This window comes from Pecten maximus, chromosome 19 (genome assembly GCF_902652985.1).
Source record: "Pecten maximus chromosome 19, xPecMax1.1, whole genome shotgun sequence".
In the NCBI taxonomy this organism is placed as follows: Eukaryota; Metazoa; Mollusca; class Bivalvia; order Pectinida; family Pectinidae; genus Pecten; species Pecten maximus.
Window position 1 is genome coordinate 16,562,568 of NC_047033.1, and position 72,089 is coordinate 16,634,656.

The 72,089-nt window shown below is 35.0% G+C and overlaps 3 protein-coding genes and 1 long non-coding RNA gene across 4 annotated transcripts in view; 3 read left to right on the plus strand and 1 right to left on the minus strand.

Annotated features, from left to right (window-relative positions):
* The first annotated feature begins 33,814 nt into the window (after positions 1-33,814).
* LOC117317894 lies at positions 33,815-36,652 on the plus strand. Its single transcript, XR_004530268.1, has 3 exons — positions 33,815-34,077; positions 34,343-34,361; positions 36,161-36,652. It is a non-coding gene; the product is annotated as an uncharacterized LOC117317894 (long non-coding RNA).
* A 2,801-nt stretch (positions 36,653-39,453) lies between these two features.
* On the minus strand, positions 39,454-45,261 carry LOC117317893 (sulfotransferase 1A2-like). The gene is made up of 6 exons (XM_033872864.1): positions 45,178-45,261; positions 42,863-43,063; positions 41,788-42,111; positions 41,398-41,501; positions 40,548-40,719; positions 39,454-40,263 (listed from the first exon to the last, which is right to left on the minus strand). Exons 2-6 carry the CDS (start codon positions 43,032-43,034, stop codon positions 40,151-40,153), a joined length of 885 nt encoding a protein of 294 aa, XP_033728755.1. The 5' UTR covers positions 43,035-43,063; positions 45,178-45,261; the 3' UTR covers positions 39,454-40,150.
* Positions 45,262-47,226: 1,965 nt separating this feature from the next.
* Positions 47,227-49,582, plus strand: LOC117318092. The gene is made up of 2 exons (XM_033873091.1): positions 47,227-47,721; positions 48,663-49,582. Exons 1-2 carry the CDS (start codon positions 47,250-47,252, stop codon positions 49,322-49,324), a joined length of 1,134 nt encoding a protein of 377 aa, XP_033728982.1. The 5' UTR covers positions 47,227-47,249; the 3' UTR covers positions 49,325-49,582.
* Positions 49,583-63,745: 14,163 nt separating this feature from the next.
* The window catches only part of LOC117318188 (G-protein coupled receptor GRL101-like), a 15,409-nt gene continuing 7,065 nt past the window's right edge, over positions 63,746-72,089 (plus strand). The window contains exons 1-9 of the mRNA XM_033873217.1: positions 63,746-63,851; positions 64,126-64,277; positions 65,642-65,782; positions 66,505-66,618; positions 66,992-67,117; positions 67,500-67,712; positions 68,805-69,153; positions 70,150-70,307; positions 71,296-71,448. Of these exons, the coding sequence (XP_033729108.1) occupies positions 63,844-63,851; positions 64,126-64,277; positions 65,642-65,782; positions 66,505-66,618; positions 66,992-67,117; positions 67,500-67,712; positions 68,805-69,153; positions 70,150-70,307; positions 71,296-71,448 (1,414 nt within the window). The 5' untranslated portion in view covers positions 63,746-63,843. The remainder of the gene's footprint in view (positions 63,852-64,125; positions 64,278-65,641; positions 65,783-66,504; positions 66,619-66,991; positions 67,118-67,499; positions 67,713-68,804; positions 69,154-70,149; positions 70,308-71,295; positions 71,449-72,089) is intronic.

Here is a 72,089-nt window from a genome sequence, read left to right on the forward strand (position 1 = left end):
AAGAATAACCTCAGTATGGTTAAAAAGGTGAGGTAATGATATGCAACAATAGGATTTTGATACATTTGTATACCTTCAGGTTATCAACCCCAAAACAGTTTACAAACCTGTTACTGCTGCTGATGTGTAAATGGTTCATTATAAATATCTACATCAACTAAAATATACACTTTAAACCGTGAGATTGAGAGAGCTCTAATGAAATTTAGTGAAATCCAATCTTCCCTTTTTTAATAATATCATTTTGTCATATGGATTTTTTTTTCAAATGTATACATAACAATTATTATATAATACTTTTATTTACTTTATATGTATAAAACCTGATTATACAACATGTACATCATTAACAACCTTCGAAGTTAAAATGTTTGCAATATCCTAGGTTCTTCCAGACCAAGGGTAGGCCATCTGAAGGCAGCATTTAATGTGATTCCCTGTGATACAAGTACGTCAACTATGCAGTAGAGCTTGTTGGCAAATAGGACTGAGGTTCAGCGGAGTGCTAAGTTCATATTGCAGATATCGAATTTACGAACTTATAATATTTCAGAGCAATGACATGTGATATAAGTAGTAAAGGCATGACGTATCACGTGGGTGGGGCGAAATTAAATGCGGTATCTCACCTCTTTTACCATCAACAAATACCATGTCATACGACTCAAACACATTATTATATCTTTCCTTGACGACATCTTTTGTGGGGGTCAGAAACGACCAATCAGAGGCGTTGAGAGCGATTACACACCGCGATGTGTAAACAGTAACTGTCACGTGTCTAATCAGTTGTGAACCAGACAAACAAACAAACAAATAAAAACTGTTTAACTTCTACAGAATGAGGGATTTTGTAGAAAAATGCAATCTTTTCCTTGAGACACCAGCCAAGAATTATTACATGTCATGCTCTTGTTGTGGAGAAGGGTCGTTGGGGATAAATAGAGGTTACACAACGAGTGGTTGTTGGATATGGAATTTATTTCACACGAGTGAGTTATTTTTTCAAAGTTACAAAAGACACGAGCTTTAGCGAGTGTTTTTAGCAAACTTTTAAAAAATAACTTACGAGTGTGAAATAAATTCCATATCCAACAATTTCGAGTCGTGTGACCTGTTTTTACCACAATAATATCGGTTCGAATCAAAGGGAAACGTGGCCAAGTATAATTTTGCGTATGCAAATAAAGTGTACCGGTGACGTCCTGGACCCGGTGATGTGACGTCATTAGATTATTGATGACGTCAATAACAATTGTAGCTTGGGTCAAAGTTCACCGTGTTAGCCAATCAAAATGCGTACAGAGTTTATACCACGTGTGGTTTAAACAGATTGTTAATCAACAGCTGTAATGATTAACTGATGATCTGAGAGTTGAATAGCACAGGGTATTGTGATAGAAAGCGTCTTATGGAACGAAGTGTAGTTCATTTTGTCATTGTAATTTACATTGTTTCTTACCAAAACAAGCCCCAAACTATGAACAATCAAGGTTACTGTGCTCAGGTAAGGGTCAAATGGCATTAATTAAAAGACGATGGTGTAATTCTTTTTAATACACATCTAATTGGTCATTCCATGAAAGACGTTGTTTTGATATTTAAAAAAAAAATAAATTACTTGAGATTCGAGGAATGATTGATATGTTGTGATCCTCGTATTGAAGAAGGTACTTGAAGGAAGTGTTGTTTTAAAGTCTTACTATTCTGTGACTATATAGGGCCGTGTACCCAAGAACCGGTCACATTTGGTTAGTTTATATCGATGAGATAGGACTCTAAAGTAAACAAGACAAGCGGCTTTTGCAAAATGGACAATATCGGTGAACAGCAGCGATAAAATATTTGCATAAAAAAGGTTAAACACCTAAGGATATCCATAATGATATTGAAGTACACTAGGGAAAGATGTCTCTTCAAATGCTTTAGTGAAAAGGTGGGTGACGGAATTTAAGGGCGGCCGACAGCCTTGAGGATGACCCCCTTCCTGGAAGGCCTTTCAGTGTTACAACGCAAGAAATGGTCAATAAAGTTCATATGTATTCTTATGACTGATAGACCAGTCACAGAAAGATATAAAGCCAAAAGATGGTATTCTACTGATAGATTATCTCCAAAAGGGACAAACAATCAATGGCGCATATCATGCTTCACTTCTGAGACAGTTATTGGAAAATAATTAACTTAAGCGCCGCAGAAAGCTCTCTAAAGGTGTGTTATTCCATCAGTACACTGCGCCTGTTCACAAGTCTGTCATTGCCATGACTGCCATTTACGAGTGTGGCTTTAAATTGATTGAGTATCCGACTTTTTCACCTGATCTCGCTCCATCAGACTGCCATCTATTTCCAAAATTGAAAACATCTATTTCATGAACGCAATTTCAGTCAGATGATGGCGAAAGACATGCAGTTGAGGACTTTCTCACAGCCGCAGACATATATACACATTCTGCGGTAGGTATCCATTAAGGTACATGGCCACACTTCTGACATAAAATCTCCGTTCAGGTTTATTTTACCTGTAAACCCAGGGCTTCTTACGAAGCGACTACGATAATCACACCTGGCCGTATATGCCCAGGGCTATTGAGACAACAACACTCTCAGTGAATCCTATTGTAACACCGTCATACTTGACCGCAGACACCACACTGGCTTCCAAACAGGTTTTGCTGGTGAGGTACTGCATTGGGTATTTAGCGAAACTGAAACACGTTGTTATGTAAGATTCCATTGAAAATGTATACTGTACCCGCAATGGACCCCATGTTATCTTGCACTTTTACCAGGACATATACTATCTGTGTATTTCACCTATACATTGCCCAATATTAGCAAATCCAATGGGAAAATTTATTTCCTTTCAAAATAATCCAGAGCCATTTCTGGAACTAGCATCATTATAAATTTTTTTAAAAGTTGTTTATCCGTTTGTCTGAAAGGTACTGGATTATAAATACCAAAAAATCCTTGACACATATACCTAGACACTCTGAAGTGGTCTGTTGTTATATAGGGTAGGTGAGTTTGCAACACTTAAAGTTAAAATCTTAAATGTTTTTTTAGAATTCAAGCATAGGAGAACCTTTGTAAATGTCATATGGTGATCCTCAGAAAAATAAAATTTCGTACCTGTTACCTGTTTTGATTTTTTTTAAAGTTTCTACTTATTCTCGCTGTGCACGAACCAACAATTTGGTTTATTAGGAACAGTTGGTAGGCCTTTGTGAATACAAGAGTGTTAAAATTTCAAAAGACACACGGGTAAAACCATAGCTAATCTCGCAAACACCCTGGTGTTTGTACAAACTATTTCAATAGCAAATACTATTTACTGGAAGTCTGGTCATGAACCTTAATCTTTGTATTATCTAATAAACAGTTAAAGGAATATAACTCCAATATAGGTTTTGGAATAATTGTGTCTGTTATCAGATTAAGTCATACTCTGCCAAGCCTTTCTTTTTTATCCATAATGTTATATATTATAAGACTCTTTCATATGTGTGTATGTAGGATAGGGATAATCCACCCGAGGGGTCACAAAATGTGGTGAAACCCGAGGCTTGCCGAGGGTTTTACCACATTTTGTGATCCCGAGGGTGGAATATCCCTATCCTACATACACACATAATGAAAGAGTCTTTTCTCTCATATCATTACCAAATTTCTGGCGAAAGTGTTCCTCAGCCATCCATTTTCTTCAATTTTTGAATGACGAAGGTAGGTCAGTCGATAGGCTAACGATGATCATATTGAAAGGCTAGGATGGCAGTTAGTTTTCATGGTTACTCTACACAAATATAGACTCTGAGTTACAATTAAAATAAATATTTTTATATGAACATCGAGGGGTGTCATTTTTACCGAATGTTCGTTCATTTAAGAGCCAATTCCCAACTTCCAAATACACAGGTTGCTGAGTAGGCCTAACAGTTACTGACAGTACAGTAGAGTAAACAAATTCCAGGGCCCCCTGCTGACGCAAACGGAACCATTTCATAGGTTGTGACGTTTGACATTTTCTTTTTTATATTTTTTTATGTATGGCTTTTATTTTACTTCCTGTCATTGCCAGGTGATTGTGTGTGTTTACATGTTTTTAATAACAAATCTGTCGGGTAGGCAAGTCTGTATTCTAACTGTTACAACAGGCCTGTAGGCGTAGTCTAACTGTTTGTTACAGTAACGGAGTTATGTTCGCTCAGATGAAATGTCTAATCGTTTAACCGTGTAGCCCTATTGATTTACTGCTGATATGATATATATTTATCTAAGAATGTATGTATTTTTATAGTTAAGTCCAACGTTTCAAAACCGACACCGACGATAAGGACTGTCGGATGTGAACACAAGCAGACGGCGTTGTGAGAGTTGTCCCCCTTGAACGCAGATTAATCCGCGCGCGTGAAATGCTATGTAAGATAGATTTATCTTACATAGCTATCTTACATGGGCAAACTCTATCCAACATGGCGAGATATGAGAGAAATGTGGATATTTGTTGATGAATTATCACATATATATGAAATCGTTCGGATAAAGGCCATAACGTCCCTCTATATCAAGGCAGTAATCGAGTACAGCCTTTGAAGATGCAAATATAACAATTCATCACGATCAACAACTAAGCATTTCAGATTACGTTTTTGTTTTTAGAAGTAGTTTGTAATTACTTAATTATAAGATACAAATAATACATTCTGTGTTGCATTACCTTTATCTCAATAGTAAATAACATTATAGTATATACATCCTGTAAGACTGTATACTATAATATAGTGATTCGGTCACCGTAGAAATACAGCTCGAGGTATTCTAGATAAAACAAATTAACATTGGTTACCAGTAATTTTGGTATCAATAGGCATAGGGAGCTTCCTCTTTGCAAGTATTTAATCATAGACATTATCACAAGAATTAAAGAAACTTAGTTATGTAAAAAAATATTTTAAGAAATTTTGTTATCTAAATTTATTATAAGGGACTTGGTTTCAAATTTTTAGAAATGCAATACATGACAATAAAAGTCTTGTATTTATTAGAGAAAACCTTGTGAAGATCGGGGGTATCGATATGGTTTTCGGATGTCTATACCTACTGATTATTTGTGTTGTGGTTATCAACGAATGTAAAAGACCTACCTTACTCCATATTCCGAAATCCATGTAAACGGCGTTTACTAGCGACACTGATCTGACCTGTTAGACGTGGACTTTTTTTTTCAAACCTCAGGAAATAACTTAAATCCAGTCGTTACAAACAAAAGTGTTTACAAGGAAGCAATGGAGTAAACCCGGGGCAATGCCGCATCACGTCTAAATGATAACCGTATAGCAATTTGTAAAAATGGTTTTAATTTCAATTTTGCGATATCAACATTGTACGTGCAATTAATCATTGATGTCATTTTTTTTTTTAGTTTCATCGGGGTATGAAACAAATTTTGTTTGAAAACTGTATGAATCCGCGTAGCGGATTCTTACAGAAGTTTGCAAACAAAATTTGTTTCATACCCCGATGAAACAAAAAAATGGACATCAACCCTTACAATTAATTTTTGAAAATGATTTTCTAATTTAAAACATGTGTTATGTACAATTTTACTGGTTTTAAATGGGATTCTTTTTCTCAAATCAATACGCAGTGTCGGTTGTCGTATTGTGACGTCACATTTTTCGCGCCATTATCGGAATTTCTTTCATAAAAGAATGAAAAGAATTTTTCTACCAATCACATTTGAGTATTTACCATGAAAACAAAGACAAATTAATTATTATAAAATAAAGCTAAAGTTGTGTTTAAATCATTTAATGAGATCGTTGATTACAATAGCAAATCTATGAACTGTATCATTTCTTCAGGATAATTCGTATGGTCTTGGGTTTTAGCTTACTTACGTCATTTATACATTATGTATGATAAGCGGGAAATTCAAATACATGTTTGCACAAGAAGTCACTATACGAATATAAATATAAAGATTGAACTATTACCTAATGTAACTATATAGTCTATATGAGTGAGGGTTACATACATGTATAAATATTCATTGATTCCTTAGTCCGAGAAGTGTATCACTGTCTATGTCATTCTATGATAATGTAAAATTGCTAGTGGAAACAAGTCTATTATATAAATGTGTTTAGATGTACTACGTGTTATAATCACAATTATCACTGTATGATAACTGTAACAGTTCTTGCCATATAATTGTATTGTTTGTATAATACATTATGGTGTGGTGCGTATATTAACACTATTCGCACACTATAAGTTTTTAATGACAATATCATTCTGTATTCCTGCTCTAAATAGAATTTTCGGAAACTAAAAAGGTGATGAGGCCGCTAAGGCAGCACCTGACTTACACTAAATCGATATGAAACTACAGTTTAATATGAAACAATCGCTGTGTATAACCTTCACTTGTGACTGTCGAATCAGAAATATAACTGTAAAACACAATGTTGAATGCATTTTCGCTATATTATCGTTGCATAGACTGACCATCAAAGTTGGTAGGCAGAAAATAATTTGAAGCTCAAAGCCAAGAAAGAAAGTAGTCAAACAGCTCATGTTAAACGTTACCTTATTCCGATTTTAAACCTTTTGTAACGAATTTCTAAAACTTAATAGTCAATATAATTTGTCACATACGACAGACTACTTAATACTAGTACATATGGTAAAAAATGACCGAGAAGAGTTGATCCCACGCGTTTGCCCATTGATTATACATTTATCGCACACGGTTACAGTTCAAGTTTAAGGAAGATGTTTATTCGGGTCAGTATTTACTTTATTAACAATGGATTACTATGTGCAATTAAAACCTGACTTTAGATATAAAGTGTTTGAACTAGTTCGTTAAGTCTCGTGTTGTTTATATTACTTTGTTTTGGTGATAGGGGGTTAACATCCTCGCACAAGCCAGGATCACGTGAGGACGGGAGTCGAGGAGACAACGAAAACAAGTGTAGCAATATAGGGCAGAATATTTATATTAGTATCTGCAGTGTTCCCAAACAGAATAGACGGACGAAAATGCTAATTCTTGAATTAGTAAACGTCCCACGAGAGCTTTTTAATGTCCCTGGACGAAAGACAAAGGAGAACCAATTCCCGATCCTGCGAGGGGCCCCAAAATTAATCGTTTCTTACGACATGCAGTGAGTAACAGTAGGCATATTCTTTGTTCACTAATAAATAGTATTGATGTGAAAGTTAGTGATACTTAGTTCTAATGTTAGAGTTAATTATACTTAGTTTTAATGTGAGAGTTAGTGATACTTAGTTTTAATGTGAGAGTTAGTGATACTTAGTTTTAATGTTAGAGTTAGTGATACTTAGCTTTAATGTGAGAGTTAGTGATACTTAGACTTGATGTGAGAGTTAGTGATACTTGGAGTTGATGGGAGAGTTAGTGATACTTAGTTTTAATGTGAGAGTTAGTGATACTTGGAGTTGATGGGAGAGTTAGTGATACTTAGACTTGATATGAGAGTTAGTGATACTTAGTTTTAATGTGAGAGTTAGTGATACTTAATCTTGATGTGAGAGTTAGTGATAGTTAGATTTAATATGAGAGTTAGTGATACTTAGTTTTAGTGTGAATGTTAGCGATACTTAATCTTGATGTGAGAGTTAGTGATACTTAGTTTTAATGTGAGAGTTAGTGATGCTTAGTTTTAATGTGAGCGTTAGTTTTACTTAGACTTGATGTGAGAGTTAGTGATACTTAGACTTGATGTGAGAGTTAGTGATACTTAGACTGGATGTGAGGGTTAGTGATAATTAGACTTGATGTGAGAGTTAGTGATAGTTAGACTTGATGTGAGAGTTAGTGATACTTAGACTTGATGTGAGAGTTAGTGATACTTAGACTTGATGTGAGAGTTAGTGATACTTAGACTTGATGTGAGAGTTAGTGATACTTAGTTTTGATGTGAGAGTTAGTGATAATTAGACTTGATGTGAGAGTTAGTGATACTTACAATGTAGTTTTAATGTGAGAGTTAGCGATACTTAATCTTGATGTGTATATTTTCGGTATACATTGTCCATACTCCAAATGGGGTCTAACGAAATCCTTTTATAGTAAGTAGAACGGATTGTTACCCAAGTGTATATGATTTTATCTTGTGATGACTCCGAGTATTCGGTTTTATTTGTTTAGGACTGTTTATAAATTATTTTTAAATTAAAAAATGTATGACCAACCATTACTTAAAGGTCATTTCCGATTCCTCTGGTAACTTTACTGTTGTTCTCTCAGACTATGGTTGGCTTTATGATCTCGGTTTGAAACATCTTATATCAGAGACGTGTTCGATGACTGTTGATATGCACATCATATTTTTCATTTGAGAATGTGACATAACCAGGATTTGACCGAGATTCACCTGTTCATTTTTAAAGGATCTCCGTTCAAATCTTTATTTTGTTCATAGTTTGCCCTCGGTTAATCAATTTTGCGTCGATATTTTGTCATGATGCCGGTATTTGTTTTATTTAAACAGACAAACCGTGAACAAAGTATTGTAATCATTTACCGCACCCCTGACAATCACAAGTCATTCGCTGTCGTTGTCTACGACGGGCAACGATGAGTTTGAAGGTAAGGTATCGGATATCAGTTATTGGAAAAATCAAAGAACAACAGGAAAAGCTTCATCACGAAACAGGGAAATTCAGACGGATGACAGAAAAAATCAGGAGAGTTCTTATATCTGTCGGGTATGTCAGTACCTCTAACATCAAGGTAAGCAGAAGCTATTAACGTATTATTTCCATTTGGGTTAAAGTTATCATCCGTTTATTCGGACTGTACAGAACAGTATTTGTAACAAAACACGTATGTTTCGTTATTGAAACATATCAAGCCACAGGCATTGTAAAATGATCAATTGAATAAGTACCGATATTTCAGGCAGTGATTTTTCCTTCATTTTTGCCCCTTTCAGACATATTATTCAACAGAAACATTGACAATACAGTTACCTCTAGCTTGGCATGATATTGTGCGATAACGGGAAGGAAAGTAAATAAGTTTAGAGACCGTATAGGGCAATATTAGGAATGCGTTTTCTTTGTTATTACGTTTCAAGGAGAGACCAGACTTTTCAATTATTTTGTCGTTTTCATTTTTGGATATTGGATAAAAAAAAACACCAAAAAACCCAAAGGATACCATGATGTTTCAAAAAACGATGATGAATTTCCATTACTCTACCTTGAGGAGCGATAAAGATGTAGTTGACAGAGGTTTATAGTTAGCTATACCTTATCTTGATGTGACATTTAGTTTTCCGTACCTTGTTGTGAGAGTTAGTTATACCTTACCTTGATGTGAGTTATTTATACCTTACCTTGATGTGAGTTATTTATACCTTACCTTGATGTGAGTTATTTATACCTTACCTTGATGTGAGGGTTATTTATACCTTACCTTGATGTGAGTTATTTATATCTTACCTTGTTGTGAGAGTTAGTTATACCTTACCTTGATGTGAGTTATTTATACCTTACCTTGGTGTGAGTTATTTATACCTTACCTTGATGTGAGTTATTTATACCTTACCTTGATGTGATGTGAGGGTTAATGACACCTTACCTTAATATGGGGGTTAGTTATACCTTACCTTGATGTGAGGGTTAGTTATACCTTACCTTGATGTGACAGTTAGTTATGCTTTACCTTGATGTGAGAGTTAGGTATGCTTTACATGGATGTGGGAGTTTGTTTTATCTTACCTTGATGTAGGAGTTAATTATATCGTACCTTGATGTTAGAGTTAGTATTACCTTACCTTAATGTGGGAGTTAGTTATACCTTAGCTTGATTTGGAAGTTATTAATACCTTACCTCGATGTATGCGTTTGTTATACCTTACCTTGATGTGGGAGTTAGTTTAACCTTACCTGGATGTGAGAGTTTTTTTTATAGCTTGCCTTGATGTGAAGGATATCATATCCAGGATAAAATATATCATATCCAGGATGAAGGCTATCATAACCATAGTAAGGATATCATATCAACGATGCAGTAGATCGTATCAAAGGTGAAGGTTATCATATACACGGTAAGTGGTATTTTATCCAGATTGAAGGATAGCATAACCACGGTTAAAATTATTAAGACAAGAGGACCCGATATCACCTTATTTGTTCATATTATGTGTAGAAATACTAGGAATCATGATTCGTAATAACACAGACATCAAAAGTATTAAAATAAATAATAAAGAAATAATACTTTCACAATATGCAGACGACACAAGCATCACCCTAAATATACTAGACCAATATGCAATACTCGGGTCTTAAACCAAACATTGATAAAACAAAATGTATCTGGATTGGCAGTAAAGGGTATAGCAAAGACTGACTTTGCAGAGATAAAAAAACTTATTTGGACACACGAACCTTTTATGTTCTTCGGCATAAAACTCAGTGTAGACACGGACCAAATCACCGAACTTAATTACTTGGAAAAGCTTAAAGAAGTTAAATCACTCGTTCATAAATGGTCTAAAAGACTCTTAAGTACAGTAGGTAAAATAACAGTAATAAAATGTATAATAATGCCAAAGCTAATTCATCTATTTACAAACATCCCTAAACCAAAACAACATATTCTAAAAGACTTGGAGAAAACTTTCTTCAAATGCATATGGAATAACAAAAATGATAAAATCTCGAGAAATCAACTAATAAAACCCTATGAAGAAGGAGGTCTTAAGATGTTTGATATGGAAAAGTTTATAATGGCATTAAAACTATCTTGGGTTCAAAGAATACTTAAGTCAAAAGGAACATGCGCGATCATTTTTGAAAGGTTAATTGGTGAAAATATCAATACCATAAACACGTATGGGAAAGAATTCTTCAAAACCAAATCTAATATAGTTAAAAACCGTTTCTGGAAAGAAGTACTGTCAAACTTATATATCTTCTCTAATGTTCGAAATGAGGATGATAACATATATCAACACTTATGGTATAATAACAATATTAAAATAGATAATAAACCAGAATATTTCAGGAAGTGGGCAAAACAACATTTTATATATATATGATTTATTAGATGAAAATGGAGAGTTGATCCAGTCTTATGAAGCTTTCTGCATAAAACATCAATTGTATCCACCAATTACTCAGTTTTACGGTCTTCGGAAAGCCATCACAACAGCATGGAACGCACTCCCAAACAGATACCATACTTTCTCACTACCACACTGTTCAACCCACATATATCATATAATAACAAATAAACAAAGAGGCTCTTCTATATATAGTTTATTAGTAAAAAATATCAAAACAAACAACACATACCTAACTAAATGGTCCGAAGAACTTGATTTGGTGAAAGACACAATATGGTGGAAAGAAATTAATATAATCCCATTTAAATCCACTATAGACTGTAAACTTAACTGGTTTCAATACAGAATAATACATAGAATAATTAGTAAAAATAAATGTTTACATATGATCAACATAAAAGGCTCCCCTCTCTGTACTTTCTGCAACCATTGCATACATTGTATGTTTTGGGAATGCAGAATAGTTGAAACTTTTGGGATGATTTTAAAGTATGGCTATACAATAAGACAACTAGAACTATACAACTACAAAATGTTGATGTAATATTGGGTAAATTACCCAAGGAACAAGAGTCAAAATATCTCAACACTTTACTTCTATTAGCAAAATTTCATATTTACAAACAAAGACTTGGACACTGTTCTCCTAATATAAATGGATTTAAAAACGAATTAGATTTGTACCTGAAAATAGAAGAAGTAATATTTAGAAATAAGATGGAGTACAATAAGTTTGAAAATAAATGGTCCATATAAAATAGATTTTTTTCTCTTACTGAAAATACACCTTTTATTTGTATAAGTATATATATATATGCATTCAGTAAATGTGTGAAAGTGAGTGTGAAAGCTGTATCAAATGTTGTAAATAATAAGAAAAAATCCTTTATTTCTTGTTTTATTACCATATTCACTAACTGCCTTATATAAGTACATGCCATCAAATAAATAATTAACAATAGCTACTTTCATAAGCCTTTTTATATTATATGCAGATCCAGATATAGCTTTTAATCAAAGGGAGACAAGTCTCAAAATAATACTTGCTTTTCTGCTGTGTCTTAAAACCATTATATATATTCTATACTATACAATCATGCAACACCTCCAGTTTATGCAAGTGATGGTCAACTTACTATACATATATATGTCATAACTCTTCAATACTATATATGTACACCTATCAACCTCTTAATACTGTAAGCTATGTATAATTCAACAATGGTACATCTTTATCTAAATTGTTCAATACATACCTTATTTCTATTAGCCATTAAACTGTATTTCAATATATATACATGTACGCATTTTCTAAAATGTTACTATTATGTATACCAAATCACTGTCACACTTAATGCTCTTCTCAAAAAATGATATTGTACTGCTGTAAAACTGTATCTATAATTGATGTTTTTTCTATGTATTTCATGCACTTATAATATGCAAAAGGATGAATAAAAAGATTTTAAAACCAAAAAAAAAAAAAAGAGAAAAAAAGAAAGAAGATTATTATATCCACGATGATATCAAGACATCAAATACAGAGTGAAGGATATCATATAAAGGCTAAAGTATATTATATCCAGCATGAAGGATATCATATCTATGGTGAAGGATATCATATAAAAGATGAGGGATATCATATAAAAGATGAGCGATATCATGTAAAAGGTGAAGGATATCATCACCACGATAAATGATAATATATTGACGATGAAGAATACCATAACCACGATGAAGGATATCATATAAAAGGTGAATTATATCATATCTAGAGTAAAGGATAGCATATCCAGGGTGTAGCATATCCCAATTAGAGAGTAAGATAGCATATCCGCGATTAAGGATATCATATAAAGGGTGATGGGAATCATATCTAGAGTGAAGGATAGAAAATCTGCAGTGAAGGATAGCATATCTGCATATAAATAAATGCGTGTGTGTTTTGGGAGACTTCGGTGAATATAGAAACATGTTCCTGTCAGTGAATTAACAACCGAAGATTAGCGTCTTAATTGGAGAATTTTCAATGACCAGGAATAGCATATATCGGAAACAATGTGTATCATCAACCGTGTGTTTATGTCCTAATTATGTCTTAATTAAATGGTGTTTAAAGGGATATCTATCAGGCAGCGTCTTTCTTTAATATTGTCACATTTACTGCCGCAAAATCAACTATATAAATCAATAAAAGGTTGCTGTCACAAGAACATTGACTCTTATAGAAAAAAAATCTGAATCAAAACCGACAAGCAGGCGAGTATTACAGACATGGTTATGAATTCGTTAGGGAGAAAGGGTTAGACGGTTAAAATTCCAATGATGCATATATTTATTCTTTTCTGCCATATTGCAATCGAAAACCCGAAGTCATAACTCCGTCCAAACGGTTTTTGATTTTTGTCTAATACGGTTTTGGTATTTGATTTGTCGATATGCTGCGGTAGCCCTCCCATCGACCCTATTATCACAGCCCCGAATAACAAAGACTATGTATCTAGACGTTGTTGTTGCTTACAACGAACAACTAAAAACAGGGTTGGTATACGAAGCCATAAAATGTACTCAAAGCAAAGTATGACGCATCCTGTTATCCTTGTACTGTTACCTAGAAACTGCTTCTAAGTTCACGTTTTCAAAGAGAGTTTAACTTCAAATTGTCCCACTAGTGCAACAAGGTGCTGTCTCGATAGTTTAGCAAAAATGAGTTTAACGTCCTTTTAACAGCCAGGGTCATTTAAGGACGTGCCAGGTTTTTGAGGTGGAGGAAAGCCATGAGTACCCTGGAGAAAAACCTCCGACCTACGGTCAGTACCTGGCAATTGCCCCACGTAGGTTTCGAACTCGCAACCAAGAGGAATAAGTTTCAACTTTCATTGTCGTGGCAATTAAAAGAGAGAAAAAATATCCAGTCCAATTCAATGCCTTCCATCATCTATGAGATATAAGTGCAAACAATTTCTCAAATATGAAAATGATAGTTGGTGGAGTCAGATTTCAATTTAAGCAGCAAAACTGAATAATTTGATGTCTATCAATGCTGATCGATCAGGAATAACTCGCCAAGTATCCCATAATTATTATGCTAAACGTATCACCATCAAAAATGATATAGGCCGCATTTTAGATACCGGAAATATACCGAGTTTAAATTCTCCTTACTCAACCCCCCCCCCCCCCCCCCCCCCCCCTACTATCTAGCCTATCATTCAGCACATGATACAGATTTCAATCAAAATATTTTAAACTTAAGCCGCAATTTGTATAGCCTAATGTATACAATTATTATTAGAATGAACAGAAAAAAAGTTCATTCCCCCTACTGGCTGTTTTAAGCCACACTTTACCGTTCTTATTGTGTATAACGGCAATATTAAAAGGAACTTTGGCAGTTTCTTTTGCATGTTATCTGTGATTTGCGTATAGTTGATAAGATTCAATCGATACCTTGAACAATTCTCAGGTTTGCGAAAAAGTTTTGAATAAACGATCTTTGGTGAGTTGAATTTCCCCTACGAATTTGAATTCCAAAATAGTCTTGGCTATTTTTATCAGTTTCAGTTCAAAATCTTCCCATATCAATTGTCTGAACCCAAGCATTTCTGAGTTTTGATATCTCAGTAGAACTTTTGGGTTGTCCATGCAATCAACAAAGTTCCTAATGCAGCTTTCAGTTTTACCAAACAGTGTTGGAGTTTCTTTTACTCATTATGAAATCCCTTGACTCCGAAATTCTGGACGTGACTGTTCTCTACTGAGAAATTTCAACAACAGGCCCGATAGTTGAAAATTTCGCTTTGAGGTTCAGGAGATTGCAAAGGCTTTTGTGGGGAACCAATATAATTTTCCGCTGTATTTATAAATCTATCCACGTCGTCGACTTGATCCACTATCAGATCAAGTAGAATTTCAAACTTTACATAGGAAATCTCCTTGTTTTAAACTTCGGGAAAGAACTACAAAACTTGTCGAATCAGACTGTAACAGACAACAGAACGGAAAACATTTATTAAAATGATATCATAGCAATTATTGCTTTTGATTTATATTTAAAAAAAGAACATGTTTTTCTTTTTATCAAACGTATTCTCATCTTCGAATAAACGATATAAGAAACAGCTTCAATTTAATTCAACAAATAAAAGTCTACTCTTGGTTTTCACCGTCAAAATGGATAAAGGGAATTCCCCAGGAAAGCAGTCCCGGCTAGTATAGTAATACAACATCTTATATATGTGTCTAGGCAAACTGTCGGAGGCGTGTCGTCTTTAAGACAGCATAAAATCAATATTCAGTATCAATGCCAGCAGTTGTTAGGATGTAGGAATGACATTAAACATCCAATGAGAATAGTTGTATTTTATCCATCGATTTACACAGTTATAATATCAAGCATATTCTACATCAGACCTAGTTCTTAACCAAACAGGGATCTGGAACCTGACCAAGAAAAAAATAAAACGATCAGGAGCACCTTCTAGTACCTACTCAGGTATTACGGAATTTCACAACAAGGTAAGATATTTCTGACTCCTCACATCAAGTAAGGTTATCTAACTCTCACATAAAAAAAGATGGTCAACTTATTTTGATATGTCTTTTGCACAAATAGACGCTACTGGTAGACTTTAGTCCCCGACGTTTGACGAAACCGGCATGTCACACTTCAATTTATTAAAAAAGCCATACTGTTCAGAATATACAGATTTGAATTTTTTCTTCTTTCTGAAATTAAATATTGAAACATAAGATTTTTATTGAATATACTGGTTAATGCACGTACCCATTCACATGTTTACCCTTTTCCGATCAATGATATTAATTGCTTCACTAATTTTCATGGCAAGGTGACTCTAGGTAAGTCCATAATACACATAGACTTAACCAATTTTCGGGCCCAATGTTGCTTGATGAAGTTGTAAATATATACAATCAAAATTACAGTAGAGATTGTATTAGTTTTATTAATTTCTGTGGTACTACAAGTCTAATACATATAAATGTATATTAAGATATCGGTTTTTACAATGTACATTGCCAGTAGGTAGAATTCATGTATATGAAGTTATCGGTTTTCACAATTAACATTGCCGGTAAGTCTAATGCATGTATATTTCGTTTTCTGTTGCACAATATACCTAACTGGTAGGTCTAATACATGTATATTTCGTTTTCTGTTGCACAATATACCTAACTGGTAGGTCTAATACATGTATATTTCGTTTTCTGCGTTAGGATATACCTAGTCTGTAGGTCTAATATAGCTATATTCTGGGGATGCGGTATGGTGGGATATGGGGTGTCGACACCGAAGCGGCAGGGTGACCAGCAAAGGAAGCAAAATTACTTATATCTTTTTCTTAATGTGTTTATTTTACATAAAATGATATGTACTGGTTGAGGGAATGTTTCGGTGACTTAACTGTCTAAAATATTCAATACAAATACCTGCTTTATGTGCAAACACGTGTGGACAGTGTCAATACCTATGCTAAAGTCGATATGCGTGCGAACATTTTTTTTTCAAATATATATATATATTTCATGTTTGTATAAAAGGATTTCCGCGTCTTCGGAAGTGATTAAGAGTTGCGCGATATAATTAAAATAGTGATTTTATTTTAATGTGGTTTTAAGCAGTAAATTGTGCACATTAGGGAGGGAATTACACTTAACATTTTACACGGTTAAGTCACGGAAACATTCACTGAACCCGTGCACAACATTTTAAAATCGTTTTATCAACAACAATATATGTATAATCTATCATATATATAATCGACCAGCCCTGATCTGCGGAGACTTGAGTTAAAAGGATTATTTTCTGTTGAAAGTAACATTAACTTCGACCTTTGATTTTCCAGTCTGAAGCTAGAAGATTTCAAGATTTCGAGATTTTATATTCACTCAGGATAAAGTGTGTAACAAGAGGTCAATATGACAAAAAACAAATGTAGTAATTACGTGACATCACGAGAATGTATATACTAACGTATTTATAAGCAATGCTATCTTACTATATATAGGAATATTAAGAAATATGAAGTACAATACAACACTGAAATAATATACTTATCTATTATCAACTTGAAATACAAAGTTTTTCTACATTTTGAAGAGATGACTCATCCTAAATAATAATGAGTTGTTACAAATTTCAAACATACCTCCCATTTTAGTTAAACTTGGATTTGTATAGTTGTAATTTGGAATGTATTTGTGTCTAAACTCTTTTTACTGAATCATTATTACATTGAAATAAATAGTCGTTTTCATCACAAATACCGTTATGACAAAATAAGCAATCACAATTATTACGTAGTATACCAATCCATCTACCAGTTTCAACAGGTCACTTTAAATTTGACATTCTAAATTTTCTGATAATAATGCGCTCTTGGGAATTGAGCTTCATTAGATAAGACTTGATGCATACTTGTTTTTAAAGATATAATACAATTGTCCACGAGACGATGATTGGATAGTAGAAATCCAATTTTGAATGAATTTGGCACATAAACGTCTTTTAAGCAATGTTTTGAAAACAATTTTATCTAACATACAAGTGTTTTGGTATAAGCACATGCTGTTAAAGCCAGTATCATTGATTATTTGTTTTATATAGCTAAGCCATTTAAAGTCTGCAACTTGATTTTCTTGCACTTTTTTGTATTAAGCGATAGAATGTAGTAGAAAGTTTGTCGTTTCCTATGATTAATTTAGGCTAAAACATTAACATCCTCAATTTTATTTTAATTGCCAGTGGAGATTTGCCAGAAACCATGTAATTTGGTTTACTACTTCTAACATTAAAAAATTTCTTTGAAAGTATTTTTTTTCAATTATACTTCCGTTTTCGTATCCCCAGATTTCACAGTCATAGAGTAAAATCGGATGAACCAGTGAATTGATCAATTTAAGTTTCAAGTCTATAGATAATAGAATGTTTCTTATTTTTGTATACAATGCAAATAATGCTTTGTTTGTTTGTTCAGCTAAATTGTCATGGGGTCAGAATATAAAAAATATAGTTAAATAGTCTAGTTCATTAACGATTCCATCTAAACCACAAGACTTATTATTCGGTAGTTTATATACAGCTTCTTCTATTTCATCATTGATAATATTTTCGTTTAAAATGAGATATGTTGTATCGTCATTTTCATCATTCATTACAAATTCTTCTTCCTCCAAAAATATTTTAGATCATCTTAAGAAGCGTTCCTAATTTGATGTTCCATTGTTTTAAGTTATGTTGTGAAACACTTATTTATTTATTTCTTACATCGCTTACTTTTAAATTTTATTATTTTCCTATTTGCTTCATTTTTAACCTTGCCGTTTTCCTTTTTCGTTGAACGATTGTAAACTACCAGTAATTATACCATAAATGTCAATACAATACCATGCAATAATACATAAAACTTATATCTACGGTGTGTGATGAAATTCTACATAAAACATTACTTAAATAACGAATAAGGAAAGCGAGCCTTATACGACATCCATGAGCTTCCGTAGAATTTTCACCTGCTCGCACTCACACCAATACAGCTGCTCACGATGACCACTCGTGGCTTCCATACATAAATAGCATGTGAACAAAATCAGTTGCTGAGTTCCATTATTAGTTTTACAACAGTTAATCTACTAATATATTAGCTGACAAACATGTACAATACATTAGTTTATCTATAAACAACGAAAATGGTCACCTGGACAGTCCCACATATAATGTACCCAGGTACGCTCACACACCCTCCCACGTGACCAATATAATACAAACGACATTCGTAAACAAGAGGCGACCTTGACAGCACCAAGTACTTTGTTTTGGGAAATATTCTCTGTATTAACATCAATTAGGAGAGATTAAATTACTATATCCTCAATGCAAATGACAACCAAGGAAAACACGTAGGTGGCCAGTGCTAGAACAATCTTCAATTTTTCTTTAAAAACTTACACTACTATGTGGCGGACGAGGAAACTTAAACACAAGCTTTTATCTGCCAAGGTTAAATACAAAATAATGAACCTTTGGTTTGCAAAGATTATGAGATATCGATGTTCTATTTTGAATTGTGATTTTCTTTTGCTGGGTGGCTACAGCAATATGAGTATAGTGAGGTACCGTTAAAGTTTGCATCAGATTCACAGTTCTCTGCTAGGGAACAACCAACCAATTGAAAAAATATATTTTTGAAACAGCCCCTGTGTATAGAACGTTGAGCCAAGGATAAAATGTCTGGCAGCCACTGATTGGCCAGTATGTTATGAAGTGAGAAAATAGATATGTAGCCTGATAGGTAACTATCAATAAGAAATGTTGATATAAATTTCTTAAGTCCGATTGTTTTTTTTCCCAAAAGTTCACGTAATAATAGTAAACAGGTAAACATTTAAGATTTTTGAGAATTTTTACTGCGAAATTCACCTATTTTCAAAATGGCTACCCTGGAGAAAATTTGAGCTGAAGGACCCAACTTTTTTTTTTGATTAGGTGTTATATCAGACCCTAAACTTTTGTTATAAACCATAATCGTCATATTCAATTCAAGAATTTGAATGAAATAATCCAAAACGTTAACACTAAGGTCTATGGGAAAACAATTGGTTGGTTGGTCTCTGCTAAATACTATCTGCAATATAGTGTTCGACTCCAGATAACTGCTTTAAACTCGATTGGTCGAGCTGATTAATATGAGTGGTAATCCTGAGGTCCGGGGTTCAGTTCGTAGTGGGGACATTGAAATGAATCTAATTGATTTTGTATCTCGTTAGTTAATGAGTCATAGGATAAATAGACATGTGAAGGGTTAAAAAATGATAGATAGTAATGTGGCCCTGTGGTCGGGGTAGTTGAAATCCAGACCAAACCAGTCAATTTAAGAAACAAAGATACACTCTGCAGAAGAAGAACACATATTCCTACATAGAACGATCCCGCGGATAAGCATTTAGATCGACTATGGTTGTGAAGTATTTATATGACCATGTGCGTTAAGTGTGAAACGAAAGTAGGTCTAGCTCAATACGTTGAAAGCACACATTGCTATTTTCGTAATAACTGTTCGTTTTACTTGATACACTTGTTATAAATTAAATCAGTGTTACCTCTCGTTGTATTCTAGAACACTGGCGTCTCAACAAATATGAAAATAAAATCTGGTAAGGTTCGATAATCTTTTCTATTTTTATTTTCGTCATGTTTTTGTCGTGAACAGGTTAATATATTTTCCAAGTCACGTTTTGCATGCGCTTCTGGTTACGTAATCAAAAGTCATTTCCAGGGAATATATTTGAAAATCGAATTTTACTTTTTTTTTTAAAATGAAATGAAAGAAATAAAGATTGCCTTATTGGACTATTATTTATAGAGGATATTGAATGATTTCCCGTTTAATATAATATATATCTCATGAGTATGACAGAATATCAATATTTGCACGAGTTAAAAGCACGAGCGAAAAATGTCGAGATATACTGTCATACGAATGATTAGTTTGATAAATTTCTATATTTCACTGACAAAAATGCAATCAATATACTTATTTGATTATTTATCCGTATCTTTTTTTGATTTATATTTATTTTGACCAAATAGACAAATTCGTTCCAGATATAAAAAGCAAATATCAGGAACGGATTGTCCCCTGTATATAACCATGTTTTAAAGTTAAGTTGCCTTAACTTATTTCTTATGTCATTAATATAGTCATCAAATACATATTATTTTGTTTACAAATTATTGCATCACTATGCAAAAATAGCCATGCCGCGAATACCACGATACCCTTACTACACTCCACTGACATCGGGACGAAAATGAAACAATTTATACACCATATAATATTTTAACGATAACATTTACGACCCACTTATACACTTTTAGTAATAAAGATTGCAATTGGTTTCAGAACTAACAACATGTCGTATCTGTACATTCCTGGAAAAGAAAGTTTTGCTTCATCACTTAAATTAAATGAATCCTACAAATGCATTTAACCAATATCCGAATCAGAGCATGCATGACTCACTAAAAGAGATATTGATAATTCATGTTTTTGCATTGTGATAAAACGTTAAAAAATATTATTAAAAAACTTATTAGCTTATGTCAGTTTGCGCAAGTTCATCAAGTATATATATGTTTTTCATTTAGGAACGCCTACACAAGCCGATGATGTCATTTGAATACAATACATCCAATGTAACATATGGTAACTATGGTTGTACCAACCTCCAGTCGGACGACATTCCTCAATACGCGACGTATGTGAGCCTATGTGCAGGGATTGTCATAATCATCTTTAATATACCAGCAGTTATAGCTGTCTTCGTCACGAAGGTCAAATTTTCAAATTTTATTTACATTCACATCCTCTGTCTCAGTTTGACAGACGTCGGACTTGGACTTATGTTGGTGTTATACTCTGTAGTTCAACAGTTGACCGAAAGGCCTATAGAATTTTGGTTATGCAAGATTATTTGTTTTGCCAATTTTTTAATGGTAACAAATTCCGAGCTGCAAGTCGCAGTACTTTCTCTTGATCGTTTACTTCTCTTCGAAAATACAAAATGGCAATCCATCACAAAGAATTTCTCTCTTTTGATTAAAATTGTGGTTGGTACTTTCCTCGTCGCTCTAATGATAAACATTATAGCACTTCTTACACTTTCGACCTCCGGAACTATTTGCACGTGTGCTGTAATACATGTATTTCAGGAAAACATGAAAGGTTTCGCATTGTACTATGGGCTATGGTCTGTATCCACACTTACGATCATAGTCATCTGCATCTGCAGGAATATTAAAATTCTTTGGGACCATAAAAAGAGGAGGCAACGTGTTAATACAAATGACAATCCATTATCTAGCAAAGAAACGCGAGGAATGATAACATTATTTATAATAGGAACACTGCAGGTTGTTTTGGCATCACCTGGCTACGTCTATTTACTTGTTCATGGAATATCTGGAGAGGACATTGTTCCTGGCATATCTTTACCCTTGTTGTCATTAGCTTGTTTGTGTTCCGCATGTAATCCTGTGGTGTATTCCTTCCGGATACCAGAAATGAGAGAAGTGTTAAATGGAATACGGAGGAAAATGTGTTGTTTTGTAAACAGCAACGTACGTTGATTGATCAGAGACCGTTTAAAGATAGGTCAGACGTGTACGAATGTGGGTCAGACACATTTGATATGCTCGAAAATTATATTGGTTACTAAAAAAATGCATTGAGTGGAACTAATTTTTTACTTCAACAATAATACTTAGAAGAATAATAGCCAAAAAACATTATCTTAAATTATGAATAAAAAACGAGTATTTTTTACTTCAAAAATGTTCTATATGATGAATTTTAATTAGCAATGAAAAATGAAGTGAAGAATTTGATTTGTCTTCAGTGCTGTAATAGACAAATATATATTTCACTCGTTTTGCATACACATGTATATACTTTAATATTAATATTTGAACTTGTGAGAGAACTTTTTTTTAATATGGGTATGAAGGTAATAACATGTTTATTATCCGCGGAAAACTAACAATTTCCCAAAGCGTTCCCGAAATATTCACACAATTGTTTTTAGTTTTACCTATATCACAATTATTCCATATCCCGTTTATTACCTTTTTGTATCACTATTGATTGAATCTTTGTCTTGTTTCTTCGAAAAGTCAGTATGTTACTGTTTTGTTCAATTTCTTTTGATAACTAGAAAAGTTCAAACTTTTTTAAAGTGTCAATAAATGTAAAAACGATATCAGGAGTAATATCCACTTTCACTATGATCATATCAGGATATCGGACCGACTATTACTGCGCCATTGAAACGTTCTGTTTTAAGAACACCAATGATTTTGCTATGGAAAATGAAAGGCTTTTTGGTCTTTAAGCCTAGATATTCAAATTGAGACCATTAGAACTACACTGATTAATATGACTGAATTAATTAACGTAAGATTTATTTTCTCAAAAAAAAAAAAAAAAAAAAAATAATGAAAAAAACACAATGCTTATTTCTGTGACATTTCAACTCTAATCCCGATTTGCCTCAATTAAATTGATTTGTCCCCTTATGCCTGTTCACATGGAACATTCCTTAAAAAGTCGAATAGTTTAAAACACTTTTATAGTATCCCTTTAAAAATTATCGCCATTCCTTCACATCACGAGAAATGGAATAGAGTCTTTGATTTTAGCAACTTTTCTTGGCACCAGATGTTTAAGCTTGCTATAACGACTAACACAAATTTTAGTGGATTAGTGCAGAATAAATCACCATATTCCAACAACAAATTATATCCTATTTAAATCCCGAATAGCTATATCCCCCATGTGTACACTTTCTGAGCTTGAAACCATTTTCCATATTTTATTTGAATGTAAAGAGGTTCAGAATCTTCGTCCTAGTTTGAAATTGTTTTAGACACACTTATTATTCCTTTAGATTTCAAAAAAGAATATTATTTATATGGATTGCTAACACAAAATGTGAAAAGTATAACTGATAATGAAATACTTATTATAATGTTAAGCTCTCTATACAAAATACGTTTCTTCATAGCTCCTAAATAACAATTTTGTTGGTTAACAAAATTAAACACTGTCATGATATACAAAGATTTAAAGTAAATGTCGCAGAAGAAAGCAAACGAGAAAACTTTGAAAAGGAAATGAAAAATGGGAATATCTTGTTTCTTTGTAAAAATAATATTCTGATAGTTGTAACCTGGGCATTGAAATACATGACTAACTCAGTGATTTTTCTGTTATTGATTTGTTCAAATAGTGCTTGTTCTAAAACCAATAGTCCATCTCTGTGTTATGTTTCTGTGTGTGTAAGTATGTGTGTGTGAATGTGAGCGCGAGTGTATAGATGGTGGGTGTAGAGTAACGTGTTGAATATAGATTTGCTACTGAAATAGGTGTATGTATTACATGTATGATATTTTATATGAAATCAATTCATCATACCTGACTAAACTGATGGTGGCTGATGTGACTTATCAACTGATTTGATAAAGATGATGATGATGATGATGATGAGTGTATATGAAAAGTGATAATTGATATATAATGATCATATCATGACAATGAAAGTCAAGATGATGATAACTTTACTTTAATGAATTGTAAAATATTGTTATCATTTGCTCAGAGAACGATACTATCACGGTTTTGATTATTTATAAACCTTTATTTGTTTTTACCGAATGTTGTTATTTGTATTTGTTTTGCGTTGATAAAGTTGAAATAATTTGTGCCCAATCCTGTTACTTTTCTTTGTGGCAATAAAATATGTTAAAATCAAAACATGTAGTGTTTGAGTCGGTTATAATTTCATTTACTTATAAAACTACATAATGTAGATTATTCACTCACTTGATGATAAAGCCCTAATGAATGGAAGGAAATTATTTGATAAGGAAATTGTTTTTTCTTAAGAAAATATAGCAAACATCGTTAAGCTTAAATAAAATATTTCTGTAGTGAGCAGTGCACATTTGAAAATATAGTGCATTGTCATACCGTCATGTTGTTTTGACCGGGATAATTTACTGATGATATTTATTTATATGGTAAAGCATTTGGCACATTTGGCTCTATTTTCGTAAAACATGAAAAGTTTCAAAAGCTTTTCCGCCTCAACAGTAGTTTTTTTTTTTAACTGACTCACCATCCAAGAACCTTGACAAAATTGGAGACACAGCATGTAAGTGGGAACACAATATTTCAGAATCTTGACAAGTTTTTGCAAACAACAACTTAGAACCTTGACCATCGTGTAGACCAAGCATATTTACCAAAGTGTAGACATCTATGTGTATATATGACTTCTGTGTTACACATGACTGTATGATTCCTCTGTTATATATGTCTGTATAACCTCTCGCTCTTCTCCCCAAAACAAAACAAAAGAAAAATCACAGCCTGAACAAGCAAGCCAAACAGCATTCATTTTACAGTTTCAAAGGCCTTAACTTACCCTAAATACTTTTTATACCTAGCTGTGTTTGTTTTTTGGAAATGCCTACGACATTTCTCCAACAAAACTTTATAGGTCTTGTCTTTTTATTTATCTATGTTTAATTTACGATATAAAGTCAGAGATCTTCGACGCATGATAATTTGCCTAGCGGTCACGTCGTCCTCACTCATTTTGGGAATGTGTCTTAATAAGATTTAATATCCAACTGTATGGCGTATGTAATCTGTACAGCAAAAGACGCTTATTCTCCCGGAGCATCTGGTATGATTCTCCTTGTTATTGTTCAATCGCCTCCATGCAGAGCTATATGCTTCGTTGAATCGATTTTAAATTGGGATTATTGGGCCTTTGTTATGTCGGCTTTCTTCCAACCATTTATTTATTATCTATAACATCGATAAACTAATAATACCGAATGGATCCTGTAGGTTTCAAAAGTACCTTCAGATCCAAAATCAACAAAAACACTATCCGTATTTCTGAACTCCGAGGTCAGAACCACACTGAACGATTTCCATGACAGGTGTGTGGTTGTACCTGCAGTTCAGGTAAACTTCATAAGAATCATGTATAAAGAACGTTTTATTGCTGGCTCGAGTTAATTAAACCTTTATCCAAACTTCTTAATACATTTTTAGAGCAGTTATATTTGGATACTGTCCAGATGGAATTAATTGAATGTGGATTTTGAACCACTGAGATCTTTTGAATAATCTTAAACATCTAAATAAACATTGCTTCCATTAAAACGTTTGATTTTGTATTAATCATAACAATACCATTACCACTCCAAGCTTAATGAATGCAAGGGAAGCTAACGGGTGTACATAGTTGTGAACTATTTTCAATTTCAAAGTAGTTTATTAACAATACATATATAACACATACAGATATTTATGCATGCAATTTGGGATTCAGGAATGTAATTCTCTGCTTCAACAGCTCCTCCTCGATTTAGATAGGTCTGGTGACAGATGTGTAACAACAGCCTTTTCACATCCTGGTCTGAGCGTCTTAATTACTTGATTGAGGACTGTGTCAATGTCTATAGGGGACATGAAACGAAAAATAATATTCCTAGTACCCTCATCACAACATGGAAGGCAATGTAAAACATGGAAAAGGATCGATTTCACATACTCAAGTTCCAACATAAGCTCATATGTGAGGAAATAGCAAAGCTTTTTTTCTAGTATCCTTGGGTAATTCCCTAGTATTGCCTGGCACCCCTAACCACGAGGTTCCACTGCCTCTCCCAGAACTCAAGCGCCAAACATTCATTCTGTTCTTCTTTTATTCTATTATTAATATTTGGTAGATATTTATTGTAGAGGCCATTTATTCCATCATTTCATCTGTTAGCTGCAGAGTCGAGTCCTCAACTTTCTTTTTAGATCATACAGGCCCTCGCTCGCTAATATTGTTTTAAGTCCTGAGAAAAGGAACAATGTAGTCGTTTAAAAAATTCTGAAATATCAGAAAAGTTCCTACGCTTATAGCCTGGCAGCGGGGGTTTGCTTACCTCCATTCTGGACATACTGGTCGTATTTCAGGTTAACGCACATGCGAATGACACGTACACGTCGTCTTATACAGGTGCACGTACAGGTAAACGCTATACACTGTATATAGCGCACTGTTCTCAGATTAGTAGAGAAAATGACTAATTAAACAGTTCCAATAACAGAGGGTATATCGCAAAAGACAGCACGTAAGCAATATGCAGCATCAAAATTATGGTAATGTACTCGAAACTAATTGCAATAAAATTGAATATGCAAGGCGTTGAACCTCTCCACAACTGCTCACTTAGTCGTCATACCGGAAGAACAATATGGGAGCATATTTCGTTTCAGAAAAAAAAAACCACTAAATCATGATAACTCATTTCGATTTTATTTATTTGGTGTTGTTCTTTGACACCATCGGAATAGCTAAACATATACATTTTGCAGTTTCCTTTGCAAAAAAAAAAAAAGTATCGTATACCAAAACTGATCAAAATATCGTATTCTACTCTCTCTTCGCTACTTGGTATCGCCTCTTAGACCCCAAGTCTACTAGACCCTCCATTTTGGCAAAATGAAATCCCTATAAGATTATGATGCTTAAGATACATTTCTGCCATTCCTGAAAAGGCATTTTAAAATATAGTATTGAATGAAGAAATCGGACATTAAAATTTCATTTCGTACGTGGTCGACCAAGACTGATGTGAATATATATATATTTATTGTTAAGCGTTCTATCAACACCTATGGTATTAAAGGACAGCCTCACATGTGGCGAGTTACATACTTGTGGTCAGTGCGTGTGTGTTTTTGGAGGCTGCGGTTAATATGGAAACATGAATTCGATCGTTCAGTGAGATGTAAACCGTCACCGAAGGTAATCATCTTGGGAATGTTAAGGGTTACCTATATATAGCGGGCAGTGTCTTGTTCTGCTTTAGTATTGTCACAATAATTGCCGGAAAAATTAACCCCAACGGGATTTCATATACAATACATAATATTTAAGAAAGACCTTATTGGAAATCTATTGAAACTGATAATAATTAATATAATTGCAGAAAACCCTTATATGAAATCAATAGATATCAATAATAAGATGTCTGTGTCTTATGTGCCTGACACAAATCACCATCGAATCTGAAGCGAAATCGTGACTCACAACATATAAGCTGGCGACTATAACAAGCAAACATAGTACTCTTTTATGTAGAAAGGTTGATGGAGTAAACATGTCTGTCACTACTATATTAAAACCGAAAGCCCTAAGTCATACACACGCCGTTCAAAAGTCTGCGGGTTTTAAACCCAAACTGTTGTTACATAATTATAATCTCGATATGCTGCGATCGCCGTCTTATCGACCCTATTATCCCAACTCGGAATAAAGTGCTTCTTACTATGTTGTTATGCTGTAAAAACAAGCCGCATACAAATACTTTTAATCAGATAACACCAAATAGAACCACAATAAAACCAAACGACACTGAAAAGTTTATGCACGAAAACATTTTTTCTTAGACATGAGACATGGCATAAGCTCACTGATCCTTCGAACCAGATGAGCTGAAATCAGCCTATCAACCAACACCACTATGTTTCCGTAAACGGCGAAATATGTCAAACATCTCAATATCCAGAAAATAATCCACGATAGAGATAAAACAAACTTCTTTATTGAGATTCAGTTGCAAAATAAACATACACAGAACGATAATACCTGTTTGTAATTCCTCAAAGAACCACAACCAATCACGAGACAATTTACACCTAACAGATAGAATCAGCAATATGTCATTACTAACAATGTACGGGGACCAACAAAATCCCATTTGTAAAAATGATGAAGAAACGGCTGACCACCGAATATAACCGCGTTTCATTAAATTTGCCTTTGACCAATTGGCATTATTGGCTGCAAGCAGTAAAATGCTTTTATCATACCTCATGTTTATAACAGTACCTGTGATTAGTCAAAACGCTATATGTGGTCGGGAAATAAAACTTCATATCTCCCTGGACCGCGTGCCCCTATATATGGCGACCCTCACATTCTGTTGCGAGGAGTTGTCTCCCTTCCAGTTGTTAAAAATGGCAGACGAACAGAACCGCAAACGTTTTCGTGCAGTCGTAGAAGAAGAAATAGAAAAAATTCCGCAAAAACAAGATAGCCGGACATCATGACCAGTTAGTTAACGGAAATCTGCATTTTAAAGTCTTATTCACCAAAACTACAGACATACATGGATATAATTATGATTAAACGAATCTGACTAAACGATTGTACATGTGAGTGTTTATCAGAATAATCACTGTTTTTTCCTAGGACTATCTAAGGTTCCTTGGATTGCTATGTTGGGGGCCTAGGTTACATGGACTATGTAAGGGTCCTAGGATTGCTATGTTTGGACCCTAGGTTACATGGACTATCTAAGGTTCCTTGGATTGCTATGTTGGGGGCCTAGGTTACATGGACTATGTAAGGGTCCTAGGATTGCTATGTTTGGACCCTAGGTTACATGGACTATCTAAGGTTCCTTGGATTGCTCTGTTTGGGCCCTAGGTTACATGGACTATGTAAGGGTCCTAGGATTGCTATGTTTGGACCCTAGGTTACATGGACTATCTAAGGTTCCTTGGATTGCTCTGTTTGGGCCCTAGGTTACATGGACTATGTAAGGGTCCTAGGATTGCTATGTTTGGACCCTAGGTTACATGGACTATGTAAGGGTCCTAGGATTGCTATGTTTGGACCCTAGGTTACATGGACTATGTAAGGGTCCTAGGGTTGCTATGTTTGGGCCCTAGGTCACATGGACTATGTAAGGGTCCTAGGATCGCTATGTTTGGACCCTAGGTTACATGGACTATGTAAGGGTCCTAGGATCGCTATGTTTGGACCCTAGGTTACATTGACTATGAAAGGGTCCTAGGATTGGTATGTTTGGGCCCTAGGTTACATGGACTATGTAAGGGTCCTAGGATTGCTATGTTTGGGCCCTAGGTTACATTGACTATGTAAGGGTCCTAGGATCGCTATGTTTGGATCCTAGGTTACATGGACTATGTAAGGGTCCTAGGATTGGTATGTTTGGGCCCTAGGTTACATGGACTATGTAAGGGTCCTAGGATTGCTATGTTTGGGCCCTAGGTTACATGGACTATGTAAGGGTCCTAGGATTGCTATGTTTGGGCCCTAGGTTACATGGACTATGTAAGGGTCCTAGGATTGCTATGTTTGGGCCCTAGGTCACATGGACTATGTAAGGGTCCTAGGATTGCTATGTTTGGGCCCAAGGTTACATGGACTATGTAAGGGTCCTAGGATTGCTATGTTTGGACCCTAGGTTACATGGACTATGTAAGGGTCCTAGGATTGGTATGTTTGGGCCCTAGGTTACATGGACTATGTAAGGGTCCTAGGATTGGTATGTTTGGACCCTAGGTTACATGGACTATGTAAGGGTCCCATGATTGCTATGTTTGGGCCCTAGGGTACATGGACTATGTAAGTGTCCTAGAATTGCTATGTTTGGGCCCTAGGTTACATGGACTATGTAAGGGTCCTATGATTGCTATGTTTGGGTCCTAGGTTACATGGACTATGTAAGGGTCCTAGGATTGCTATGTTTGGACCCTAGGTTACATGGACTATGTAAGGCTCCTAGGATTGCTATGTTTGGGCCCTAGGTTACATGGACTATGTAAGGGTCCTAGAATTGCTATGTTTGGGTCCTAGGTTACATGGACTATGTAAGGGTCCTAGGATTGCTATATGTTGGCCCTAGGTTACATGGACTATGTAAGGGTCCTAGGATTGCTATATTGGGACCATAGGTTACATGGACTATGTAAGTGTCCTAGGATTGCTATGTTTGGACCCAAGGTCACATGGACTATGTAAGTGTCCTAGGATTGCTATGTTTGGACCCTAGGTCACATGGACTATGTAAGTGTCCTAGGATTGCTATGTTTGGACCCTAGGTTACATGGATTATGTAAGGGTCCTAGGATTGCTATGTTTGGGCCCAAGATTACATGGACTATGTAAGTGTCCTAGGATTGCTATATTGGGACCCAAGGGTACATTGACTATGTAAAGGTCCTAGAATTGCTATGTTTGGGCCCAAGGGTAAATATACTAGGTAAGGGCCATAGGGTTGTTATGTTGGGACCCTAGGGTACATGGACTATGTAAGTGTCATAGGATTGCTATGTTTGGACCCCAGGTTACATGGATTATGTAAGAGTACCAGGATTGCTATGTTTGGGCCCTAGGTTACATGGACTATGTAAGGATCCTAGGATTGCTATGTTTGGGCCCTAGGTTACATGGATTATGTAAGGGTCCTAGGATTGCTATGTTTGGGCCCTAGGTTACATGGACTAGGTAAGAGTACCAGGATTGCTATGTTTGGGCCTTAGGTTACATGGACTATGTAAGGATCCTAGGATTGCTATGTTTGGGCCCTAGGTTACATTGACTATGTAAGGATCCTAGGATTGCTATGTTTGGTCCCTAGGTTACATGGACTATGTAAGGGTCCCAGGATTGCTATGTTTGGGCCCTAGGTTACATGGACTATGTAACGGTCCTAGGATTGCTATGTTTGGGCCCTAGGTTACATGGACTATGTAAGGGTCCTAGGATTGGTATGTTTGGGCCCTAGGTTACATTGACTATGTCAGGATCCTAGGATTGCTATGTTTGGGCCCTAGGTTACATGGACTATGTAAGGGTCCTAGGATTGCTATGTTTGGACCCTAGGTCACATGGACTATGTAAGTGTCCTAGGATTGCTATGTTTGGACCCTAGGTTACATGGACTATGTAAGGGTCCTAGGATTGCTATGTTTGGGCCCAAGATTACATGGGCTATGTAAGTGTCCTAGGATTGCTATATTGGGACCCTAGGTCACATGTACTATGTAAGTGTCCTAGGATTGCTATATTGGGACCCAAGGGTACATTGACTATGTAAAGGTCCTAGAATTGCTATGTTTGGGCCCAAGGGTAAATATACTAGGTAAGGGCCATAGGGTTGTTATGTTGGGACCCTAGGGTACATGGACTATGTAAGTGTCATAGGATTGCTATGTTTGGACCCCAGGTTACATGGATTATGTAAGAGTACCAGGATTGCTATGTTTGGGCCCTAGGTTACATGGACTATGTAAGGATCCTAGGATTGCTATGTTTGGGCCCTAGGTTACATGGATTATGTAAGGGTCCTAGGATTGCTATGTTTGGGCCCTAGGTTACATGGACTAGGTAAGAGTACCAGGATTGCTATGTTTGGGCCTTAGGTTACATGGACTATGTAAGGATCCTAGGATTGCTATGTTTGGGCCCTAGGTTACATGGACTATGTAAGGGTCCCAGGATTGCTATGTTTGGGCCCTAGGTTACATGGACTATGTAACGGTCCTAGGATTGCTATGTTTGGGCCCTAGGTTACATGGACTATGTAAGGGTCCTAGGATTGGTATGTTTGGGCCCTAGGTTACATTGACTATGTCAGGATCCTAGGATTGCTATGTTTGGGCCCTAGGTTACATGGACTATGTAAGGGTCCTAGGAATTCTATGTTTGGGCCTTAGGTCACATGGACTATGTAAGGCTCCTAGGGTTGCTATGTTTGGGCCCTAGGTTACATGGACTATGTAAGGGTCCTAGGATTGCTATATTGGGACCCTAGGGTACATGTACTATGTAAGTGTCCTAGGATTGCTATGTTTGGGCCCTAGGTCACATGGACTATGTAAGGCTCCTAGGGTTGCTATGTTTGGGCCCTAGGTTACATGGATTATGTAAGGGTCCTAGGATTGATATATTGGGACCCTAGGGTACATGTAATACATAAGGTTCAAAGGATTGCTATTTTGGGACCCTAGGGTATATGTAATATGTAAGGGTCCTAGGATTGCTATGTTGGGCCCTAGGGTACATTTTTTAGGTAAGGGTCCTAGGATTGCTATGTTGGGACCCAAGGGTACATTGACTATGTAAGGGTCCTAGGATTGCTATGTTGGGACCCAAGGGTACATTGACTATGTAAGGGTCCTAGGATTGCTATGTTGGGAACCTAAATGATATTTTTCACTGAAAAAAAGGAACAAAAACAACTCACACTGTACTTCACACTGTTTACATAAAGGACCACAGGGGCTTGGCACGATTTTCCAAATGATGGTCCATATATATATTTATTATAGTGTCATAATACATATAGATATGGACCATCATTTGGAAAATCGTGCCAAGCCCCTGTGTAAAGGACCGTCATTTTGAATGTATACATGGATTATGTAAGGTTCCTAAGATGGTTATGTTGGGGTCCTAGGGTATTATACTAGTTAGGTTAGTGTCTTAGGATTGCTATGTTCAGTCCCTATAGTTCGAAACCTACGTGGGGAAGTTGCCAGGTACTGACCGTAGACCGGTGGTTTTTCTCCGGATACTCCGGCTTTCCTCCAACTCCAAAACCTTGCACGTCCTTAAATGACCCTGGCTGTTAATAGGACGTTAAACAAAAACAAACCAAACCAAACCCTGGGTTATATATTATGCAGAACACCAATTGATTTGATGGTAAATTCATTCTTTCAAGCGTGAAATTATCGAAGCGTTGCGTCTTTTTTTTAAGAACTGTCTTTATTAATATCGTCTTCGTGTTTCTATTTCTAAGCTAAACTAGAAACGTGGTATATGCAACCGGAGTTTATAGTTAATTAGCACAAATTATCAACGAATACAACAATGTTTGAAAAGATGACAACTTAGAAATATAAACTATTTTAAAAATTTCAAATCATCATGTCATTTTTCAGTCAGATTACCGAAATGAACACGCATCATATCTTTGCACTTTTAACTTTACATGTTCGCCTTCAGTTTCGATGTCGACATAAAATGTAGTAAGATTTAGTACTGTCATACCTCAAACCTGATAGAAATTCCCACAACTTTAACTCTGATATACAACAAAACACAAGCATTGACTGGAGTATGTACATGTTAACTATGTATAAAGTACAATAACGGCATTGATTGTATCGAGATGAATACCAGCCAGGTATATAATACACATTACCTGATCAGGTTGATTAGCTCGCTGTATAAACTACGCGTGACCTGTCTAATGGTTTCTGTGTACATATATATATACTATGTTTGATAATGGCGTCTTTGATACCGGGGTTAAACGTGAGTCCAGTATACAATACCTTGTTTGTAATTAGTCTTGGTTAAAATCCGTCATTACTTAAAGCATTTCGGCTCATTAGTAGATATGTAAATAGTGTGTACAATCAATCAATGTTAGTGTTAGTAAACCTGTGTTTATCCTGTTAATACATTAATCAGGTACGTACTTGCTTGTCTACCTCACAAGACTTACAGAGCGGTCGTCGATTGCTATATTTGGATACCAGGTGTGGTGTTGTAAGGTGAGTAAACGTGACAAAATAACTTCGTTTCTTTTAAACGTACCATGCACTTCCTTATACGTATGGGCGTATTTGTTAGACGTTTTTAATTAATTCAAATGTCGTGTCATCCACTTTATTGCTTTGTAGGTAGCAAATTTTACACCAAAAAATGTAAGTATATACAGTTTAATTTGGGGTACGTTAAGATGTTTACTACACAGCAATAAGCCTTACAGCATATGCAGTTATTTTGGTATTTAGACTATTTTTTTCTTCTTTCCAGTGAAGCACTCACCGACAACGTAAGTATATTAAGATAGCATATAGATATGTTTGTACCGGTACCATACCATTGATCAGGTTTAACCCTATACACAAGACTAAACATCGGGAAACATTGAGAGTTATTCATGATTGTAACATTCTACCATCAGCAGTGGTCAACTCACCGTCAATCAAATCATAGCAGCATAGCCCTGTGAGAGAGACTTACACATCTACATATGTATATACGTGTTTATAAAGACTGTATGTTTGAAAATCAGACAGAGACTCACACATCTACATATGTATATATAAAGACTGTATGTTTGAAAATCAGTTTAAGTAGAAAGAAAATCGACAAAATAGTAACACCAATGTCATGTACAATCATAATGGAAGTGCCGAATTTCTCAATTATATATTTTCAATGGAATATTTGGAGTTAAAAGGACATTCCATCGTTTGAATTTACGCGAAAATATTTTTTTCAAAGAAGTAAAAGTTATAATCTTTACACGAATACGGCAGTTTTGCTCTCAAGATAAACCTAAGTTCTTTGAGTATAAAGTCCAAAGATTAATCTTAATTCGACCCGAAGTATCACTTGTTACAGCAAAGACGTACAGCATTTGTATACTATTGGTATTGCTATTGTACATGTATATCTGAAAGAGACGGTGTAATTAACATTGTCAACAGTATCATACAATACAGTTGTTCTCGAACCGGAACTGAGGAGATAACAACACGGATGTGACGTCATGAATTGGATATCGATATATCACAGTCTGTATAAACTAGTTGGTTTAATATTTTGTTTCAATCGATTTAAAATATTCTTAGATCATATATGTGGGCGCCATCAGACGTCCTTAATGCCTTTACTTCGCTATGTATTCTGTTCTAAATGAGCTCGACGTGATTTTTAGATGTTCGAAATAATAACTCTCTGCAGCCTATCAAGGATATTGGTAACTACGTTTTTTTGTCGTTGTGTTTTTAAATTCATTCAATATATCCATGCTATGAGATAATATGGTATAGATTTTTATTACAATAGATTTATCCATCCAGTATCCCACAGGAGATTTTAACTTATGTCTGTTAATTGAAAGTCTGTCATAGTGTCATTTGCATTAGATAGACGTAGCAATCTAGATAAAACCAGATTTATATTTGTACTGCGCTACTCTCCGTATGAACATCCTAAACAATCATCCACTAAGGGGTCACGTCTAGGTGACCTCGCACACATGAATAAATCATATTCCCAACAGCCAATCAGAAGCGGGCTTTCAAAAGCATTTGGTAAAAAAAAAAGATCGATAGATATAGCCATATTAAAATCATCTGGACACCGGAATCGTATGTTACCCAAATCTGGTTGAGCACTGCCTGTGGATTAGGGAACAACTAAACATAATATTCTTACTTTTTATACTTAGAATACCTGCAAGGTTCTGAAAGATTTCTTTCGATTTACGTTAATATTTCAGTATATTTTAATTTTTTTTTGGTATTATAACTCACTCTACTTTTAAAGTTAACATGGAAATCATAATAGTAATATTGTTTCCATCACAATATCCTAGTTGGGGATAAACGGATTTGAAAACATTGAATATTTTTCTTAAGTTCGAATAAAGCGTTTTTTTGTTTTAATTTATTTAAACCACTTTATATGTTCCCATCAATTGTACTTTTAAGTTGACATTTGGTAATTAATTATATGCCATTTGTCATATACCGTATTACAACATTATTAATTGTCCTTCATTCGAATTAACAATGTAAATACTGTTTGTAATATCTGTTCCCTTTATTTTTCTATTTCAAGGATAAATGGGAGCCGGTAGTCATTCAAAGGCTTCTGTTAAATCAAACCCTCGTCACCCAAGTGACGATGGTTCGTTACCGACATGTGAACCATGTCAAGAACAAGGTCTAGGTCATGTGCGTACTTCCGTTTCTTTCTGTGTGCAGTGCAGACAGTTTTGTTGCCAAGTATGCGCAGAGAATCACCGGAAGTTCAAAGGCAAGTGAAGTGTAAAGTGATATATAATGTAATACATGGGTGCAGTGAGTGTTGAATTGTAATCACACGATTCAAAATAATGGCAATTTAATTTAAAAACAAAATAATACAATTTTGTACTTACAGTGAAGTTGGTAACTCACCATTCATTCATAAATCCTAAATATTGCCATACATAATAGACTCACTGATACATGTTCTTATTTAACTCGATACCATAATGTGCTTCTAAATCATCATATTCATTTTCTATTGAACCAGGTTTTTCTATTTGAATTACATTTCCCTTTTCCACAGGAACCCAGAACCATCAACTTGCTTTAATGGTAACAGAGGGTGGATCTCGTAGATTGAACACACACATTTTCGCCTGTGATCTATGTAGTAACACCGCATACTCGGGTAAAACAAATGCCATTGTTGTGTGTCGTGACTGCAAGAAACTACTTTGTAAAAGTTGCATCGATACCCATTACAACGATGTTAATTTAAATTCACATAAAAAGCTTACATTGGCAGCATATGCTAGACAACCCATTTCTGGTGGCAACGACCTTCGGGGCAGACAAGAAAAAACATTACCCAAACCCTTAGCACCTGACAACAATAAATTTGAAAGTAAACCTAACAACATTGCTAGAAAGAGCTCTCATTCTATCACTGCAACACGCCGTGGTGAGTTTACAGTCAGTATGTCATCCGATAAGTATACTGCTAACATATATGATGTTTCATCAATGTTAGATGGCAAAATAGTAGTGGTTGATGATAGAAACTCCAAGATGAAGGTATTTTCGCCAGACCATAAACTTCATTCTAGCCTCTCTTTGGCATATTTACCTGGACACGTGACATGTATTAATGATGACATGATTGCCATGACAGTAGGTAATGAAATTTTGTACTTCAAGTTGAAAGGTACGAAACTATTACAGATGTCGCATAAATTACCTCTAAAAGGGGAAATAACCGGAATGGTGAAAAATGTCAATACGTTAGCTGTGACGTATGAAATGTACGGCAGCCAATCAAGGATCGGAATTATAAATTCAAAAGGAACCGAAAAAGAACTCAACAAAAACGAGCAAACCCCTACTTCACCAATGGAAAGATGGGGTCGGATAGCAATTTTTAAAAATAACCGCGATTCAACACTTCATGTAGTTGTACTGGAGGACGATTCAGGGACTCTAGGTTGTTTTGACAACAAAGGAAAAAGAGCATGGACATGTCTAATCCCGCAAGCCGGAAGTTGGCAAGGAGGCGTTTCTACAAAGATGGGTGGCATTGCCGCTGTGGCGGATGTTATCCTGGTTACCGATATCATAAACCACGTGATCCACGTCGTGACGGAAAGCGGGAAATATGGCGGTATTCTGCTTGACCAAACTGATGGACTTCATAGACCATACGCTATCTGCTATAACACTACTAAACGGTTACTATATGTCTCACAATTAAGGAGCGCCAATGTGAACATATTCAACGTCAAATGAATTACATTGATGCAAGTTCGACTTACTTAACCGTACACGCTAAATAATAGAGTTACAGCGTGGTCATTACAATAGTAAAATACACAGACAACATAACTACAGCGTGAACACAACAATAGTAAAATACACAGACAACATAACTACAGTGTGAACACAACAATAGTAAGGTACGCAGACAACTACAGCGTGAACACAACAATAGTAAGATACGCAGACAACATAACTACAGCGTGAACACAACAATAGTAAAATACACAGACAACATAACTACAGCGTGAACACAACAATAGTAAAATACACAGACAACATAACTACAGCGTCAACACAACAATAGTAAAATACACAGACAACATAACTACAGCGTGAACACAACTATAGTAAAATATACAGACAACATAACTACAGTGTGAACACAACAATAGTAAAATACACAGATAACTACATCGTGAACACAACAATAGTAAGATACACAAACAACATAACTACAGCGTGAACATAACAATAGTAAAATGCACAGACAACATAACTACAGCGTGAACACAACAATAGTAAAATACACAGACAACATAACTACAGCGTGAACACAACAATAGTAAAATACACAGACAACATAACTACAGCGTGAACACAACAATAGTAAAATACACAGACAACATAACTACAGCGTGAACACAACGATAGTAAAATACACAGACAACATAACTACAGCGTGAACACAACAATAGTAAAATACACAGACAACATAACTACAGCGTGAACACAACAATAGTAAGATACGCAGACAACTACAGCGTGAACACAACAATAGTAAGATACGCAGACAACATAACTACAGCGTGAACACAACAATAGTAAGATACGCAGACAACTACAGTGTGAACACAACAATAGTAAGATACGCAGACAACTACAGTGTGAACACAACAATAGTAAGATACGCAGACAACTACAGCGTGAACACAACAATAGTAAGATACGCAGACAACTACAGCGTGAACACAACAATAGTAAAATACACAAACTACAGCGTGAACACAAAAATAGTAAAATACGCAGACAACATAACTACAGCGTGAACATAACAATAGTAAAATACACAGACAACATAACTACAGCGTGAACACAACAATAGTAAAATACGCAGACAACATAACTACAGCGTGAACACAACAATAGTAAAATACACAGACAACATAACTACATTTGCCCACCATACATCTTGCTGCCATACCGACTATAAGAACATTAAAACCACTGTTCAATACTTATATTTACATCGTCTTAAGATTTTCGTCAACTTAGAAAACAAATAAACCAACATAAAAAAAATCCCGCCTTTTTTAATGTCACGAGACCCACTGGGTGTTATCGCCTGAGGCACTGGGTGTTATAGCCTGAGGCACTGGGTGTTATAGGCGTATGGTGGCAACTGCCTCTTAGCATTGTGTCAAAGGGGAAATGCAGAGCAAATATGAATATAGACATTTAAACGGTATATCTTATATTATTATGAAACTTACGCAAAGCTCAACTTTTACACTAGAGGTCCAGGCAACATCAACAAATAAGAAATATATATAAAGGAAAAACAAACAAATGTTTGATCCATTTGGTTCTCATTCTTTAATAGTTATTATCAGTGACATATAATCTACTATCAGCTATTCCCATGATAAAACTTGTATAAGCTCACTGGCATAAGCTATCAAGACGTGTATGTATATATAGGACACATAATTCATTATCTTTGCAGCCTTCATCTCCGTCATACAGACTCTGGATTCCACAATGCAATTATGGTTGTCGTTACGAATGTTATATAAAGCAGATCCCCGTGTAAACTTCTGTAAACTATCAACATCGTGTTATAAATCACCCAGCTAGACTTGGAGTGTCTCGGAGCAGAGATACTAAAGCTACACCAGATACAGTGACACAGCTATATCGATATACTCAATGGTAGTTCGGATAGTGTGAACGTTATTTATCAATGAATCAGACGTTTTAGAAATATAACAATATATGTGATAGCCTATCGCTTTGATTCGTGTATCATCGCCACGTCGACATGCTCATATCATATTGCTATGTACCAAGGAACAACTTAACCACAACACACAAATCGCGATATGCATTGTGATCAATAGTTAATATCGAGTAGACAACATTCCTATTTGTAATACTACGTTGAAATAACCTGTTCTTTTCATTATGCTTAAGGTAGATGAAATTATTAATCCATGTCAATAAGTACGTATTGTCAAACTCCTCATTTTCAATTCATCTTAATTCATATTCACAATGTATACTTTATATCCAGGTCGATGTCGGCCATACTTTCTTTTGCGATGGCATCAAACATCTCGTTTTGCGCGACAGTGAAAACATTCTTCCAATCACCCACGTCACCTGAAATTACAAAATTTAAAAACATATATACACATGATCAATTACAACGCAGAAAACAAATGTTGACATGAAGTGCCGCCAGATTCCTTATATCAATTAGGGGAGAAGTAACTATTTGACCTTCGCCTCTCAGAATGTTGGGCATCTATCAAGACATCAGACTGAGCAATTTTGACAAAATTTTGATATGTTATTGTTTCGTTGGTTTATGTTTTAGTTTACAGATCAAATGAATTGATCATGACATAAATCCGAAAGAAGATCTAAAAGCAAAAGGCGCTTACCTTTCCTATAAAATGGATTATTTCCACCGATTCCCATTTTTAGCTCCTCCTTGCTTTTCTTCGCTCTAGACATGGAACTGAATTGGCATTTATCCGTCACTTCGTCAAGGAATTCCGGATCCTGTTTTGATCCAAGATGTTCAGCGATTTTCTGGACACAGCCTCGTAAATCCTGAAGAAATAGACAAAAAGATGGACCATCTGAACTATTTGCTGAACAACAAAACTACAAATAACCGTCGACCATTGATCATTGTTAACTGATACAATTTGTACAGGTTAAAACGTTTTGCAGTTTCACAAGCACGTTAATCTTTATTCCTCTGGAGATAACTATTTCAGTTTTTCGGCATAGCCGTATAATATTCTTTTGGCCCCGGATATGACGCGACAGGTAGCGTTACTGGTCAAGATTAAGTATGTGATTGGTCAATATAGCGGTAAATGCAAAATGCAGATTTGCATTTAAAATCGAAACAAAGTTAAAATTGAATGGAAGCTGAATAAGTGGATGTATATTTTTAAATGGCACATAAATAAAATTATATTCATGATTCAAATGCATTCTTATTATCACAAAAAATGATTCAAACTGATATAATTTTGTTATCAGTGCTGAAACGCATTAGTTCGTTAATTCATTTCACCAGTAGTTTTGCATTATAACCACTGGCATTAAAACTATGCCGTTTATCTTTTTTAACGATATTTCTTGTTTAAAATAAGTTTCTCTATAATATAAACATCATTATGCAATTATCTACTAGATGTAAAATATAGGGAGGATAAGGATTTATAATCCAATTTCATCAATCCTGCAATTTGGAGTAGTATTGTTTTGAAGTGATACCTTTTTCATATCCTCGAATGCAATGAAAAGTATGGGTATTTCTGGATGTGTCTTCTTGAAGTCCAACCATGCTTTTACGTGTTCATACCAGGAATTATATGGCACTTTGTACATGAAAGGAAATTATTTAAGATGGTGCTCATAATGAAACCAACATATAATAACGGAATTAACGTTAGAATCGTGAATATTCATTAAAAATTAAATGGCTACTCAAAGCCTGAGTTAATGTAATCCACATTCAAAGAATCAAAAAGGAAACAAATCCTTAACCATGCATCAATTTTAATAAACACTTTTTTTAAAGCAAAACTATACTGTTTCTTTGATAATAAGTTTAACGAAAATCCACTCATAATGAACATTGAACTGCAATCTCGTTCATCTTACTTTTTTCTTTCATGTATGATTCTATGAAATGCTCCCAGGACGTTTCGTATCCGTTTAACACAACTGCATTCAGGTTTTTCATAAAGTAATACATAGACACGGCTGTATCTTTGGGATTCCGGTAGACATAAACCATTTTAGATTGATGGTCTATCAAAGTCTGGGGAACATGCTGAGGAAACATGTGTGTAGTATGCACCCTAGGCGACTCCAAGTTGTCGTGGGTTTCCACGGGCTCAAACTCCAGTGCCAGAGTCTTGTTAGGGTAGTGTTCTGCCTTCCCAGTCACTAGCATGTGCATAATTTCAAAAGTCCAGTGTGTGCCTAAAAGACGGCGTATCGCAGAAAAAAAAGTAACATGTCACGATGTCAAAGTGATGGGAAGTAAGTACGTAATATACAAGTTGATAGCTTCTAGAATTTTATCTTATCAAACCGTGGACTAGTAACTCTTTGCTGCTTACTATCCGGCTATGCAGTTAACATACTGACTTAACAATACATTCTTTCAAAACGGCGTCAAATCTAAAGCGTTCATCCCCCCCCCCCCCCCCCCCCCCCCCCCCCCCCCTCTCTCCCTCCCCGATAGATTGGGTAGTGAGTTAACAGACAGGGCCTTAAAGTAGTAAGATTTGTGCATTTACACGAGTCAGTATGAAACTTTATATAACTATTATTGTAAGACAGTTACAACATATAATCAATCAAGCTATCAAAATTAGGAAGATTTATTGCATGATTGTGAATCAATGTGTATATGGAATATTATAACTAGTCTGATCATTGTGTATGTAACTATCAAAGTTGACATTAAATTCATCAAATTGTAGCTACATTTTGTATATATTGAACTCGTTAAAAAAACAGTAGCCGTCATAAATAAACATCCAAAGTTGCACGTGCATTATTTAAATCAATTCCACTTTCAGCTCAGTTGATTTCGAGATTTACATCACTACTTTTGTATTAATTCCATTTCAAAGGCCTTTCCTAATCAAATTCAATACAACAAACCAGTGATTGATTAATCAAATGTGATTATGAAAATAAGGTCATACATTTCATATGAATATACCTGTTTTTGGAAAGGTATCAAGCAGCACATCGCCATCTTTGTATTTTAAGCTTTTTATAGCTTCCAAATGACCCTTCACGTCACCTATGACATTTTGGGGGAAGTAAATACCATCGTAATATTTTAAGTAAAGGGTCGCCCCACCAGCATCTTTCATCTGTCGCATTTCCATAGCTAGTCCGTATGTGGTCGCTTTATAGTCTGCAAAACAACAATGTATTGACCGTAAGTTTCAACAATGTACACCGGACATCCGGTTATGTGAAACTTTACTTCTAACAGACCTTAATTTTGACATAGTATCTAGCATCTGGTGTCCAAGGCCGCAAAATGGGCGTCATGCACCGTACAGACTCTGACATTTACACTAATATAAAATACTTACATTATACTTATGTCGTCAAGTTCAGTACATACTCTGACATTTGCACTTTTGGTTTATATTATTTGAGACCTATTTAGATCCATGGTTATTAAAGGACGTTCATGGTTTTGGAGGTGGAGGACAGCTAGACTACCCATGGGAATACCACTAGCCAACTACACCACGTGGGTTTCGAACTCGCAGCCCAGATATGGAAGGCTAGTGATAAAGTGTCGGGAACCATTAAGAACTCGGCCTCCGCGGAGCCATGGCATTTACAGCAATTTTAAATACTTACACTAAACTTATACCGCCATGTTCCGTACAGACTCTGACATTTACACTAATATAAGATACTTACACTAAACTTATACCGCCATGTTCCCTACAGACTCTGACATTTACACTAATATAAGATACTTACACTATACTTATACCGCCATGTTCTGTACAGACTCTGACATTTACACTAATATAAGATACTTACACTAAACTTATACCGCCATGTTCTGTACAGACCCTGACATTTACACTAATATAAGATACTTACACTATACTTATACCGCCATGTTCCTGTACAGACTCTGACATTTACACTAATATAAGATACTTACACTAAACTTATACCGTCATGTTCTGTACAGACTCTGACATTTACACTAATATAAGATACTTACACTAAACTTATACCGTCATGTTCTGTACAGACTCTGACATTTACACTTATATAAGATACTTACACTAAACTTATACCGTCATGTTCTGTACAGACTCTGACATTTACATTAATATAAGATACTTACACTAAACTTATACCGCCATGTTCCGTACAGACTCTGACATTTACACTAATATAAGATACTTACACTAAACTTATACCGCCTTGTTTTGTGTAGATTGGCTTGATAATAATATTATTGATGACATTTTTACAGATAACAGTTTTTTCAAATAAATGTTCCGATGTCCTAGCTAACCTCATAACTACATTTACATATTACAATCGACCATTCTTCTTGTCGGTGTATATTTTGACATATCTAGAACAGTATTACTCCGTACAAGTATATTTTACTACAATGTTTATACAATAATGACATAAGTAAACACCTTCGTGCCAAGATAAATATGTTCGAGAAGTCGATTTGCCATCTTCCCTTTTCGTTAAAATCAGTTGAATTCGCACGGAAATGTTTCAGCGTATTAAATAGTGGTGATGCACATTACTTGCCCTTTCATACCAACATATTGGATCGTTAATTATTATTGAATTATTTTTTAAAAATCATTGTCAAAAGTACATGGTCATTTTCTATCCAAATAAACAATAACAACGTGCTAATACATAATGTTATACATCATCAAGACACACAACACACGTGATAACAATAATGTCAGTGAAATAATACCTACAGCTGCTATCATCATCATCATCATCATCATCATCATCAAACTTTATTTCCTCCCAAAGGAGATAAGTGGAATACAACAAAATCGACAGAAAAAAAGGGAATATCAAAATAAGTGAAGAGTTCATTTAGCGCGCTAACGACGAATCGAGCCGCCTTCATAAGGAAGCGATTCCTGCAAATGCCATCATCAAATGGAATGTTCTTACTAGCGCCTAGTAGGACTTGAACAAATGATACGTTGTTCTCGCATGTCACGATGTTGAAAACACGTAGGCCAAAATCGTTCAGAATATCTTGTACTGTAGGAAAAGTTCACGTGACTCCCTGAAGTGGGGGCAGATGGAGCTGCTATGCACGATGACATCGCTGAAGGGCTGGTTGCACAAGACACACACTGCACTAACATGGCTTGAGGTCAATGTTGCACATAACGATCTGGGTGTCTGGTAGAGATTCCGTAAGTATGTTTTAATATTAAATGCATTTATACATCAAAGTTATACCAACACTACTCATGAAAGATGAAATAATTTACTTACCACCCTTACCGAGTCCCGCCCGAGTTTATGCGTTTAGTGTTCCCGTTACGATAATTTGATATGACGCACAGTCGACCTGTCTGTGTTATGACCCCGTCCTAGATTGTGCCCTCTTCACAGAAATGTCACGTTTACACAGGAGACATTACCGGCTGAGATTTACTTATAAGGATATTAACTATGTGTTATTTAAAGTAACAAATCTTTATTGACCTTGTCGATCGGATGATAAAATTCGAACTTGAAAATCAAGGACGTTCCATATCAGCTGCTAACCCTCAATATTTGCTTACAACTTAACCAGCAGCTTACAGCTAAGCTGTATGAAAAGCGTGATTATTATTAAACATTAATTTCCCATTTCTAGATAATACTCGCTTGTCCTTCAGTGATTACATGTCCCGGTCAATTTGGTCTTCAAGTTTCCATCAATGACATATGTCGACTACTGACATTAACAACACAAGGTTTCGAGAAATGCAAGAGGATCAATGTCATGGGGAGGTTTTGTGGTAGACAATGGGATCTAAATTGTACATATTCTGTTTCCTTATACGACCCGAAGTCACACGTGCTGGAAGTCTGTTGACATGTCTAGCGGTTCCGTGATCACCACCATAGTTCCCATGCCGACAATGTGACTTATATCGTATTTGACCAATATTTGTATGGCGAATGTAGTCGGTGAAGACAAAGACGCTTGCCCCTTAGGAACATATTGTCTTAACTTCCCTTGTATTTTCGTATGTTTGCTGTCGTTTTATCGATTTTGAGTTATAATTATGATTTTGGTGATACACTGTCTTCAGTGCCAACTAATCTAAATCTTAAACTGAAGCTGACAGCAACAGGCACTAATGCTTGGTGGGCACAGCATAATTACTTTGGTCAAGCGCGTTCGTGTCCCTCATTAAGAACACATGAACGATAATACAAAAAATATGCATAATTCGCCACTATTTGTTGTCTCAGTTGCATACGCACTAGGTAGGTTAAACGTCATGGTCCCCTTTCTCTTAGTTCTTGGGATTATACATGGCGCAGACGGCGTTCATATCAAGTCTGAAGGTAAGGCAGTGTCAATGAATATGTTAGGAAGGGGAAATAACAGAAAGATCAGAAAACATATGAATAACAAACTAGGAACCCCTTAATGGATATTGTGTCCAATATAAAATTCCACTAGCGGATCCGGGGGGAGCGTTATTTGATATTTTAAAGTTAATAAACATTGCCAATATTTCATAAGAAGTGTAATTTTTTTTATAAACAGTTTAATATAAAGTTTCCTGAAACTAAATGAATGAAGATAATTAAAAAAAAGATTACCATGTAGACCCTTTAAATGACCAAAGCAGTTGATATGATGTTAAACAACAGAAAACCAAACAAAACCAGCCTTTTTTTGATAGAAAATCTTTTGTTTCTACATATTACAGCGTCAGTCCTCAAAATATAAAAGGTATATCGCTGAACGAACAGCTTTACAGAGATAAACTCAGACTTAAAGTTAAAAGCTTCACGCGCCACGCGCGGAAAATAATTCAGTACTTACAACCATGGTAAGGAAATAACTGCCGAAACATTGTTTTCCAGCACATTTCTTTAAAAAAAAACAACAAAAAAACAAAACAAATAAAAATACAAAAAAAAAACAACTCACAAGATTGCTCTTTTTCAACTGTCACAGTCAGTGAAATATCATTTTGGAGCTGATACCGTTATCTCAATAAGCACATTTAAATCCACCGAGACCCTTTTTATATAAATTCTCTAGGTATACATGTATATACATAGATAAGGGATATGATTGATACGTTTTCCTGGGCTGTATCACAGACGCGTTCTACTATCTAAAATAATGCTCTAGAAATGGCAGCTTTTACAGGTATATCATGTAAACTATAAATCATTGTGATATTACGTCTTACATTGGCCGAGATATTTTAGTTTTATACCTGCATTTCAGTGTATCACATCGAGTAAAGTGAAATATCTTTTGTGGAAATAATTTCGGGTCCAATTCATGCTGCAACTTTCTTTATAAATACATTGTACAATATTTCTACATAATGGAACACACAACATGGGCCATACTTATTATTACGGTAATCGTTTCTTTAACCCACGGATCTATGAGGCAACGTAACCTGAATACTATGGAACAATGTGCTCAACAATTTGATATCTTACGAGAAAATAACCGACGAAACTTCGCTTTCCAGCTGGAAGATATCTACAGCGCATTGTCTAATTTGGTAAACAATGCCGACGAAGAGATAGCTCTGTACAATATTGTGGATGAACAATTAACATCAATTGCGCCTTGGAATATATTACACATTACACCGGACGATACTGAGGGAATAGACAATGTGACGTCACAACTGAATGACGTAAACTCGGCCCTGACTCGTTCCCGATCTCGAGAGGAAAGTAACACATGTATCAGTTTACCGCGGATTAGTCGTCAAGAACGCCGCCATTTAAGTAAGAGATGGCGTTTGAGATGGAAACCGAGAAGATCCCCGCGTCGACTAGACGGTGAGTATAGCAAGCAATCATTTCTGTTTAAATGCTTTAAAATGTAATTCTTGACATTATGTACACACTTCAACCGATTCACTAAACATATGATATTTGATCAATTGATCGTGTAATAGCTACCGTACATGAATAACTTGAAAACACATATTACACAAAATATAAACTGCAATTTGTCCGGCAATGTCCATAAATGTAACTATAGTGAAACTGAAGTAATTAAAACAGTGATTTATAAAGCCAGCATCAGTTCCAGAGAAAAGCAAAAACATAACGCGTCCTCCCAAAACACACATACATACTTCGCATGCAGGAGAAGCCGTTCTTAGATGAGTAAACTGTAAACTAAATGTACTTGTTGATAGGTCGTTAAAGAAATAAAAACCAAACCAAATATAATTTTTTCAATAGAAAAACGTCTACCATGCCACATTTGACTAACTGTTATAATATCGTGCGGATTAATGTGTTTAGATATGAAGATATACTGTTTACCCATGGGAACACATGCGGATTAATGTATTTAGATATGAAGATATACTGTTTACCCATGGGAACACATGCGGATTAATGACTTGAGTTTAGATATGAAGATATACTGTTTACCCATGGGAACACATGCGGATTAATGACTTGAGTTTAGATATGCAGATATACTGTTTACCCATGGAAACACATGCGGATTAATTACTTGAGTTTAGATATGCAGATATACTGTTTACCCATGGGAACACATGCGGATTAATGACTTGAGTTTAGATGTGAAGATATACTGTTTACCCATGGGAACACATGCAAGACATAAAGGTAATACCCATGAAAATGTAAACTAGAGAAAACAATTCATTTATAGAAAAACGCCTACTATAAAACATTTTACCAAATACAAGTATATCAGATTGTGTGGACGACATGTATTAAAACATTTTTTTTCTGTACAGGAACGCATGCACGTCAAGTAAAATACAGGAATCTGTGCGCGACTGAAATATGCCATATCAGTGGCTTTGCTGTTTTACCTAATGGTGAGCTGGTGGCCGCCGATAGCTATAACTATGATATATACATCTACACCCCGAACCAGGATTATCCAAAGAGAACCATCAAGCTCGCCCCGCTTGCCCTCGGGGATGTTGTTTACTTCAATGATTGGATCGTTCACGTCCATGTCAGACTTGTAAATCAACAGATGGCCTGGCTGGCCCTGAATTTACTGGATTATACCAGTTATTTGATAGAAAGCGACGATCAAAGTTCTCGGAGATGGGATGTTCACAGTATGTGCGAGGCGACTGATTCAGAAACGGAACCGGAAACTCGAATTGACCCATGTGCAGACCCGGGCCATTTCCAACACAGGACAACGGATCAGTTTGGGTTTACTTATGGCGCGGCGTACAGTGAACATATAGACGCCGTTGCTCCGAACTGTACTCGATATCCGTCCATTGCGAGCGGAAGGTACGATTATATGGTCCGGGATATGGTGAGATTTGACAGAAATATGCTATATGTACGAACGGATTCTCGAGGTCATCGGAAGTCATCCTCGAATAACTTGCACGTGTTTGAATTATTTAATCTGATTAACAATGCCAATTAGGCAGACATTTAGTTAGACCAGAAGGGTGTTGGAAACAAAAATATTAATTCACATCAGTCAACGCTGTAAACTTTTTACAGAATGATTATTAAAAAACAGATACAAATATATAGATGTATCTAACAATTCTTTAATTGGTTATATCTGGTGATGTTGTACCAGGGACGTATATATATATGGTGATATTGTACCGGGGACGTATATATATCTGGTGATGTTGTACCAGGGACGTATATATATCTGGTGATGTTGTACCAGGGACGTATATATATCTGGTGATGTTGTACCAGGGACGTATATATATCTGGTGATGTTGTACCAGGGACGTATATATATATCTGGTGATGTTGTACCAGGGACGTATATATATATCTGGTGATGTTGTACCGGGGACGTATATGTATCTGGCGATGTTGTACCAGGGACGTATATGTATCTGGTGATGTTGTACCAGGGACGTATATATATCTGGTGATGTTGTACCAGGGACGTATATATATCTGGTGATGTTGTACCAGGGACGTATATATATATTTTAGTATTATACTGTACATACGTACATCATAACTACTATATTATAACCAATATATTAATCTGCAATGCTAATAATTACTTAAAAACAAACATGTCCCACATTGAATGACGTCATTTCATGTCCAATGCTTGTGTAACAGAGTGCATGATTAAGTAAATCTAAATCACTGCCTCCGCTTGAACCCGGGACCTCTGGCTTACTAGTCCTACACACAACCGATCGGAGCAAAAGAGAAGATCTCTCGAGCCGAGCGGTATATTGCGGCTAGTATTTACCAGGGTAACACTTGTTGGACACAAAATTAAGTTGTTATTGATTTTCTTTGATAAATACAATTTTTATGAAAGCGTTTCAAAGTAAAAATAAATGAGCAATTTCATCCCGTTTTGTATTTTATGATGAAGTAGTTTTTCGTAGTAATATCTTTGATAGCTACTTAAACAAATACACAATAGACAGTACGAAACGTATCTTTTAATGAGTTATATTTGATCTTTTAAGGTTTCTGATATATATTGTTTACATATGAATGCAACTCGATTGCAGATTTAAAAAAATCCTATATGAATCAGATGAAGGTGAAAAAAAAAAAAAAAACATTTTCATTTTTTCTTATTTGACCAATCAGAGCACTGTTTATGAAAACAACAATGGGAAAAATTAAGATGTACATATAGCTCTCCGTCATGCTAAATGACGTCATACTTAATGGATAGTACGTTGTTTTGAGTGGCTATACTGGCGATTCGAAAACCAAATCTTATGTTCTAATACTAATGGTGGAGGGGGTTGTATGTATTTGTGCATATTACCCTAGAATTGAATTCATGTGTCTGTATGCGGTTCTGTAAATGGGGTACAGTGTTAAGTAAGAAGATTTATCATTTAAGAGCCTATATATGAGCACAAATAAAGAGAGAGAGAGAGAGAGAGAGAGAGAGAGAGAGAGAGAGAGAGAGAGAGAGAAACAATGACGGTTAAATCAATATTAACTATTTTTGTTTAATTTATTCAATAAAATACCATCATTTAGTAGTGTACTTTTTGTTCATGTGTCTGCATTATAATGCCTCAGTAACGGCACATTATAGTGATATCGTACATATTAACGAGCATCGATAAGTCTGACTCCATATTGAACAGGATGTAGTACCTCCCGATAAGATCCTTATGTCGACCGTATGAATGCTGTGTTGATAGATTGTGCCCTTGGGAAATAACATGAACTACGTATATAACTGTTTGTTAATAACGATGGATTGTAAACAAATTTTTGCTGTACATTTACAGGCAACTACAAAATATGTCACACGACACTGATATCAGACACGAAGCGAAGCACGAGTAAAAATGTTGTCATAAAAGCGAAATAAATGTTATATTCAATGGGAAACCATTCAAGTTTCTTTTTATTGTATTATATATATGCTAAAACCAAAATTAAAAACATCGAAAAAATAATAGTGTCGAAAAGTGCGAGAATCAGTAATATAATTAATGACGTGATATCTTTGTGACGTTACTGTACGTCAACTTGATGGCGCCATTTTGAAAGGACTGATCAACGCAATTGAAGCGTTTTCTGCTGTTATCGGGAATCGATGCTTGAAAAGCTATCGTCAAGTGAGTATTTTGGCAAAAAATGCCGAATATTTTAGAAATACAACAAAAGACACAATTTATCTATCATCGCTTTGATTGAAAAAAATGGGCAAATTCAAATGGTTAAATCCAATGAGGTGAATACAAAGGTTCGGTCTGATTGGTCAAAACGAAAAACTTTTTTACTGGAAAACGTATATTTTCACTGCAAAATTTCATGTTTTCACTGCTTATTATTACTCTGATACATTAATAAGACCATTTGTTGAAGATTAGCAAGCCGCTCTAGCTTCATCGACGACACCTGTCAATCATACAAATTTATATCAAATCCGGATCATGGTACATTCTTAAAATAAGACTTAGGGACGTGACAACCAAACCACAAGGCATTTTAATATGTAAGGAACATATCTGACTTAATATCGCAAACGGAATTAAAGAATATCACAAAATAAAGCCTCGATGTCGGCCATCAAACACGTCTTGTTTAACTGTCCTTTCGTGAGTAATTTAACTCTTAAATATCAATTATGTGGCTCTGTTTTTGCTTTGTTAATTGAAAAAAATAAGAATCAAACGACTAGAATTTAGTAGCAGATACAATACGATCTGAATCATTATTATAAAACAGCACCAAAAAGCTGTCTCCTCTTTCCAGTTCATGCCAATGCTGCTACATTTTGAAATACTGAAGGAAAGTTCAGGAAATCAACACAGGTCTGAAAAAATAGTATAATATAGATCAGTCCTGTTTGGATGACTATTTGAAATTTGAGAGTGTATATATTGTACCGATGGCATTGTCAAATAATGGTTAATAGCCTACCGCTATGTAAAACACATGATTTAAAAAAAAACAATGCTGCATTGAAATGATATTTCTCAACGAAGAATCACCAATTCAATATAATCTAGTGGTACCTGCAACGGATGTAACGTTACAAAAGTTAGCAAACTTAGAAACCAATGAGACTTGTATCTGTTGAATATATGCAAAACCAATAATCTACCATAATAACATAGCAAACAACGTATTTGTTTGAAATTTGACAGATCCATTATGTTACCATGAAAACCACCATTTTTAAAGATTGTAGCTTCATGCAATACACAACGCCTCTTCAAATATATATAAACAAGTTTGGTTCAAAGGAACAGCCGCAGGAAAAGAAGGGACACAAAACTTTTCTATCTCGTAATACATGAAATTAACCCCTCCTTTTGGGTTTTTGTTTTTGTTTTGACTTTTTAAGGAAATACAACGAAAGTTCGTCAGGTGATGAAGAGGGAAAAGCGCAGATTACTTTGAATGTTATGATAACAAAGATGAAACGGTGTGTGGCTTATTTATAAACAATGCCTGCCTTGCCAACAACAAATTCTAATTCATATTTGCAATTATTGCTTCTGCTTTTATTGATATAATAATAAATCTGAATAAAAACCCTTTCTGATAGATCATTAAATTTTTTATTGTGGATAGAAAAAGGCAGGAAGTGCAGAGCGAGGTACATTTCATTTTCCGTAAGACAAACAAAACTTTGCTGATAGATGTTGTTAACGGATATGCTCAGGCCACAGGCTTGATAATGACTCTTGAGATGATATCTAAATTGTATCTAAATTGTTCAGTTTGTAGATATTTACAAAAATGGAAGTGGACAACAGGCGTAGCATGTATCGGCCCTCTCCCTGATGGTTGATAATGTCTACACTAAAAAAAATCATATCTCCAACTATTGTTTTATGTAAATATTTTATATGTACACATTTTAAACAAGTGCTTGATTACAACATTTCCCAAGAGGACGGTTGAACGTTATATTTGTGGCAAAAACATACTAGAATTTAAATCAGAACACAAACGCTGCTGAGTGACCGACCGGAGGAATATCTATGCGAATCAAGGTAACACCAACTCCTTCATCAAAACCGTGATGGCGAAGATCGTTGTACTACATATCTGGAGATTATTCGTGTTGGTGGTATCACTGCATGCCACAAAGAACGTGAAATCAGATGATTTATACAATGTTTCTAAGACTGGAGACAGCACAAAGACAAAATATCCAAGCGATATTGATGCTATTGCCACGACTATATATCCAGGGGCTGTTAATAGTACAGAAGGTATCGATAACCTTCTCATAACTGCTTTGGAGGATCTAGAAACAATTACAGCACCTACCAAACACAGTGGTGAAGACATGATAACAGATACATCTGAAAACGAAGTGACAACCACATCAAGCTACTCTGACGACCTGAAACAGCGACAAGAACATATCTCATGTGAGTATACATCCATGATTACGACAGGTATAGCATAATATGCTAAAAAGAATTGATCTTACGACCCAATTTGAACATTGCGATCGGAATTTCATATCGTGCTTATTGTCGAGTCCTTTGTCGAAGTGTACTTGACATATGCCTTTACGGTTGTTTCGAGATCCATTAAACTTAGAAATCAATGAGAGACTTGTATCTGTTAGATATATACAAAACCAATCATCTACCACACTAACCTAACAAACAATTTATCTGTTTGGTAGTGATGATTAAAATAAACACTTCAAATACACCCGATCAATTAAATAGGGAATAATACCATATTTTGAAAATAAATAATATTTTTCCTGATCAACAAATTTCCCGACATGAATTACCAAGTATACCGTAGGAAAGCAAAACGTAATTACACATCCTCAAATACGATCATACAATGATTCAAGACACAAAACAAGAAAAGTATCGTATTCAGTATACATCCAGAGATAAATTAAACATCTACGAATTGCGTAACAGTCGGGAACTGTAAGTTATTTGTTATATGTGGACCTCAATTGCTTGACAAAAAATAAATGAAAATGAGTTCTTTTAAACTTTTATATTGTTATTGTAGCTCTGGAGTTCCAGTTGCTTATTTACGGAGGTCCTGATGTAATGACTCCTGGCAAACGACTTTTGACTGTCACGTGTGACATGAGCGTAAACCGTAACGTACTAGAAAGATACAGTATTTCTATATATAGAAAATCATCCGATACCTTGATCGACAAAATTATTACTGTTGACAAAATAAAAAACGCATCAGCGACATTTTGGATGGATCAAAAACTGTTTGCCAGGAGAGGCGTGAAGGGAAGCGTAGATTGTGTGGATACTTCATGTAGCTTTGGAATGTCCATTGATACAGAAGAAACTATATGTGAAGATGCCGAGGGATATGTATGTATCATGACAGGATTAACAAACAATGGACCAATAGGTGGTGTTTCTGTTAGCCAGCATCGCACGAGGATTTCACCTGCAGGTCAGTCCCCACCAGTTTAAACTATTACAGCGGTATTGTAATTCCATTGATATATTCATCTCTGTTGTTATATAAATATAAAAACAATCCCTGATTCTGATTGGCCTATTATCCTTTATTCAATTGGACAGGAGCTGTTGTATACAATAAATGAAACCATCCATTTCTATAAATAGGATATATGTAACCTATCTGTGTTTTTAGTCACCTTAAATAAATAATCAAAACAAATCATGGCACTGTAGACAATAACAACAAAGAATATCGACATAATAACCAAACTAACTAACGAAAATAAATCCAATTTCAGAATCGCTTACATGAGGGCAAACTATAATCCAACACATATATTTTCATGGCGAGTATTGGAAAAGGACGAGGAGAATTAAAGTGAGTAAATGTCTTGTGCCTGATCGTAGTCACTCTACAAACAAATCTATGTTAAACTAACAACCGCCATACCAATCTATGTTAAACTGACAACCGCCATACAAATCTATGTTAAACTGACAACCGCCATACAAATCTAGGTTAAACTGACAACCGCCATACAAATCTATGTTAAACTGACAACCGCCATACAAATCTATGTTAAACTTACAACCGCCATACAAATCTAGGTTAAACTGACAACCGCCATACAAATCTATGTTAAACTGACAACCGCCATACAAATCTATGTTAAACTGACAACCGCCATACAAATCTAGGTTAAACTGACAAACGCCATACAAATCTACGTTAAACTGACAACCGCCATACAAATCTACGTTAAACTGACAACCGCCAAACAAATCTATGTTAAACTAGCAACCGCCATACAAATCTATGTTAAACTGGCAGCCGCCATACAAATCTACGTTAAACTGACAACCGCCATACAAATCTATGTTAAACTTACAACCGCCATACCAATCTACGTTAAACTGACAACCGCCATACAAATCTATGTTAAACTGACAACCGCCATACAAATCTATGTTAAACTGACAACCGCCATACAAATCTACGTTAAACTGACAACCGCCATACAAATCTAGGTTAAACTGACAACCGTCATACAAATCTAGGTTAAACTGACGACACACGTCATACAAATCTAGGTTAAACTTACGACACACGTCATACCAATCTACGTTAAACTGACAACCGCCATACGAATCTAGGTTAAACTGACAACCGCCATACAAATCTACGTTAAACTGACAACCGCCATACAAATCTAGGTTAAACTGACAACCGCCATACAAATCTATGTTAAACTGACAACCGCCATACAAATCTAGGTTAAACTGACAACCGCCATACAAATCTATGTTAAACTGACAACCGCCATACAAATCTACGTTAAACTGACAACCGCCATACAAATCTATGTTTAACTGACAACCGCCATACAAATCTAGGTTAAACTGACGTCACACGTCATACAAATCTAGGTTAAACTGACGACACACGTCATACACATCTAGGTTAAACTGACAACCGCCATACAAATCTATGTTAAACTGACAACCGCCATACGAATCTAGGTTAAACTGACAACCGCCATACAAATCTATGTTAAACTGACAACCGCCATACAAATATATGTTAAACTGACAACCGCCATACAAATCTATGTTAAACTGACAACCGCCATACAAATCTACGTTAAACTGACAACCGCCATACAAATCTACGTTAAACTGACAACCGCCATACAAATCTAGGTTAAATTGACGACACACGTCATACAAATCTAGGTTAAACTGACGACACACGTCATACAAATCTATGTTAAACTGACAACCGCCATACAAATCTATGTTAAACTGACAATCGCCATACGAATCTAGGTTAAACTGACAACCGCCATACAAATCTATGTTAAACTGACAACCGCCATACAAATCTAGGTTAAACTGACAACCGCCATACAAATCTATGTTAAACTGACAACCGCCATACAAATCTACGTTAAACTGACAACCGCCATACAAAACTATGTTTAACTGACAATCGCCATACAAATCTAGGTTAAACTGACAACCGCCATACAAATCTAGGTTAAACTGACGACACATGTCATACAAATATAGGTTAAACTGACGACACGCGTCATACAAATCTAGGTTAAACTGACGACAACCGCCATACAAATAATAGGTCAGACTGACGACACTCGTCATACAAATTTAGATTAAATTGACGACACACGTTATACAAATCTATGTCAAATTAACGAGACACACCATACACATCTCAGTTAAATTCGGGCTAAGTGATTTTGCAAATGTAAATTAGGATGGTGACAACTGAACCATTAGGCATATCGTGTAAACGACATCATATATCCATGGGTCAGTCTGTCCTTATGTATTAATTAGTGACCACGTATATACTTTATCAGGATATGTAGAAATATCTTAGTCCCAGTATTTCTGATTAGGAATTTTCATAGCGTTTGTGATATTGATTGTAGATAATTTCCATTTATGTTCCTAATGACATGTTGAATTAAAATAGGTCTAATAAGAAAGTTCGTTATTGGGGCAAAGGTCACAAATTTTTCATATTTTGTAAAACAAATCTTTGATCAATCCATTCAGAATGTCCTTAGGTTTTTCTGTAACATTAACAATCAAGGTTTTACGCTATTTTAAATATTTCCTTTGATTATTTTGAAATGCTGTCAATATGTTTAACCCTGTATCATTCCAATGAAAATGAATAACATTTAATTTCTTTGTCAAGGAAAGGTTCCATGGATGTCCTCTAATATTTGCTTCATTGAAAAAATAAAATGGCGACTATATCGTCATATCGGAGTTAACCTTGAGTTTGAAAACTAATTTGTCTTTTTTAGAATAGCAATTATAATGAATTTTCTTGGGAAACATGACATATAATCTTCTTGTTTTCGTGACTCAAAGTCGTGATATTATATTTGGATAGAATGCTCAGGTTATTGACAAGTTTCATAATGTCAATAACGTAGACCCTAATCAAAGGTCACTGGAGCAAATCATGTGAACATATGTCAACGTCTCCTTTCACGAATGACCATCAAATGTCAAATTTCAGTATTTCGGAGGGGTCAATGTTCACACGTGTAACGTTGTGTAGCACTCTAAATAACATGATCAAGCAATGGGCTTTACAGTGTTTGGTAATATGAATTACTAGACCAATTTCCAAGACCACAAGGGACAAATTAGTCTTTCTACGATTTGGTGATGTCATGACTCATCATATTCTATGGTTAAAGGTATTGTTTTTGTGTGATGCATACAAAAAAAAAAACAGTCAAAATTTAAGCCCACAATTTCTAGTCTTATGTTGATTTTGTTTTGTTTTTGTTTGTTTTGTGTTTGCTTTCGTTTAGTTGTTTGCTTTGTGTGTGTGTATTTTTTCTTATTTATTTAATCTCAAGTTTTTACGTGCAGTTTTTATATTCAAATCAAGTCAATATCGTCCAAGGTAAGGTAAAAGAAATATGTCTCTATGCTTCAGTTAATCCCTATTACATTGACGACATAGAAGTGAGCCATCCTGGTCATGTAAATAGGGAGGGGCAACACGAATATACGGCGTTTGCGTGGCTTAACTTCAAATGTAGTGGTTCAATTGGCAGTGACAGACTCAAACATAAGTGGCACGTGGCGTATTCAGGCGACCCTTGTAGTGTAAGTTGATTTTTTTTCTTAAAATAATCATCTATAGTTTATATATTTAACATCCAAAGTGATATCTAGATTACGCGTAAGAAAGGTCTAAATACATCATGTTCCTTTCCTCTTATATTGCTCGTGCATCTTATCATATGTATATTGCTTCAAATAATTTTAAAATGTGTTGTAGCTGTAAAACGTTTAAACTTCAATGCGTCATTCTTAAAAATCATTCACGGCTAATGTAAGATAAATACTGAGGACGATAAATACTTGTCAACAGCTATATATACACAGTGAGCTCAACGGTAGCTTAAAGAAATCAATAAGTTTAACATTTGTTTCGTATTGTTTTGGAGTTATTATCACAATAGGTTCCAGAAAGACATAGCAGCCGTATTCAGTTTAACTCGTTTTCGGACAGCATTCCCTATATCTCTATCTTATCAAAAGTCGTTAACATTGGTAGTTGATTTCCATCAGTTTTAATGTAATATACAGAAGTAGTTTATGTTCCGTATTTCAGACACCCGCAGCAATACAAATTCAAAGTCAGAATCGCATTAATTGTTGACTTTCATCTTCTTTAAAATAAGATAAAACAGAAATATTTTGTATATTTGTTTAACAGACAGCCGCACGAATATCAGTTACAAGCCAGAATCATGTAGGGCGTGACGGCTGTAACAATCTAGGTGTAAGCACGGCTGTTATGGTTGTTCCTGATGTCACTCAGCCAATCACTGTATGGTGCTGGGTTTCATACGCCAACAACGTGGAAGAAGACTGTGATCAACTCACAGAAAATAATGTGATGAAAAGTTTTACTTTTTTACCTGGTAAGTTTTATATGAATGATCCGATCATAGAAATTTTAGTCTGTTGTTGATAATTCAGCGATGTTTGCGGCTCGTAATTATCCTTTGTGCTTTCCTTGACATCACCCTGGTTTCCATTTTAAAAATCTGATATAACCAGGATTTTACCTTGATTTATATCCAAAGTTGGTTTCGCCAATAAAGCAAAAGATGCTTTCGTTTTCGTAACACAACCCGATCTTATTCCTCTGTTCTTTGCGCAAGTAAAACATATTTATTATTATATATTTTAGTTTTGTATTCGTATTTCTCTTCGTCGAACTTTGTATCATATGAGGAAATATAATATTTTCAAAGAAGATCACGATGTTGACGATAAATCTTTCCATTGGCCTTCATCAACCTGCATCTGTGGAAACAGTACGGAAATCGTGATAATGTAAAACAAGTCACTCGTTTACTGTCTTATCCACATGGCACATATCTTCAACATACATATCATTCATTTTGTCTCGTTCATGATATTCGTAACAATGGAGAAAATGGTGACATACTGTTGCACACTCATGATCAGTTATATACCAAGGAAGAGAATGGTTCAAGAAACACATTGTTATCATGTATTCTCGACCCTGTTCTTTTAATGCGCTCACATAAAAGTCCGCCTAAATCAATATGAATAAGTATTGTATAACTTTTGATTCAAGAATAATAATAATACCTATAGGATATAATGTTGTCATTTCGTGACATGTTATATGTTATATGCAGCTATCAGGATGTGCTGTGTTTATTTGTGCTGTTTATGATATGTTATATGCAGTAGTCAGAACTGTATAATATGTTTGTGTGAAATATATGACATGATGTATGTAGATATCAGAATGTGTATAATCTATTTGTGTTAAGTTCATGACATGCTTATGCACCAATCAGAATGCTTATAGTCTATTTGTGTGGTTCATGCCAAAATGTACATGGTTTATGTTCGTAACATACACAGTAATCAGAATGTGTATACTATATTTGTGCAGTTCCTGTAGTAAAGGAAGACACAGAGTGTGTAGCTGCCTCACTACGTAAGTAAACATCACCGACAACTTCACGGTGCCTGGAAAAGTTAATGCCACCCTGACATTAATATCTTTGATTTTTGAAAGGCACAGCTATTTTTGTGGTTGTAACGCAACTCCTAAGATAACTTGTTCTTCGTTTCTTTGGTGATGGATACTATCAACATAGCCGATAAACACCTATCGGAATGTAAATGATCAAATATTTACACGTTCTGTAATGACGATAATTAATTACATGTATAGTGATGAATTCAAGCAGTGAAACTGTGCAGTATCAGTGGTCATAATGGCTCATCTGTGAGTCGTTCTATAATGAATGATCATATAATTTCATAATTTATAACGAAATGTAAATTATTACTTTATGCTGATTTATTAATAGTTTAAATAAAAACAATAAATAAAAACAAGCATACATTAACTATGTAGTCTTGCTCAACTGATACCAATAAATAATTATAATTATCATGTAGGTTCCTACATAGTGAAACCAGTAAGAACAACTTATAGAACAGGCGAAACCTTGGAGCTGACATGTCTGTATAACACTAGTCAGGAACAAGACTGGTATTTCAGACGCTTTCAAACAGAAAACTGGATACTCTACTACACCCAGTCTGGAGAAAAGGATGGATGGAAGACGGTTACTCTAACCTTACCTAAGTTGACCCTTTGGAATAGGGGATGGTACGCATGCGTGTTGATAGATGATTGTAATGCATTTGATGAAATCTCAAATGAAAATCAAAGGATCTTTGTTGATGTCTTGTACGGTAAGTGGAAAGAATTAAACTTTCAATTTGTTTCAATTTCTATTGAACTAATCTTATGTTATAGCCATTTAAACTCCTCGGATTTGACTCACATATAACCCAAGATACGATTGGTGTATGGACATGTTAAGAGTTCAAATATTTTGTTCGGCGGATAAACTTTTAAATGGCACGGAAAAAATGCGCCGTTATTGATGAATTATTTAAGTAAATTAAAAAAAAAACATTTCAGACATTAAGTCATATACAGAGAAACGATTCCCTTGCCGTATCAGCATTTACCACAGGATAAGAAAAGTTGTTTTGAACTATATTCATAAGTTACACAATAGAGGCTTCCTCAATACGCCCAGGCTCATGTAGAGTCTCACTCGCGGTGTCTCGAGTGATGTTATAGGTTAATAACACGCACATGTCTAAAAGGAAGTGTTCGGTTTAGGATACACCGGAACTAATAAGGAACCCCTGTGGCATACTTTAGAAGCCAAGCAAGTTTGGCGTCAGAGAAATATTATCCGGATCTCTTGTCCTTAATTACGAAAAAATTAAAAATTAAAAAAAAATCAAATCAGACAAATGTTCCTCCAAATCGTGAAGGTATTACCAAGAACGAAATTGTGCTTATGGTAAACATGTATCGGGAAATAATCAAATATTCCAATAAGAAAATAATGTGTAACCGATATGCTTTTCTATACTAATGAATTACAACATATATTACGATACAAAATTAAAGCTAAAAAAGTAATGATACAAATCTTGAACATTTTTTTTCTTCAAATTGACAGTTTATTATTGTTACATATACTTGTCAGTGATATTGGCATTTTATCAAGTAAATTGAACGCTTATGGTGATCACCATTTAGATGTAAGAGAACATCGCTATTAAGAAACCAATTTCAATTAAGAAACCCTTTTTCAACTTCCCTTGAGTGGTCTCTTAATAGAGATTGGAGTTTATGCGTTATATTTTAAGTTATAACAGGAAATGATTATGTACCGTCAATAAGCAACATATAAGAGAGTAGGACTTGTGTTGTGGTCGTACTGTCGAGCAGTGCTCCGGGTCTTGTTGTAACATTCTTAAAGCACAGACTGCGATACAATGTTTGTTACAATACACTTAGAAATTCCTAAAAAAAATATAAGCATTTAATCAATTTTATTTTTGATGCCAACGTTAGTTTATTACTTTGTGAATTTTCTCAAACATAATAGGTTTTTTTCACGAAAATTTAAAATTAGATATGTTTGCATTTACTACTCTTTACGTTATCCCATCACCATGAACGTGACCAATAAACAATTATAGCGCAGTAAAGAGAAAATCGCCGCTATTCAAAACCACGTACTAGTAGACATGTTAATAACAAAATCTGGACCGGATTTGAATACACTGATAAATGGCACATATGATTCTAAATGTTTCGATTGAAAGGCATCTTGCTTACCATGCACCAAAGTTAAATGACAATAAAGCCTCCCGAATGCAAAAATGGCTAATATATCGCGTAATTAGTTGAGCCACATACCATCGTCAAGATATAATCGCGCATATAAATTCTTCGCTTTACATGCAGTGTACGTAAAATACCATTGCTTTCCCACTCCATAAAGTACCTGCACCATCATTGTTATTTAGTTTTGTTTAGATAAAGCTTTTTATTCTGAAAAACGGTTCTATTTTGATTTGCTATCTAATATGTTAAGCTAGCATTTAAAGTTTTTCTTTGTCTTACGTTGATGCCTCAGAAACATGCAGGGAAAATGGTATCTTCACTGGGTGAGTACTTTGGAAAATTGTGAAAATAGTATGATACAGTTCTAACACGTTTGTTTTCTTAGCACGGATATAGATGTTTTTGTTCTTATCGTGATAGTATAATTTATTGCCAAATTGGATCGACATAGGAAAAAACAAACAAACTGCCTGACCTATATTTAAGTTTATATGAGATAAAAGCTGCTTTCCAATATATCTATATCTGAAGAGTTGAATTGAAATTTAACAAAAAAAAAAGAAAAACAACAAACAAACAAACAAAACAGTTTAAGTATCTTTTAAATATTTTTCATTGTTAATTTTGCATTATTTGGATATATAAGAATGTATTTTATGACGTTGCATACAAACGTGTGAGAATGAATCAATGATGACTTATGACACGTTGCTCAAGGGATGCTTGTGTTGAGATCATGAGTGGGTCGTCATGTGACGCAAGCAATGGGACTGTCGCCTCCATACACACCCAACACAAATCGGTGATGCTGTACGGTTTTGCTTTTTATGTGCTTCAAATTCCGACACCAGTCAACATCGGCAAGTATACAATTTTTTATATTAAAGTATGATTTTGATATCAAATGACACGATGATGTTCTTCCTGCATGTTTGCTTTCACCCTGGGATGTATGTGCGGAAATGCATTTGTTTACATAATAAACAATACATAATAAGAATGGCCTCCCCTGTACATCAGATGCACGCGTATGGTGATCGGGCGTTAATTCGTTTTGTGCGGCTTTTGTATGTTCATCTTCAGACAAGTTTTTAAATAGCTGGGCCGCTATGAATAAATAATTTACTCAATGTATGCTTTCTTCAGACTGAGTTTAACTTGCTATGTTTTTATGTACAAAAGGATGAAATCAATATTGGTCTTTCCTCAGGCTTGAGGTTAACCGCCGATACGTTGTTGTGGAAGAATTTCGTGTGGGTAGACGGATCACCGTTAACATTTATGCATCGGTAAATCACTATTTTTTCTTAATCCCATTGATTGCTATAACACACACATTTATATATATATATATAATGTGAGCACCAAACGTGAAAAAAACTCAAATTTCCTTTGATTCAAGTCTTTAAGTCTTTTCATTGAGCCTTTTAAAAATCCTGTCGTAACACAATTTGAGTATCGAATATCAATGTGGTATGTATCTCTGTACAATGTGCATACTTACCTGTCCATGTCCGATTGATTTGTCAGTAACGTTTCCTTTTGGGGGCATTTTTTCCCCAGACTATCCAATGTGAAGTGTCCCGTCTGCTTAGATAACTATCCTGTTGGCATGGCAATGACACGGGTCTTGATGAATGGAGAGATTCAATGGTTACCAGCTGTAGAAGACACTTATGTAACGTGTGAATGGCAGATTGAACGACAATACACAGGTCGGTAGTCAGAGGAAGATATTTCTTACTTATTTAAAACGAATAAAAGTACTTATGAAACACTAGCGCGGACATTAGAAACAACATTTGTTATAAAATTAGGAGAAGGACCTGAAACGTGTTGTTTGATATCGGTTACATTCTTTTCCTTTTAGGCTTTTAATTTTTCTATGTAATATTTACAAATTTTGACAATAAATTCAAATAAGATTTGATGCATCTTTAATCATATGAAAATTCCACGCCATTTTTTTCTGGAGATATGTGGTTCAATGTATGTATGCCTATTTTTGCTTAAGATATTACGAACGAAAAAGGGCGAAGAAGGCTAACATCACGATTAATGACTTGATGACAATGACGCGTTAACGACTCAAAACAATGTGCCCTATTCCATGCATTGTAGTTGTTTCAAAGTTAATTACGTACGATGGAACACACCTGCATTTGACATCTCCTAACAGACACGAACACATACACACATATATATAATCAAAATCTGGCTTGATGTGAAGCTTATGTAAAATACATATATAAATTCAATTCAGTTCCTAATATCTCGGTAGGGCGAAGGTTTTAACCAATAACCTTATTCAATTTCAAACAAATTTATTGACGTAAGCACTTGTGACAAAATGATTTGACATCAGGCAGAGCCTATTTACGTCCTCTCCAATACACACCACCACAGTAGTGCAAGACAAACTACATTACAAGAAAGTGCATAGGGGGCAACTCATAAACAAACAACATACTTTCAACTAAAAATCTTGATCATCACACTATTGTTGTCTTATAAATAAAATATATATATGGATAGATAACTTGATATACAACAAATCAAGTCATAAATTATACATTTGTTAAAGAGAACTTGTAAACATAAAATTAAGTAGTGAACTGTCTTGATATGGTATCTTAATTTAAGATTATATTACGCTGTGACTTTGCAAACACACCATATTGTGCGAGCGCTCAGTATGATGTCTTCCTGTAATACAATGTCATTAACATCAACCACAGATACACCGTATCAAGACATTTCCGTGTTTATATACGTACAATCACATATTATCTGGAATATAGAGTAAAGTTGTCGTCGTGTTTGTAATCTTATTCACGTTTTCGATCTAATTTCCGAAAAAAGTTATATCGCCTATGTCCCTAGCTTTTACCTATCATACTTCAGTAAAATGTGGCCTATACCAATTTATCGTACATGTCAAATATAATCATAATTGAAAATTAAAAAAAATCACAATTATTACTCAAAATTTACATAACGTAATACATTTCAGAAATTTATATAGTAACTTCATATTATACGTTTTGTAGATTAATTATTCTATTTATATCTAAAACAGGTCTCCGTATACCAACAAGTAAATCCACTTACATAGGAAACAAGGCTATGTTCCAGTGTACGTCTGGCGAGTTTATATCGGCTGTATACGTATGTGACAGGACATCTGACTGCAGCGACGTATCGGATGAACGGAATTGTGGTATGGCTTAAAGCAGTATTTTTCAGTAGTTCATATCATCCTTGTTTTATCTCAGGTCTATTTTTTAGAAGTAGCTATATAAGGAAAATAACATTCGCATTTCTTTTCCTTTCCTTAAAGTATTATCATATTTCATCATTTTTCTAAGTAAGGAGTATTTTTTTCGAGTATCAATATACATAAATATGCTTTATAGGCTTTATGATTTGTATGAATTATAATTCTATTGTTTTGGAATATCAATATACATTTCTATGCTAACTGTACACTTGATACAAGGACGTTTTATGTTTTTATATTATCAACGGAATCGGTTGTAATCTTATTTTACTTGCATGTGTACATATTCCTTACCTGTGTATCTTTTCCGATATTGCCAAGTGTGTCACATTATTCTAATATCATTGGAATGTTTATAAATAGTTCACTTAAACGGGAATTCTTCAACACATAACCTTTCTTTTTTGATAAATATCTTTTGGATCTGTTTATCTCCAAGACTTATTTCAGAAACTAATCTACCAGTCTACATACACAGTCAGTCATCGGTTCCGTTTTTTCTGAAAGTTCAGTGGTTCCAATTTTCTTCGCAAAGGATATGTATTGAACTTGAATTGATATATTAATTTCAGAGATGTCTATTTTTCAATCAATTTATTTTTATCTAAGAATATATTGTATATAATGATGACGTAAGAATATATGAACAAATATGGTTTCAGTGATAGAATGTGCCGGTGCGACGTTCCAATGTGATTATGGAGGATGTATATCAGCCTCAAAAAGCTGTGACTTTATAAACGATTGTGCTGACGGCTCAGATGAGCTGATGTGCAGTAAGTTATAACAATACTATCCAGAATGTACCTCAACATAATCTAACATATTATTCATATAAACGAAGCATTAACAAAAATACGTGAAAAGTATTTGTATGTGATTGTTAGTTGCAAATCTAGGAATTGAATCCGTTTATTGGAAGACTACCTTGATGATCAGTACATGATATCGTCATAATTATTATTATCAACAGTTTAACTATCATTTATTATCATATTTTGTAAAAATGATTATATCATATGCGTTATTTTTTAACCCGAACATCAAGTATCTCAACATAGTTTAGATATACGCCATTATTTATCATTTTTTCGTGGATATGTTTATGAAGTTGAAGTTATAGCATTAAATTGTGTATGTTGATTGCAGATTACCCCCCTTGCGGAGACGGGTATTGGAAGTGTGCCAATCAGGAGTGCATACCTGTTTATGACGTATGTGATGGTTACATAGAATGTATAGACGGAAGTGACGAAGCGGATGTACTCTGCATAGGTAATTGCAATGATATGGACATATGTTTGTAAATATATCGTATCACATAGTTCATCACTTATACAAATAAGATTTTTTGAATGAACTTAAACTAATATAAAACTATGATATCACATCTACCTGCATCTTTGGTTTTGATTACCTGGTGTCTTAACCTCATGTAAGTATTATACGCTAAGGTGGTTGTCGTTAACTTTGAAAAAACATCTTTGAATGTACAATAAATCTTCTGCCCTCGCTGCAACCCTGCTCTATCATTCTTTTTTCCATAGTTGTCTCATTGGCATCCGATTTCATATGACCCTCTCACTGTTGAGAGGACGTGAAAACTGGATGTACAACACTATTCAATTATTTATACAAATTATTTTTCGTTTCACAGCCAACAGTGTGCTACCCACCACGTTCACCTTTCGGTGTTTCGAGCCTGATCGGATCCTGCCCCTTGCAAGAATATGTGACGGTTTCTCAGATTGTCACGATACAAAAGATGAAGCGTGCGACAGGATCTACTACTCCTGTCTATCGTGGGCCGACAACACCAAAGAACGACAACCATCTGAAGTGCTGGTCGACTACGGAATGCCCCAGTATGGTAATGATATACAAAAATTATAACACGCTTGACCATTTCATATTTTATGGCATTTTCAAATTATCTAATGTGTAGGGGATTATGGTCTCCCGTTGAACATAACATATCTTTCACGAGTATGGCAGAATATAGAAGTTTAATCGTTAACATAGTTCATGACGTCGTCTCTTTGTGACGTTACTCCACGTCAACTTGGCAATTCCTTTTTGAAAGGACTGAACAATGCAATTTAAGCGTTTTCTGTTGTCATCGGGGAATCTGTTCATGAAAAGCCAACGTCAGTTGAGTATTTTGTCAAAAACTTATCTGAATATTTCAGAAATACCGCAAAACGACATATTCGAGCGGAAAAACCGTCACGTTTCAATGAGGCAAAAACAAAGGTTCGCTCTGAACGACTTACATTTTCACTGCAAACCGTATTATTTCAAGGAAACGATACATGTTAATTTTATATCATTGAAATCATTTTAGCACTTAACTTACTTGCATCGCCTGCATTGCATACTAATTTTGTTTAATTTGTTTATATCCTTCTGAATTAAAGATATGTGAAGATCGGAATCTTAAAATCTTAAACCCGTGAAATAATTTTAAATGATACGGGCCTTTAGCAAATTATTTCACCTGTTTAATGAGTTTCATGTTATATGGCTATTCTTGTATGGTCCCGTGTTCTTTATTTATTCGATATTGCATCTTTATTGTCTTATATTAATGTATCTATGCTGGTGATTTGCCTTTCATCAAATCCAAATCCCATTGTTTGCGAAGTCTGAAATAGATTGTGATGTCATGAATTTCGAATGGCGCAACAAAAAAAGCTGTCCCACATTTTGACTTTAAACCTGGCAAGATATGAGTTGTCTCTGTTATGTGATAAACATATTTTAAGTATGTTTTTATTTTATATGATATTTCATGAAACTAGTCTTGAAGAATTAACTGTTGCTCGTCAAAGCTCCCAAAACAATAAACTTTTAAGACTCGTTACATAACATACCTTATAAAATAAAAACTCGTTTAAGATCATATCAATACCTAGCACTCAATTGACTTTGTTTTTCAAATTATCAATTTAATCTTTAATAGGACCATTGACTGTTGAGTGTTCCATTGGAGACAGTGAAGTTCATACCTCGTGGGGATTTTCCGATGAACAAGATATATCGACACTCTACACGACATCAGTAGTTTCGGATGCACTTTGGTTTGAAACGGAATGGATATCGTGGCAATACACATCGATATTGTACAAGTCCCAATATCAAAAGACAGTTATGATGGCATCGTCATCCTCCTGTGTACAGTACATCCGTGCATGCGGGTACTTTTTGTATTCAACAGGATTGATCATTGAGTGGAAAAATGGGAAAGATGGCATTCACAGAATGTATCTGGAGGACAATATGGGGTGTTTTGGACTGTGTTCGCACTTCGGGTAAAGGATATGTATTTCACATAAGAGTGTATGATATTTAGATGATTTTCTTTCTATCTAATAACATATCGATTGTTTAGAGGAACATGGACGTATCTCCAACATGGAGTGCTTCGAAGTAAAGGGTCGTATCTCAAAATCAATTTTTTGATTTTGTTAAATTACATTTCCGACTGAGCATTTCATATAGAATATGTACTTTATATCAATGGAAATTGTCTAATTCTTTTAAATCACATAGTATTTTAACATAATTAGACCATTTCAATTGATATAATGTACCAATTCTGTAAGAAAATCTCACTCGTAGTTGTAATTTATTAAAATCTAAAAACAATTGATAAATTTGAGATACGGCCCTTTACTTCTAAGCACTCGAATTGTTGGAGATACGCCCTTGTTTCCTAAACAATCGATATTCTAGAATGATTAATGTGTGAGTAACCGTAAACTTAACAATTGGTTAAGTACATCACGAGAATGATATAACATTAACCACGAAAACCTTTGTTTTTTATCCACAATTATACTGCCAATGTGTAGTAATTTCAATATTTCATGTCAATCTCATCATAGCACCGCAAGTAATGATTATATATTCTTCCTTAATAATGATGGTGTTACAATATAATTTGAGATAAACTATCTGAAGTTTTTGCGCTCCCCTCCCCTTATTTTAACACAAAGCCTAAACAATCCCACGCACACATTAAAACACAAGCGATATATCTTTCTTTTCTTGTAATTTAAAAACACCAGGTTATAGATACTGTTGCCTGACCAAACATATCAACCCTTTGTTAGTTGTTAAAGGTTCGAACTTGTACGTTTGATGAAAGTATATACATGTATTGAGTAAATTGTGTCACACTGACAGCACAACCTTATTCGTCGGGAATTCCACAGGCCACATTATCCTTATGACCTCGTATATACCAATGAAACCAGGGTATCATGATCAGTTTGTTTAGTAAATGGTCTGTTTTGTTACATTAGGTGTGAGGTACACTTCAATTTACAAGAGAATGAGTATTACGATGGAAATGAAGATTTCGGTTGGATACCAATTACTGACAAACACCAGCTTCCAGTTACAGCCTTGAGGTCGAACCGACTTTCTGTGATGGGCGTGTCACGATTGATCTGCTCTGAAGGTGCTCGTGTTAACCATGTTCATTCCTTATTTTTCCTTTTAAGTGTGATGTCAAGAAATCCGATTTGTGGAATAATTTAGATGTTCTTTCATAAATCAACTATCGGTTCTATATAAAGTATATCGACTATCAGTTCTATAATAATCAAATTAACTATCGATTATATTATAAGTATATTTATTATAGGGTAGTTAATTAATATATCAACTATCGATTCTGTTATAAGTATATAAACTATAGGGTAGTTAATTAATATATTAACTATCGGTTCAATAATCAGTATATCAACTATAGGGTGGTAAAGTTGTTTATTTGATAATCAACTATCGATTCTATTATAAGTGTATCAACTATAGGGTAGTTACTGACGAGTCTTAGAAGAAAGAAATCAGTTGCAAATTATCCCTAACATCAGTAACGAGTCCAAGAAGGACAAAACAGTTGAATGATGCAGTTTAGCTCATTCGGCTTTGCTGTATCACATTCTGAATTTATTGTATTTACCTTAACTAATTAAGTCTTTGGTCCGGTATATGGATAATCATGTAGCCGCGGAAGAAGAACAGTGAACACACTCAGAACAATGTTAAGTCGAATATGTATGAAATCCACATATGTATATCAAAAAACCTTTCTATAAAGACAGCTTCTATATAGCAAAATCTGTGTATAAAGACCACATCTGTATCACATAACCATTCTATAAAAAAAACACATGTGCATAACTGAAATCTGCCTATAGCGATCACTTAGTTCCAAATACAATACTATGCATTGCGTAAACCTAAATAATTTCTATATAAGGTTTCATATACATAAGTTTTATCCAATGAAGACGAATGACCTAGAAAATATGTTATATTTCATGAAGTTAAGAATAATTAGTGTACATGTCCAAGAATTGACGTAAGGTTTGTTTAAAGCTTTGTTTTCCCGAAATGTATTTTTCAGTCATATTGTATGAAGGACTAGTTTGTCAACCTTACAGGTTTACACAACAACAACAACACCGATGCTGCAGCAGGTTACTTGGAATGTAAGAATAGCATCCTCTATGACCCCGCATTGAAGTGCTTGATGAATTTTGACCCGACTGGAGAGCCAATTGCCTGCCGAGATTTAACTCACCTTGAAAAATGTGGTAACTGTTTTGAAACTTATTACGATTTTCTTATATGCCATGTATGACACAATTGTATTTACATCACACTCTTCTTCAACTTGGTTAACTCTGACTGCGAATAGAATGGCGTAAACGCAGTGAAAAATGCTCAGTGGAGTAATAAGCGCGGGAATCGGTAACATAATCATGACGTCATCTATTTGTGACGTTACGAAACTCAGATAGACGGTGCAATTTTGAAAGGACTAAGAAACGCAATTCTAGTGTTTTATCCTGTTATCCGATGTTCTGTCTACGAAAATGAAACGTCAAGTGATTATTTTGTCAAAAAATAAACTAAATATTGCGAAAATAGGTGTACAGTTAACTTCTCAGTGCTGTATGCTAACAACAAATGGCTGAAGTGTACAGCTCATATACAATGTAGAGCATAAGACGATGTCACTACTAAATCTGTGACAATACACGCTGTTCTTGACAACCATAGTTAATCAGAGACAGAAATTTTTGTTTGTGAATATATCAATTACACAAAAATGTTTCTTTCATTTTGTAAAAAATAATCCGGTGTCTTTACGTAGATTCTCCTGAAACTATATTTATTGTCTTAGCAACTAAAACTGTCCTATTTAACAACGTCGAATCACATTCTAACTTTA

What these genes read in the sequence shown, in the direction of transcription:
- LOC117318092 (XM_033873091.1), top strand. Translation starts at nt 47,250, where the DNA reads ATGGAACACACAACATGGGCCATACTTATTATTACGGTAATCGTTTCT. An exon ending in ATCCCCGCGTCGACTAGACG is followed by an intron (nt 47,722 to 48,662) that starts GTGAGTATAGCA and finishes TTTTCTGTACAG; the next exon opens with GAACGCATGCACGTCAAGTA.
- LOC117317893 (XM_033872864.1), bottom strand. Translation starts at nt 43,034, where the DNA reads ATGGAAATGCGACAGATGAAAGATGCTGGTGGGGCGACCCTTTACTTA. An exon ending in TGATACCTTTCCAAAAACAG is followed by an intron (nt 42,112 to 42,862) that starts GTATATTCATAT and finishes GCCGTCTTTTAG; the next exon opens with GCACACACTGGACTTTTGAA. An exon ending in ATCATACATGAAAGAAAAAA is followed by an intron (nt 41,502 to 41,787) that starts GTAAGATGAACG and finishes TCATGTACAAAG; the next exon opens with TGCCATATAATTCCTGGTAT.